This window comes from Nycticebus coucang, chromosome 2 (assembly GCF_027406575.1).
Source record: "Nycticebus coucang isolate mNycCou1 chromosome 2, mNycCou1.pri, whole genome shotgun sequence".
In the NCBI taxonomy this organism is placed as follows: Eukaryota; Metazoa; Chordata; class Mammalia; order Primates; family Lorisidae; genus Nycticebus; species Nycticebus coucang.
The window spans coordinates 10,514,545-10,585,870 of record NC_069781.1 but is presented as its reverse complement, the minus strand read 5'-3'; the positions used below and the strand labels follow the sequence as shown (position 1 = coordinate 10,585,870).

Genomic DNA, 71,326 nt, shown 5'->3' with positions numbered 1-71,326 from the left:
GTGTGTGACCCAGACAGGTCCTAACAACTAGTTATGACTAGGGGACAAGGGAGCACAGAGACCATGAGAGAACAGAAAAGTAAGTGCTCCCAGCAAGGTTTCCCAGAGCACAGATATTTGAGTTGGACCTCAAAGGGTGACAAAACAGCTTGGCAGAGCAAGGAGGGTAAAGCTATTCAGGCAGAAGGAACCACAACACAGTCAGCTCAGTGGCATGAAAGAGCATAGTCACTGTATTAAAACAAGGCAAGAGGAACGGGAAAGATGGCCACGGAGGGGAGCCAGGCCAGAAATTGAAGGGCCTTTGACAAGATGCTATGAACTTGGCCTTTGTCCTAGAAGTAATGGGCAGCTACTAAATGGTTTTATGAGGGTGTGACACAGCCCTATTGACATCAGAGCATTGAGGACAGAGGGGAGCCCATTGCAATAATGCAGAGGAATGACCACAGTAACAAGGGTGATTGTGGGAGCAGGGATAAGAGAGAAGGGGACAGATTTGGGGACGTTTACATGGGCGGGTGGCAGTGGCTGGTGGGAGATGAGGGTCAAAAGGATGGGAACATCAACCTGACAAGCACAGTAGTAGAGTGGGGACCAGAAAGGAGCACCATAGCAGGCCACTCCTGGGTTACATGGCAACGACTAGTTTTCTCATTGGGGGAGAGAGCAGAAAGCCGGGGGTTGAGCTCTTTGGAGTGCAACTATCTAGGACATTTCTCTACAGATCAACAGAGAAATAAAAAGTTTCAGAGCCCCCACCACTACTCTGCACTGCACCAGCCCTGGTGTCCCACAGCCTCTGCAGGGAGCATCTTGGCAGCTGGTGACTCCCATTTCTGAGCCACCAGCCCCCTCATCTTCCAGGCCAGTGGAGCCAAATGTTTGTTCTGTATGTTACTTCCTTATTCTGGTTACAGTATGTCACAAAGTTATTTCAATGGCTGCTTGGCTGGGTCTCCTAGGGCTGAATTAGTAAGAAATTTTAGAGGAATCACGCTGTTGATTGCAAACCTAAGACAGGTGGCTCTGGAGTCAGAACTGTGCTCAAATTCCAACTCCATCCTGACTGCTGCTGTGCTTGGGCCATGGCCCCCCACCTGGGAGGCTCAACCCCACCTCCCACTGCTCACACATCCATTTCCTGTTCATGCCACCCTCCTCCTCTCCCTCACTGCCCCTCCAGGACACATTCCTCTCCCATGGGTCCCCCCCCACCCCCCCGTCTCCAGATTGAACTGGGCAGAGTCACCTCAGACTCCCCAAGGAACACTGCTGGGGCCAGAGTCCTCCCCCTCTCCTCCCTCTCCTCCAGCCCTCCCCTTGGAGGTGCCAAGCAGGTGCCTGCTTGGGCATCGGGGACCAGAGATGTTGCAGGCTGGCCTGGTACACTTGGTCCAGGGAAAGCTGCAGGGGAGGGGGCAACTGAGGCTTCAAGGCTGGCCTCCTTTTCTGCCTCTCTTACGCCCTCTTCCACCAGCACCCACACTGTCCAGCACGCTCCCTTCCAGCACTCCCCGGGAGCAAGCCGAGAGAGGTGTGGCCCGCGACCGAGCGGCAAGAGTGGGGCTGAGCCGGGGATGCTCCCAGCCACGCCCGGGCCCTCGGGCTGGGACAACTCAGACCCCACCAGAAGGCCTGGGGGAATCAGAGGGGATCGCGGGCGTCCCGGGCCTGACCCACTCTCGGTCTGGGGGGGCCACCCTGGTTCGCAAGAGGCTCCCAGACCCGGCACCCGCTTCCTCCCTGGGGCGGGGCCGGGCGGCCACGGGCCAAGCGCAGTAAAATTTAAAGAGGTGAGAGAGACACTGCGCAGAAACCTCAGCAGCGCGGGGAAATGAAATAAGGCTACCCCCCGCCCGCGCGGCCCGGCCCGGGTCAGCACGGAGGGTCCAGGTGCGGACCCCGAGCTCGCCCAGCCGCTCTCCAGGGCGGGGGACAGCGAGGAAGCCCCGAGGGATCTGAACCCCGCGAGCGGCCAGGGGTCCCAGGCTGGGCCTGAGGTGGTCCCAGGGCAGAGGACGTCCCCTCCCTCGTGTGAAAAAGCGGACCCAGAATTCCCCCACCACCACCTCCTTGTCGCGATGCCTTCCTCGGGTGTCCCGCCCTCCCTCCCCGCGCCCGCTGCAGCCCCCGTCTCTCCCGGTGATGGATGGAGCCTTCAGGGAGCCGGCGCGGGCGGGCTCGGCTCGGGCGGAAATGAAGAGGATAAGATCTGCGAGCCGAGCCGCCGGGACACGGTGATATCAGCCCGGCTCGCCGCGCTCCGGGTGATGGATGGGGCGGAGCGCTCCGCCCCCACCTCGCAGCCCGGCGCCCCGCCCCACCCGAGGCACAGCCCTGCGGCCACCTGACGTCCCTCGCCCCACCTGCGCGCATACTGTGTCCCCAGACATTTGGCGGTGCCCGCGCATGTAGGGACTGTCTCTCGGCATTCCCCCGAAGGACATTCCTATCCTGGGCGTAAACCACACCTGACCCATTGCCCATCACGCTGCCTCTTCCCTGCGCACTTATACACCCATCCAGGAGGGCTGCACCTCCCCCCAACACGTACTTCTTCCCAGGCCTCAGGGGCCGCCCAGGAAGAGGGTGTACCCCCCTGTGAAGCCCTGAGCTGGACTGGGGCGGCCCCGGAACCGGGAGCAGGACGGAGGCTGCTCCTTGAGCTCATAAACTGGTCTGGCCGCTGAGCAGGTCGAGCCCGGCGCGGACAGGGACGGCTGCAGCGCCAGTGAGGTCCCAGCAAGCCTCGCATCAGTGTTGCCGTGGTTACCATCTCCTAGCACTGTCGCTTGGCGACTTCATCGTTACTATGGTTACAGGCACCGCATCCTCAACTCGAGCCTTGCCACCATTTGAGTCCCATCGCCATTTCCATTCATTCATTCACTCATCCCCTAATTTATTCATCAGCTGGTTTCCCCAGCTGGGGACACAGAGATGAGTGAGTCGGTCCCCACCTTTGGTGGCACACAGCTGAATGGGGACAGTCAAGTGAGCAATCCACGCGGAGGAACAAGCAGGTCTCACTATGTAGATGGTTTGGTAGAAAGAACATTCAGGGCATGGTGGGGAGGGAGGACCACAGTCAGGGGAAAGGCAGGAAGACATACACAGCATTGTCACCACCACACAGTGCTCCCCACGCTCAAAAAAGAGCACAGTCTTTGCAATATCATAGGCAGTGAGAAGGGGAGCAGGCTGGTTTGGGCCACACTATGCAGTGTGTTTACTGACCCAAGGTTCCCCATGGCACAGAGCCAGAGTCTGAGAGACCTGGGTTTGAATCCTGACTTTGCCACCGCCCCCTGACTCCGCTTAGGGACTTTTGGACACAGGATTTCTGCACAGACTCTGGCATTTAGGAAGTGTGCTGGAAGTTACTATTTTTATTATTATTTTTCACCAGGCAAAGTAGCCTTGGACAGTCACCAACATTAAAACTTTTGGCCTCTAAGGAAGCTCACCATTCTCTCTTCCCTAACCTATCCCCTAAGGCCACACCAGAGGGGAGCCAATATGCCTGATCAAGCCCAGGGGTATTACTGGGAGGATGAAGTCTGGAAGGGGAGCTTTTCTACAACCAGTCCACCAGTGTGCATCCTCTTTTGTCTCTGTGTGGCTGGAAGCTGGAGAACCACAGGTTATCTCTCATGGGGAAGGAATTCCTACTCCTGCACATGCTAGTTGAGGAAAGGCTTGGTTCCATTTCCTTGGGCTAAGGATTCAACACAGTGATTTGAGCCCAAGGCTTCAGATGACTGTTCTTTAACCAAGGTTTCCCCCAGCAGAACCTTTAAGGGGCTTTTTTGAAATATGGGTGCCTGGGAAATTATGACTTAGCTAAGTGGATTCTGGTGTGCCTCCTGGTTAATTTCCCAGATATCATGGCTGCTTGTACCCCTGGAGCCGGCATGCAGTGGGCATCTTTAGAACTGTCTGGAAAGCCCTCTTCCCTTCTCACGGCCTGGCCCCAGCCCACTGCATATATGTAGCTATCACAAGAGCTGCCATGTTCCTACATGATTCAATTGATTGGTCCAAAAATGGTCATCCAACCAGAATCCTTCCCTGGGATTTTTAAACATTGTTTCAGTAAAGTTTTAGATTAAAAAATATTCTATGCACATGGAAGAATATGAAGTAATATAATAAATCCCTCTGCTCACCACCCATACCTGGGAGACATTAACATTTTGCCTCTAGTTTTATCCTCCTCATCATTATCTCCTTTTATTATTTTCTTCACTGCTCTTTACCCGCAGTAACTACTAATCCTAACTAGTGCTGTATATCCTGTCTATTAGCTTTCTCATACTTTTATTATGCAGATATCTGTAAAAATATCATATTATTTTGCATATTTTTAGTATTTACCTGAGTTGTCGTGAACTATTATGTACATGTTTACATGAATGGGATCGTTCTCAGCTTGTGTTCTGAGATTTCTCCATATTGATACATGTAGCCCCGGTTCATTCATTTTATTTGACAATGTGTAACCCAGTCTTTGAAAACATCATCATGTCTTTGCTCCCCTATTGGTGGACATACAGACTGTTTCTGATTTTGTTGTAATTGCAAAGGGTGCTACAATGATCATCTTGGTGCATGTCTCTGTAGATAATAACAAAAGGTAACTTTGATAATTTTTTATTTAGGATATCTTTCTTACACGTAGCACTTGTGGCACAGGGTGGGGCTGAAGGAACAGTCAAATTTATCATTTTTTTTTTCCCTTCAGCGTTGGTGCTTTCCTTCTGCCCTCCCCTTTTTCTTCCTTTTTTCATTCTTTCTTTCCTATGCTTAAAAAATCTTTCCTGGCTGGGTGTGGTGTCTCACTTGAGCCTAGGAGTTTGAAACCAGCATGTACAAGAGTGAGACTCCATCTGTACTAAAAGTAGAAAAAAAAAATTAGGCGAGTGGCAGGCATCTATAGTCCCACCTACTCAGGAGGCTGAGACAAGAGGATCATTTGAGCCCAGGAGTTTGAGGTTTCTATGATGCAATGAGCTATGATAATAGCTATACTCACCCTAAGTGACAAAGCAAGACTCTGTTGCAAAAAAAAAGAAGAGAGAAAGAGGGAGAGGAAGAAGGGGAAGAGGGAGAAGGAGGAGAGAGAAAGAGAAAGAGAGAGGAGAGGAGAGGAGAGGAGAGGATTCCCCAATGATTACTGAAGCTATTGGAGTCATATAGATACTTTCCATAACATGTGTAAGTCAGTTTCTGGGCTCTGCTTATTGTGGGGGAAAGGAAGAGCAGAGAGAGAGAAGGAGGGAGTGGGGTGGGGTCTCAGTGTGTGACACGTCTTGTACCCTGAATGAATCCCCAACAATAAAAAAAAAAAGTAAGTGACATTGTCTTGTCATTTTTCTGTCTCATACTGTTTCTTCCAATTTTGGCATCCAGGTTACCTTGCCAGAGAAGAATAGACAGATGGCGTATTTATCCTCTTTCTATTTATGAGTCAGTTTATTTATTTTTTATTTTTTTATATGTCAGTTTATGTCAATTTTTTTATATGTCAGTTTTTTATATGTCAGTTTAAATGAAACAGGAATTACCTCTTTCTTGAAATTTGAGTAAAGCTCACCTAGAGAAAAATCCAAATTCCGAGGTTTAATTTTACCTCCAATGGTTATAGTCTACTTGAATTTTCTATTTTTTTTAAAGCTAATTAATAATGATCATTTTTTTAAAAAGATATCTATTTCACACATGTCTCAATATCGAGTCATTCAAAGTATTTCCTTGTAATCCTTCCTGTCTCCACTATGTCTATATATATATATATCCCTTTTAAAATTAACCATGTTTTTTCCTTCATTAACCATGCTACAGGTTATTTATTTTACTTTCCAAAGAACCAGCTTTTGACTTTGTTGAACATTTCTGTTGTTTGTTTCTTAGTTCATTTTTCTGTCTTCTTGAGTTGAAAATTTCATTCAATTGTTTGTAGTCACTTTGGTTTTTCTAATAAAGGCATTGAAAACTATAATGTCCTAAGTTCCACCTGGGAACTTACCCACAAGTTTTGGTATGTACAGCTTTAATTGTTCTTCAGTAGTAAATATTTATAATTGATGTCATAGTCCCTTCTTTAGCTAATTAGTTATTTATAATTATTTCCCAACTCTAATTAACCTTTTATTATTAAATACTAATTTTGACTGGGCCAAGGCTCATGCCTGTAATCTCAGCACTTTGGTAGGCCAAGTTGGAGACCAGCCTGGACAACACAGTGAAATGACTGTAGGGTGAAAAAAAAGATTCAAGTTTCATGAGGTCTGCTTGATAGTGCTTCATGATTTCTTTCTTTCTTTCTCTCTTTTTTTTTTTTTTAGACAAAGTCTCATTCTGTCACACTGGTAAGAGTACAGCGGCATCATGATAGCTCACTGCAACCTCAAATTCCTGGGCTCATTTACATACATTTACTATGATCCTCCTGCCTCAGCCTCCTAAGTAGCTGGGACTACAGATGCATACTATCACACCCAGATAACTTTTTCTATTTTTGGTAGAGACAGGGTCTCACACTTTCTCAGGCTGGTCTTGAACTCCTAACCTCTAATGGTCCTCCACCTTTGCCTACAAGAGTGTTAGAATTACAAGCATGATTTTTTTTGCCTACAAATCACACCTGGCCAGGTTTTGTTTTTTTTTTTTAGTCTATCTGCTTCTATTATATGTTAAAATCTCTCAGTATAATTGGAAATTTGTCATTTTTTGTTTAATGCATTCTAACTACATTAAGTTTAGTATTATATGTTCCCAGGAAGTTCTTCTCATAATTAGTTATTGTTCTTCTCCCTAAAGTTTTTTTTTTTTTTTTTTTAAGAATTAACATTGCTAAACCAGGCTCGGCATTCATAGCACAGTGGTTACGGTGCCAGTCACATACACCGAGGTTAGCGGGTTCGAACCTGGCCCTGGCCAGCTAAACAACAATAATGCCAACCTCAACAAAAAATAGCCAGGCATTGTGCTGGGCGCCTGTAGTCCCAGCTACTTGGGAGGCTGAGGCAAGAGAATGGCTTAAGCTCAAGAGTTTGAGGTTGCTGTGAGCTGTGATGCCATAGCACTCTGCTGAGGGTGACATAGTGAGACTCTGTCCAAAAAAAAAAAAAAAAAAATTGCTAAACCAGCTTTCTTTTGGTTAGTATCCATTTACTGTTTTTATCTTTACATACATTTACTATAACCTATGTCAATCTTTTAGATGTATCTCCTGTAATGAACATTTGTACGTAGCTGAATTTTTTAACCAGTCTGAAAATCTCTACCTTTTAAAGAGTAGGTTTAATTTGTTCAGACTTATTGTGATTATTATTTTATTTGAAATTAATTATAACATTGTGTTTTGTGTTTGTATCGGTCGCTTTGCTGTGCCTTTCTTTGCTCCTTATTTTCTTCATTCCTACCTTTCATTGAATTAATAATTTTCCATTTCCTCACTATTGGTTGATAAGTTATATATTCTATTTACATTATTTGAGTAGTTATCTTAAATTTTATCATAAATAATTAACACAACAAAGTCAAGAGTTAAAAATCAGCATCTCTTCTCATCAGTATCATTCTCCATAACAATATAAGCACTAAGGTATTTAATCCATTTATCAGTCCCATTATCTATATTTTTATTGCCTAGCATTTAGTGTCACCTTATTTTTAACTCTCCCATTAGTAAATTATGTTTTATAGCTAAGGTTTACCATATTTTACCAACTCTAAGATGTCAACAATTGTAAGAAACATTATTATTTTAAGTACCTCTAAGAAAAAAAGGGGTGACATCAGCAAAAATGGCAAAGTAAGTTCCTCTGAAAATTCCTTTCTTCATAAAAACATTGAAAACAGTGTGTCAAAATTTGTCAGAAATAACCTTTTTCAGAACTCTGGAGATTAAACTCAAAAGCTTGTAGCAATCTGGGTAGTATTTATTTTAAGCAAATTTGCTAAATCTCAGTAAGAAAAGTGATATTTGTGGCATTTCAACTTTCCCTATTCCCATATCTATCTCCTCGGGACTGCAGTAGCCTTTTCACAGCAATTATAGTGAAAACAAAGAGCCTGGTATCCATTGGAAGGGGAGAATGCTCCATTCCCAGACAATTGTCATTATTTGACCTGTCCAGTGTTTTTACAGAAAGTCCTACTTACAAAGCTGTCTTGATTTGACCTGACTCAGAGTAACCCAGTCCAAACAACCTATCTCCAGGGGCATAGATCAAAGAAATTGGAGGCAATTGTTGAACCATTGGGTGCCTGAGGCTGCAATAACAGTTGAGGTAAGCAAGAGGCTGACCAAAAAACTTAAAAGTAAAAAAATAGGGAATGAGATAACTATATGAGGGACTTTAAAAAGCTCTGACATATTCCAGGAAATAAAGAAAGGCACAGATGTGTAGGGCTGTACACATGTTCAGGTAAGATGTGAGAAGGCTCCATGCAAGCAGGAAGTGAAGGTTAAGGTGGTGTTGTACACCGCCTATCTGAGTGTTAAAGGCATGCACCAAAACACACACATACACAAACGTGGGCCTCTCAAACAGTCTTGTAGACTTATTGGTTCCAGGCATTTATGAAAATTTCTGTTCAGCTATTAGCTGGCCACTAAGCTAAACAAGAAACGATTTCAGTAGCCACACATGACAAAGAATATAGACTTATGGAAGTAACTCATAAAAGTCACTAAAGAAATAACAAAAAGGTAACATAACAGCAAACCCTGAAGAGAATAGATTGTATTTCCAGAGTTGCCACATTAAATTATTTGAAATGCCTAATTTTCAACACAAAACTAAAACATGAAAAGAAACAAGAAAATAAGGGCTCACAAACAAACAACAAATCCAGCCAATTAACTGTCCCTGTGGAAACTCAGGCACTGAACTTATGAGACAAAAATTTTTAGTTCAGCTATTTTATATGCATTCAAAGAACTGAAAGAAACCATGTCTAAAAAACTAAAAAGAAGAATGTAAAATAACTGAAGTAAAAATATTGGAAAGGCTCAATAGCATTTTTGAATAAGTGGAAGAAAGAATCAACCAATTTGAATAGAGGTCAAGTGAGATTCTCCAGTATGAAAAACAGAATGAGAAAAAAATGAAGAAAAATGAATAAAACCTCAGAGACCTCTGGAACATCATCAAGTATGCCACCATTTGTAAAAGGGGAGTTTCAGGAGAGGAGAGAGAGGCAGAAAAAATATTTGAAGAAATAATGGTCTGAAACTTTCCAAGTTTGATGAAAAGCAGAAACTCAATGAACTCCAAGACAAACAAAATCAAAGAGATCCACGTCTAGGCACATCATAAACTGCAAAACTGTATAAACTGTTGAAAAAGTTATGACAAAGAATCTTGAAAATATCAGAAGTGGCTCTTTACACACAAAGGAATCTCAAAAAATTAACAGCTGCTTTCTCATCAGAAACCATGGACACCAGAAGGCAGTAGAATGACATATCAAATTACAGAAAGAACAAAACCAAAATTTGTTTTGTTTGTGCAGTTAGTGCTTTATTCAGTTGTCTTTTAAAGCATATACAAGAAAAAGTTATAAAATCAAATAAGTGATTTATTTTATAAATAAAATCACTGGTAAATGCAACAATGAGGTAAATATAAAAAATAAATTTTCATAAATGCCTGGAACCAATAAGTCTACAAGACTTCTTGAGGGGCCCATGTTTGTGTATGTGTGTGTTTTGGTGCATGCCTTCAAAAACAAAAACCAATCAAGAATTTCATATCTAGCAAAACTATCTTTCAAGTGTAAAGGAAAAAGTAAAACATTCCCACCTAAAGATAAAAAGATCACTAGCCCTAGCTCAATAAGAAAGAAATAAAGTAAGTTCTTCCAATGAAAGGACTGAAATGAAAAAACAATGAATAGTTATTTCAATTCACATGAAGAAACAAAATCACTGGTAAAGGTAACAACGAGGTAAATATAAAAAAAGAACATAAATGTATTTTTGTTTGTAACTTTTTTCTCCTATATGATTTCAAAGACAACTGAATAAAGCACTAATTTTAAATCTATGCTGATGACATTCAGTGTATAAGGATATAATATGTATGAAAATAACTGCACAAAAAGGAGGAGATGGAGTTATAGAGAAGTAATGTTTTCATATACTATTATAATTAAATTGATATTAATATGAATAGATTGTTATAAGATGTTAATTATAATCCCTAGGACAGCTACTAAGTACATTTTTTAAGAAGAAGGGAATGAAAATGATACCCTAGGAAAAATATATTTAACATAAAAGAAGGCAGTAGTAGAGGAACAGACCAACAAAAAACATTATAGGCCATATAGACAACAAATAGCAAAATTGTAGACATGCATACTACCTTATTAGTAATTACATTAAATATAATGGGTTGAACACTTTGATTAAGAGGAGATTAGTACAATATATTTAAAAAAAACATGATCCAACTATATACTTTCTATACATATATATATATATATATTTAAATGCTGTCTATAAGAAACAAACTTCAGATTTACAAATAGGTTGACAGTAAAAGGATGAAACAAGATACAAACAGTAACCAAAAGGGTACTGCTTTGGCTATCCTAATCTTAGACAAAATAGATTTTAAGACAAAAATTTTTACTAGAGTCATAGAAGGACATCTTATAATAATGAAAGGGCATTCCTTCGAGGAGATGTACCAATTATAAATGCATACGAACCCAATAATAGTTCCAAAATACATGTTGGAAAATACAAGAACCAAATGTTGACAGAATTGAAAGGAGAAATAGACAATCCAACAATCATATTGGAGACTTTAGTATACCCCTTTCAATAATGGTTAGAATATCTACACAGAAGAGCAACTGGAAAAAAAAAAAGAGACTAATTAAGACACTATACATATAAGTTTTAGACCTAACAGACATCAAAAGAACACTTCACCTAACAATAGCACAATATAAACTTTCTCAAGTGTACATTTCTAGGGTAAAACTTATGTTAGGCCACCAGACAAGTTTCAACATATTAAAAATATTGGAATTGTACAAAGTACCACCACCATGGAACATGGTTGTACTTCTGCAACCACAATGGAATGAAATTAGGGATGACTAACAGAAGGAAATTTGGGAAATTTACAAATATGTGAAAATTCACCTACATGGACCTCAGTAAACAATGGGCCTAAGAAGAAATCAAAAGGAAAATTAGAAAATACTTTGATATGAATTAAAATAAAAATACAATGTACAAAACTTATCAAAACAATGCTCAGAGGAAAATTTATAGCTGTCAATGCCAATATTAAAAAAGAAAATCTCAAATCAATAACCTAAACTTCCACCTCAAGAAACTAGAAAAGAAGATAAACTAAACCTAAAGGAAAAGGAAATAAATAATAAAAATTGAGATGGAGGAGGAAGGGCAAGATGGCCAACTGGAGCCAGCTTTCAACAGAAACTCCCATCCAGAGGGAAGTATAATGACCAGAAAGTACCCAATAAAGCTGAAGACTGGGAGCGAATCTGAGAGAAAAGAGTGATAACTGCATGTCACCTCTGGTGAGGCAAGCTGCGACTCCAAGAAAGCAAATTTCAACTGAGACTTCAACCCAGAGTCACTGATCCACTAGGCTCAGACAAAGACCAGCTGAATATAAGACAGAGCCACCTAACCCTACCACACCAAGCAGGTCCCTAAAGCCCCAGACTGTAATCCTGTACGGGTCCTTTGCAAAGCTGTAGGGGGAAAAGCTACAGTCACCAGTCCCAGATCCTTGGCAAAGGGCTGGTTAATCACAACTCCAGCTGGTTAATCACAACTCCAGCAGCCCCCAATTTCACCTTACCTGCCCATCTAGCCAAACAGTGAAAAATAATCATGGGGTGGAATCAGCAGAAAAACTCTGGCAACATGAATAATCAGAGTAGATTAACTCCCCCAAGAAATGACAAAACAGACACACCAGATGATCTCATTCATAAACAAATGGCTGAGATGTCAGAAATTGAGTTCAGAATTTGGATGGCAAGTAAAATCAACGGAATGAAAGTAAAGATGGAATTAGAATTTCAAGGAGTAATTCAAAAGTTGTCTCAATAATTCAATGAATTCAAAAACAAGATCACCAAAGATTTTGACACATTGAGGCAAGAACTTGCAGCCCTCAAAGACCTGAGAAATACAGTAAAATCCCTCAGTGACAGAATGGAGCAGGCAGAAGTAAGGATCTTCTGACATTGAGGACAAAGCTTTTGAATGCTCCCCGATGCTCAAAAAGGAAGAGAAGTAGAGAGCAAAAATGGACCATTCCCTAAGAAAATTGTGGGACCATTTCAAAGAGGTGGCTTCAAAAGGCCCAGATGCTCTACTCCAAGAGATAATAGAGGAGAATTTCCCAAACAATGGAAAGAGATTCTGAAATCCAGATAGCAGACAGTTTCAGAACAACTCAATCCAAATGAAACATCTCCTAGACATATTATAATTAAAATCACCAAAGTTAATATGAAGGAGAAAATTCTGCAAGCAGCCAGATGTAAGAAAACCATAACCTACAAAGGAAAGAATATTCAGAAAGATTTCTCTGCTGAAACTTTTCAAGCTAGAAGACCTTTAACCTCCTAAAACAAAATAACTCAGGATCCTGTATCCATCTAAACTGAGTTTCATTTATGATGGAGAAATTAAATATTTTAATGACATTCACATGTTGAAGAAATTTGCCACAACTAAACCAGCTCTCCAGGATATTCTCAGACCCATCCTCCACAATGACAAGCACCATGCTCTACCACCAAAGTAAAATCACTCAGAAACTTTTGATCAAACTCCAACTTCCACAGTGGTGAAAGGATTAAAAATGTCCACTGGACTTTTGAAAAACTTGATACCCAAAGTATTACCAGGCTTATCCATACTCTCAACTAATGTGAATGGCTTAAATTGTCCTCTAAAGAGGCACAGGTTGGCTGACTGGATACAAAAACTCAGGCCAGATATCTGCTGCATACAAGAATCTCATCTTACCTTAAAAGATAAATATAGACTCAGGGTGAAGGGATGGTCGTCTGTAATTCAGGCAAATGGAAATAAGAAAAAAAGCAGGTGTTGCATTTTTATTTACAGATACTGTAGGCTTTAAACCAACAAAAGTAAGGAAAGATAAGGATGGTCACTTCATATTTGTTAAGGGCAAAACTCAACATGACAAGTTTTCAATTATTAACATTTATGCATCCAACCAGAATGCACCTCAATTTATAAGAGAGACTCTAACAGACATGAGCAACTTGATTTCCTCCAGCACCATAATAGAGGTTTTAACACCCCTTTGGCAGTTTTGGATAGGTCCTCCAATAAGAAACTAAGCAAATAAATTTTAGACTTAAACTTAAGCATTTAACAATTGGATTTAACAGACATCTACAGAACATTTCATCCTAACAAAACTGAATACACATTCTTCTCATCAGCTTATGGAACATCCTCCAAAATTGATCACATCTTAGGTCATAAGTATAACTTCAGCAAATTTAAAATAAAAATTATTCCTTGTATTTTCTCAGACCAACATGGAATAAAAGTTGAACTCAGTAACAACAGGAATCTGCATACTCATACAAAATCATGGCAACTAAGTAACCTCATGCTGAATGATAGCTGGGTCATAAATGAGATTAAGAAGGAAATTACCAAATTTTTGGAACAAAACAATGATGAAGACACGGATTACCGGATTTCACGGATTCTGGATTACCAGAACCTCTGGGATACTGCAAAGGCAGTCCTAAGAGGGAAATTTATAGTGTTGCAAGCCTTCCTCAGAAGAATGGAAAGAGAGGAAGTCAGCAACTTAATGGGACATCTCAAGCAACTAGAAAAGAAAGCACATTCCAACCCCAAACCCAGCAGAAGAAAAAAAATAACTAAAATTAGAGCAGAATTAAATGAAATTGAAAACGAAAAAATTGAACAACAGATCAATCAATCAAAAAGTTGGTTTTTTGAAAAGGTCAATAAAATAGATAAACCTTAGGCTACTCTAACCAGAAACAAAAGAGTAAAATCCCTAATTTCATCAATCAAAAATGATAAAGGCCAAATAACAACAGATACCTCAGAAATTCAAAAAATTGTTAATGAATACTACAAAATCTTTATTCTCAGAAATACGAACATCTGAAAGAAATTGATCAATACTTGGAAGCACACCACTTTCTTAGACTTAGCCAGAAAGAATTGGAAATGTTGAACAGACCTATATAAAGTACTGAAATAGCATCAACTATATGAAATATCCCAAAAAAGAAGAGTCTGAGACAAGATGGTTTCACATCAGAATTCTACCAAACCTTTAAAGAGGAACTAATACCTATATTCCTTAACCTTTTCCAAAACATAGAAAAAGAAGGAATATTTCCCAATACATTTTATGAAGCAAATATCACCCTGATCCCCAAACCAGGAAAAGACCCAACAAGAAAAGAAAATTATAGACCAATATCTTTAATGAATATAGATGCAAAAATATTCAATAATCCTAGCAAACAGAATCCAGCGACACATAAAACAAATTATACACCATGACCAAGTTGGTTTTATCCCAGGGTCTCAAAGATGGTTCAATATACATAAATCTATAAATATAATACATTGCATAAACAAAATAAAAAACAAAGACCATATGATTCTCTCAATTGATGTAGAAAAAGCTTTTGATAATATCCAGCATCCTTTCTTGATCAGAATGCTTAAGAAAATAGGTATAGAAGGAACATTTCTTAAACTGATAGAGGCCATCTACAGCAAATCCACAGCCAATATCGTATTGAAATCATTTCCACTCAGTTCAGGAACCAGGCAAGGTTGCCCATCGTCTCCACTGCTTTTTAACATTGTAATGGAAGATTTAGCCATCACAATCAGGCAAGAGAAGGCAATCAAGGGGATCTAAATAGGATCAGAGGAGATCAAACTGTCACTCTTCACAGATGATATGATTGTATATCTGGAAAACTCCAGGGACTCAACTACAAAACTCCTAGAAGTGAACAAGGAATACAGCAGCATCTCAGTATACAAAATCAATACTTACAAATCTGTAGCCTTTTTATATACCAACAATAGTCAAGGTGAAAAAACAATCAAGGACTCTATTCCCTTTACAATAGTGCCAAAGAAAATGAAATATCTGGGAATGTACCTAACAAAGGACATGAAAGATCTCTATAAAGAGTAAAGAGAACTATGAAACTCTGAGAAAAGAAATAGTTGAAGATGTTAACAAATGGAAAAATATACCATGCTCATGGCTAGGAAGAATCAACATTGTTAAAATGTCTATACTACCCAAAGCAATCTACAGATTTAATGCAATCCTTATTAAAGCACCTCTGTCATACTTTAAAGATCTGGAAAAATTAGTACTTCGTTTTATATGGAAACAGAAAAAACCTCGAATAGCCAAGACATTACTCAGAAATAAAAACAAATCAGGAGGAATCACACTACCAGACTTCAGACTATACTATAACTCTATAGCGATCAAAACAGCATGGTACTGGCACAAAAATAGAGAGGTAGATGTATGTAACAGAATTGAAAACCAATAGATGAACCTAGACACTTATCATCATTTGCTCTTTGATAAGCCTATCAAAAATATAAATTGGGGGAAAGATTCCCTATTTAACAAATGGTGCTGGAGACCACAGCTTTCTCTTTTAACAAAAATTGACTCTCACTGGTTAAAGGACTTAAACTTAAGACATGAAACTACAAAAATTCTTTGAGAAAGTGAAGGGGAAACACTTGAAAAAATTGTCCTGGGAGAATACTTTTTGAGTAGGAGCCCCCGGGCAATTGAAGCAACATCAAAAATACATTACTGAGATCTGATCAAACTAAAAAGCTTCTGCACTGCCAAGAATACAGTAAGTAAAGCAAATAGACAGCCCTCAGAATGGGAGAGGATTTTTTGCAGGTTATATTTCTGACAAAGGTCTAATAACCAGACTCCACAGAGAACTCAAACTTATTAATAAGAAAAGAACAAGTGATCCCATTTCATTGTGGGCAAGAGACATGAACAGAAGCTTCTCTGAAGAAGATAGGTGCATGGTCTAAAGACACATGAAATAATGCTCATCTTTAATCATCACAGAAATGCAAACCAAAACCACTTTGAGATATCATCTAACTCTAGTAAAAGTAGCCCGCATCACAAAATCTGAAAACTACAGATATTGGCGTGGATGTGGAGAATAGGGAACACTTCTGCACTGTTGGTGGGAAGCTAGTATGTTCCTTTTGGAAAGAAGTTTGGAGAACACTCAGGGATCTAAGTGTAGACCTGCCATTTGATCCTGGAATTCCTCTACTAGGTATATATCCAAAAGACCAAAAATCACTTGGCAACAAAGATATTTGCACCAGATTGTTCATTGCAGCTCAATTCATAATTGCCAAGTCATGGAAGAAGCCCATGTGCCCATCAACCCATGAATGGATTAATAAATTATAGCATATGTATACCATGGAATACTATGCAGCATTAAAAATGATGGAGACTTTACCTCTTTTATGTTTACATGGATGGAGCTGGAAAATATTCTTCTTAGTAAAGTATCTCAGAAATGGAAAAAAAAATATCCAATGTACTCAGTACTACTAAGAAACCAATTTATAATCATTCACACTAAAAGTAATCACAACTATAGCCCAGGATGAAGGAGGGAAGGGGAGGAGGATGGGAAGAGAAGAGGGTGGTTTGATAGAGGGAGGGTTAATGGTGGGACCACACCTATGGAGCATATTGCAAGGGTACAAGTCAAATCTGTCAAGTATTGAACACAAATGTCTTAACAATGTGATTAAGTAAATGAGGTGAAAGCTATGTTAATTAGTAGGATGTAAGCACTCCGATTTGTACAAATAATCAACACATTGAATCCCACAAAGGCATAAATGTATTCATGATCTATGTATCTATGACTTAATTCAAAAATAAAAATAAAATGAGATGGAAATAAATGCAATAGAGAACAGAAATACAGTAGAGAAAAAAATTTTTAAACAAAATAAGTTTTTTTAAAAGCGCAACAAAATCAGCAATCCTTTTGTAAGCCTGACCAGAGAGAGAGAGAGAATAGATTGATTAATGCCCTCCCTGGGTTTGGGGATGAGTGAGTTCTCACTTTATTAGCTCCTGTGAGAGATGGTTGTTAAAAAGAGCCTGGTACCGCCTCACTCCCTCTTGCTTCCTTTATCACCATCTGGTCTCTGTAAATGCTGGCTCTCCTTCATCTTCTGCCATGTGTAGAAGCAACCTGGTGAAGCACATGCTGGAGTCAAACTTCTTGGATAGGCCACAGAACCATAAGTCCGATAAACCAACCTCTCTCTCTCAATTGCCCAGTCTCAGGTACTCCTTTCTAGCAACACAAAAAGGACTAAGACATCTGTGGATGGTGATTTCGAAAGAAGCATTGTGAACAGGGAACACAAATGCACATCCACCTTACCTATTCCAGTGGGAACAAAGTGCTGCTCCTTCCTTGTTAGAGATAATCCATTCTAACCAACAGGCCACCACATGGCTGGATATTCCTTGAGGAGTGGTACCTGGTGTTGGTCTCTGCTGTTAGCAGTGGTGGCTTGTTGGTCTCTGCTTAGCAGGTTAGGCATTCATTGGTAACATGGAAAGATTGGCTTTGGTGACTGGAAGTCCATTTTGCCAAGCCCGTAGATCACCACCATCCCCACCTCCATGGCTACTTAGTTCATGATTCCATTAAGCAAGGACAGGAGTAATTGGGGAAAGAGGTCTCCTGGGATCCAGAGAAGGGGTCATCATGTCCACCTGAATACTGAGATCCTTTTCTGCTAGGTTTCTCTTTGCTGAGCATTTACATGGACACAAAAATATCTTCACACTCTATGGCCATCTGAAGAGGTTTATTCATAAATGTTTTCCCCAGATCCCTTTGTCACCAATTTCCCAATCTTATTCTTTCCAAGTCCCTGACCATCCAGCCAAACCATTAGCCACCTCTTGCAATTAACTTTTATTAACCACTACAGATCTATACCTCTTCCCATCCCTCTTTCCAGGAAAAATAAACAATAAGGTGCACCAATCAGCTGCCCATTGGGAGGGTTTCCCTTCCCCATTGCTCTTTAGAACCACCCCAAAGTGCAACAAAAGCACTAAAGTTCTACAGTGGTGTACCTAGAGCAAGTTCCAGCACGTCATGCAGAACCATTTATTTTCCAGTTCAGAAGATTTCTTCCTTGTGGGAAACTGCTCATAACTGCATAGGTGCACATTGAAAAGGAGGAGGCAAAGGAGCCGCAGTTGGAACCACTTGCTTACCCAACTTACTTGTGCCTTTCAGACCCATTCAAGCCCACCCTGGGATAAACCACTTCTGCTTGATGATGGAGAGATAGGATATATTGATGTGGACATCACAGAGTTGTTCCAAGCCCACTGGGACAAGAGTGAGACCGACACAAACCCAAACTCCATTAATCACAAGATTACCATAAAGCCCTTCTCTAATTAGTGGACCACAGTGTCATTTGGGGTCCCTAAGCATGCAGCAACCCACCCCCCCTCCAAAGTCTGGTTATTTCACCTTCCCCAAGGTCTAGCTCACAGACAAATGGCCTCAGGTCCCTTTAGCAAAGTCCCAGAGGAAGAGTACAGTACACTGATAAAAGTGACACACACACCTTTGGCAGTGTAGCAGTCCTTCCTCAAGAGCCTCCCATCATTCAAAAGGTTGTGGGTCTATGATGTGGCTCGAGCCTGGGAAGTGGATTGGAGAATGCACCTCTCCATTGCGTTGATTCAGATCAGATTCTGTTCATCAGACTTACAGGTTTTTTGCTTATATAAACCAAGTATGACTTCAGTAGGCTGCCTATCTGTTTCAATTCTGGGGACACCAAGTAGCCAATGCTAAAGCACTCTTTAGGTCAGACTGCTTTGAACATCACACAGCTTTACTCTCCACTACAGTAATCACGCCCACCTTGTCTCTACCAAGAAGTACCTCTTGGCCCCTGCCGCCCCAGGATCGCATCATCCCCACAGACTCCAGGGTGCTCAGTTTCATGGCACCATTTCCCACTACAATTCCTCTCTTACAAAGAATCAACACTGTGATGGTCTTCAGAGTTACCGGGACTCCTCTCGCAAATGTATTACTTGAAGTCCTGGTAAGCATGATCCAGGGGACGTAGAGAGATGGTGGATAAGCAGTTCCTAAATAGTAAATACATCCTAGCATTTTGATTATCCTAAGCTTTTGGATATCTCCCTTTATAGTATATCAGGGAAGTTTTGAGACCTCAGCCTTATTCCGCATCAGCCATATTTGGATCCAGGTTTCAATCAACCAACTGAGCAAACGGTTAGAGCCACTCCCAGCCTCTCGAAATACTACAATAAATCTAGAATCTTTACGTACACATTCATAGCAATAAATTCAGCCAAATACCATATTATATTCCTGCTATCCACAATCTGACATAGGCAGGTTCCATTCCCATGCTGAAGTAAATTGGAGACATCTTGCAATACATTTGGAATGCATAATACCTCCTCGTGAGTCACACTTTATGGCTGATCCCCGAGACTTGCTGGATCTCAAGTCAAGTTATAGATCTAGAACCAATGAGAGGGGGTGGGGCTATGTCTTGAAGAAGATCACCATTCCCCTGTAAGGGTATCACCTCAGGAGAGGCCATTATAGAGTCTCCAGACAAGGGGTGAGTAACCTTCTCAGACTGAGAAGAAGGAATGCTTCTACTGACAAAAAGGCTAGCAGGATTTCGAGTTCAAGGTTCTCATCTTTGGCTAGTCACAGTGGCTCATGCCCATAATCCTAGCACTCTGAGAGGCTGAGACTGGTGGATTGCTTGAGCTCAGGAGTTCAAGACCAACCTGAGCAACAGTGAGACCCTGTCTCTATTAAAAGTAGAAAAATTAGCGGGTCTGAGAGTCCAAGGTGGGTGGATTTCTTGAGCTCAGCAGTTTGAGATCAGTCTGAGCAAGAGCAAGACCCCATCTTTAAAACTAGTGGGGCATTGTAGCAAGTGCCTATAGTCCCAGCTACTAGAGAGGCTGAGGCAAGAGGATCGCTTGAGCACAAGAGTTCAAGTTTGCTGGGAGCTACGAGACAGGGCACTTTACCCAGGGCAACAGAGTGAGACTCTGTCTCCAAAAAAAAAAAAAGTAAAAGAAAAATTAGCTGGGCATTGTGGTGGGAACCAATAGTCCCAACTACTCAGGAAGCTGAGGCCTGAGGATTACTTGAGCTCAAAGAGTTTGAGTTTGCTGTGAGCTATGATGATGTCTTGGCACACTAATCAGGGCCATAGAGTGAGACCGTCTGGGGGGAAAAAAAGCTCTCATCTTCATTAGAATCTTCTCAAATGTCCCTGCTCCAATTTTTAGGGTTCCATTCCTTCTTAATCAATGCCTTCTAACTTTAACGTGAGACCCTCCAAAGTGGTGAATACTGTTGGCATCATAATTCAGCCACCCACAGGATTAGATTTTTTATAATCTGGGGTTTGGCTTTTAGAAATCTCAACCTGCAGCTCCAGAAGATGAGTTATTTTCAGGACAGTCATAAATGTTTCCTGGTTGTTTACCCTTTTCTTGACCTGAGGATTTAAAGCCCTGAACTCATCATCTTCTTCTAGACATTTTTCAGTGCACTGAGAAGCACTCAGCCCTTGTGCCTTTTATTTCCACTGAAACATTCTATGGCAGTAGCTACTTGGTGAACCAAAGCCTTGCCATCTCTAGGCCTTGGCTCCACGGGGCTAAAGGTGATAATTCAAGTATCTCTTTATCAGCACATGGCACGAACCATGAGCATTCCCTTTACTCCTGAAAATATCATCTTTAATGCCTCAAAATCTACTGAGATTTGAAAACCATTCCAGATTCTCACCCTTAAGATGTTCTTCCCTGAAAGCTTCACCAGTGCCAATAACCAAGGAAGCAGAGAATCTGATACCAATATCAGTCAAGGTTCAGAACACTGTAAGTGTGTTCTGCCTTTTGCCTCAACAGACCTAGTGATCGCTGTGGTGTGCCCATCCCTGAGACCACCTCGGCACCCTACACCATCACCTGAGAAGTTCACACGGTTATCCAGAAACAATTTATTACATGGATTAGACTTGACACAACTATGGGTAGACATAGAGAAAGGAAGGTCTAGATGGGGAATTGGAGGATCAGCAGCAAAGTCACTAAACAATCCTGATGAATTGGCTTGGGTAGAATCTAAGAAGCCAAACACGTCAAGCCACTGAAATGGGACTGCAAAGGGGGCCTTATACGGAGCTCCATGGGATGCTGTTGTCTCTTGGTAGCTACTTCCACTGGGAGTCTACTTCTAAGCATCTCATCGTGGGCATGGGGCTGCTCCTGGTTAGCAGGAAGAGCAAGTTGTAGTCCCAGCTACTCAGGAGGCTCAGGCAAGAGAATCGCTTAAGCCCAGGAATTGGAGGTTGCTGTGAGCTGTGTGAGGCCACGGCACTCTACCGAGGGCCATAAAGTGAGACTCTGTCTCTACAAAAAAACAAAAAAACAAAAACAAAAAAAACGGAAGAGCAAGTTGCTTAGCAGTAAAGAAGGAAGACAGGCTGCGACCCACCTGGCACCTCAGCATCTGTCCACACCACACTTGACCACAAAGACCATCACAGGATAATGGCAGCTCCCGCACTTCCACCTCTCACTTCCGGCACCCCAATTCATCTTTGGGTCAACCTTACACTGGAAGGAGATTCTGGGAAAGGTAGTTCATAGCTTGGACAACAAGTTGGACAACAAGTTGGACAATTGCAGCATAGGGAATATAATGGATCTAGAGCTTATAAACCCACAAGTTACTATATCAAACACTGTTTGAGACTTATTTGCTCTGTCAAAGAAATGAATGGCATGGAGAGAGAATCTGATTGGCTCAGCTTGGATCATGTGTCCACAGCTGGTCCAATCATCTGTGCTCAGGGCACAAGTCACATGGTTAAAGGCCTGAGCCCTCCCTGGGAACCAAGGGACGGTTCTCAGAGAAAGGAGTTGGTTCACAGCCCTCAACTTTGGAGAGCCACTTGTTGCTAAGGTGAGGTGCCCTGATCACGAGAGACAATAAAGACTGTGTCCATAGAAGGAACTCATACTCCATCTTTGGGTGCCTGGATGACAGGGACCACAGGGAAAATGAAAATCTTACTATCTACTCAACAGATTTTCCCATGTGCCAGGCACTATCGGATTTCAGGGCTAACACCATTCCCACTCTTGGGGAACTTAAAAATCAGAAGATTTTAAATAGTTGGGGCCTGATACACAAAGGAAGAAGGGATCAGAAAAGACATGGAGGCTGGTGGCACCAGAAGACAGCCAGCCTTTTGCCTCAACAGACCTAGCGATTGCTGTGGTGTGCCCATCTCTGAGACCACCTCGGCACCCTACACCATCGCCTGAGAAGTTCACACGGTTATCCAGAGACAATTTTCCAAACATCTGTTGTTACACCAAGAGATTATTCTTTGCTCTTTTATGTCATAGTCAGTTGTCCGTGAGGGGGCACAGGAGAGGTGAAGGAAAACAAAGTTTCCCATCCTCAGAGGTCTGGGGGAGATGCCCAAGGTCAGGGTGAAGTGCACAAGGACAGGTGCAGGGAAGGCTCAGGCCTCTAACCATGTGACTTGTGCCCTGGGCACAGATGATTGGACCAGCTGTGGACACATGATCCAAGCTAAGCCAATCAGATTCTCTCTCCATGCCATTCACTTCTTTGACAGAGCAAATAAGTCTCAAACAGTGTTTGATATAATAACTGGTGCGTTTGAGGTCACTGTCAGGGGCCCACCTTGCTACTCTGGGGCACCCGGTCAGGTGCTCACACCCTGTTTGTGGGGATGTTGAGGCAACAGGGAAAAAAGGAAAAAAATATACACATAAAGTTTAAAAAATACACTACAGAGATGGAGGAAGGGTTGTGGAGAACGTGTGAGGGGGAGGGCAGGAAAGAACCCAGGCAGCACAGTGCTTCGAGCTCAGTGAAACACATCCAGGGTCTTCTTTTCTTCTTCTCTCCCTCCCTTTCCTTCCATTTCTCTTTCTTCCTTCCTTCCTTTCTCCCTGCTCCCCTCTCCAGGAGAGATGAGGAAGCTGGGGCATTCTGTGGCTCAGTGGTTAGCCGTTATATATTACTGGTCACATATTTTACACTCAGCAGCATGAAAAAAGGGCATAAAACTGCAATTAAATGTCTGAACTGTTGCTATTTTGGAAATTAAAACAGCCTACATTATCCTCCGTGCAACTCTGATTACTGACTCAGGGCTGAGGAGCAGTTATTCCCACCACTTTAACCGACTTCTTTCCCATAAAAACCCATTGTTAACGGGTCCCTGGGGACCTCTGAAAATAACAAGATCTGTAACAAAGAAATTAATAACATGCAGAGCAGGCCACAGCTAAAAAGCTTTTTAGAATACATTAATGGTTCTGTTCTGAATGAGGAATATTGCACCCATATTCCTCCCTCCTGTGTTTGATTTCTGCTTGGTACTGGGGGTGCAGGGTGGGGGAGGTTCTCAGCTGCAGCAGGAAGGTCTTCCCCAATAGTGGAGGGAGTCGGCCACCCCAGGATGCCAGCCTCCCTGCAGATAAGCAAAGCTAGCTGGCTAAGCTGCACCCCACTTCTGCCCCTCTCCTATCATTTCCCTCTTCCTCTGTCTCTGCTGCCCCCTGCTCCACCTGTGTGCTCTTTCTCGTCATGACCTTCTCCCTCCTCCCCTTCTCCGTCCTCCCCGACCCCACACCCGCCAGCCTCTCAGGGCCTGTTGCTCTCCCTCACTCTCCCTGCTTTCTCTCTTCCCCTTTTCCCCTGTCCCAATCTGTCTCCCTCATCCCCTTCTGCACGGCTGCTTCTGTGTTTCTCTTTCTTTCTCATTATCTTTCTCTGTCACTCCATTTTTCTGTTTTCTCTCTTCATTTCACATTCTACTCCTTTTGCAGTTTCTCTGTCTCTACGTGAATGCTTCTCTTTCTACATCTCTGTCTATCTGCACACACACGCTGCTTATGTACCCGTGCGTACTAGTTGACATATGCACAGGGATCTCCTGTGTGCAGCTTAGGATCTGTCTTCTTCTCCCTCCTTCGCTTCTTGGTCTCCCTCTTCTCTGTCTGTCCTCACCTCCTCCTGGCTTTTCTGCCTCTCTCTCCTGTCTCGCCAGTCCTGACCCTGCTCAAAACACCATACATCCTCTGTATGAATCCGAGTATCTTTGGCCTTTAATTCATCTAAGGCAAAGTTGAGATTTTCCTAAAGACCTAATTTGGAAATGAAGTGGCCACTAAGAAAATGTAGGTGCCTACAAAGTTCACCCCAAATTTGAGTCCTCATTCCGTGCGTGGGCTGGAAGGTTTTCAGGGCATGTAACCAGCAGCAAGAGGGGAGGGGTTGTTTCTACATATTGCCCTCCACCAGCGGTAAGGACAAGAAATCAGGTCACGTCCCACCTCCCCATCCTTACTTACTCACTGGCTGTCAGACTTTGAGCAAATCACTGAAACTCTCTGAGCCTTTCTTCACCTGTAAAACAGGGATACAAAGAGGAAGGTAAATAATTTGTGAACATTTTTACAATCTAACATGACGTGGTGAATAGAAAACAGAAAATATTCCCAGCTACTCGGGAGGCTGAGGCAAGAGAATCGCTTAAGCCCAGGAGTTGGAGGTTGCTGTGAGCTGTGTGAGGCCACGGCACTCTACCGAGGGCCATAAAGTGAGACTCTGTCTCTACAAAAAAAAAAAAAAAGAAAGAAAATAAGACAGCAGAAATCTTTTCCAAGTGCTATGGCAGCTCCTCCCATTGAGAGGTGGGGTCCATTTCCACAAACCTCGAATCTGGGCTGGCCCTGTGACTTGTTGTGACAAGGACAGTGAAATGCCCAATTCTAAGCCTGGCCTTCTCTTCTGCGGCTCCTGCCATTGCCAGGAGAATAAGCTCAGGTGGCCTGCTGGGAGGTGCGAGGCTAGATGGGCAAAGACAAGCTGTCCCAGCTGAGCCATCTTAGGCCAGCCATACCCCAGCCAACAAGGCAACTGACTGTGGACATGTGAATGAGTCCAACCCATATCAGCAGAACCACCCTACTAAGCCCAGCCCAAACTGCTGACACATGGAATCATGAGCCAGATAAATTGATGTTTTTAATTTTTTTCATCATCTTAACACTTTTTTTTTTTTGACAAAGTCTCACTTTCTTGCCCCCAATAAAGTGCTATTGCGTCATAGCTCACAGCAACCTCAAACTCTTGGGCTCAAGCTATCCTCTTGCCTCGGCCTCCCAGAGTGCTGGTTTACAGGTGTGAGCCATTGCGCCCAGCCCTCATCTTAACACGTTTTAAGTGTAAAGTTCAATAATGCTAAATATATTCACACTGTTGAACAGATCTCCAGACCTCTCTTATCTCATAAAATAGTAAAATTGAAACTCTGTTCCTATTAAACAATTCCCATTTTCCCCTTCCTCCACCTGCTACAATCCCTATTCTACTTTCTCTGTCTATGAACTTGACTACTCTAGGTCCCTTATGTAAGTGGAATCATACCGTGTTCATCTTTTGTGACTGGCTTATTTCACTTAACAAGTATTCACAAGGTTCATCCATATTTTGATGCTATTTTTAAGTCACTAAATTTGGGAATAGTTTTTTACTCAACAAAAGATAAACATGCCTTCATCATCATTCCTTCTCAATATCTTTTTCTTCTATTGATTGATCAAAAAACAATTTTTTTTAAGATGTGGTCTAACTCTGTTGCCCAGACTGGAGTGAAGTGGTACAATCATACTTAATGTAACCTCCAACTCCTGGGTTTAAATGATCCCTCCACTTCAGCCCTCTGAGTAGGTAAGACTATAAAGTGCACACAACCAGACCAAGCTAATATTTTTTTTTAATTATTTTTCTTTTTTTGAGACAGAGTCTCACTCTTTTGCCCCAGGCTAGCGTGACTTGGTGTCATAGCTCACAGCAACCTCAAACTCCTGGGTTTAAGGGATCCTCTTGCCTCAGCCTCCGGAGTAGCTAGACTACAGGTGCCCACCACATCTGTCTAGTTTTTCTATTTTTAGTAGAGACAGGATCTCATTCTTGCTCACGCTGGTCTAGAACACCTGAGCTCAAGCAATCCACCCACTGCAGCCTCCCAGAGTGCTAGGATTACAGGAGTGAGCCACTCTGACCGGCCCTGCCCTTAGATTTTCAGTACCCATTATTAAACATATTTTTTCCATGCAATGTCCAAAGTCAATCAGATCTGCACAATTCACCTTTAAAAAAAAAAAAAGAAATTTGATATTTTTCTGATTCTTCTACATACACACACGCACTCTCATGCACTCACACACACACTTTTAGGTTTCAGTTGTGATTTCCGCTTGTTAAATGACCTTTTTTATTACCACTAGTTGTTAAAAATTATCAATGCTTAACAAATGTATTATCACATCGCTGCCTCGACATTATTTCAGGTAGCCCATTTCCTTGTGGCTTTTTCTTCTTTCTGGAATTCATTTTTTTTTTTTTTTGTAGAGACAGAGTTTCACTTTATGGCCCTCGGTAGAGTGCCGTGGCCTCACCCAGCTCACAGCAACCTCCAACTCCTGGGCTTAGGCGATTCTCTTGCCTCAGCCTCCCGAGTAGCTGGGACTACAGGCGCCCGCCACAACGCCCGGCTATTTTTGGCTGCAGTTTGGCCGGGGCCGGGTTTGAACCTGCCATCCTTGGAAATATGGGGCCGGCACCCTACTCACTGAGCCACAGGCGCCGCCCCAAACTTTTTAATATATTCAACAACTTCCTATTTCTTTTATTTACAAGCTCTAATTGATTCTTTTCCATAAATGTGATTTGTATTTTATAACTTCCTATTACTACTCCATAAAGGGGGGGGTTCCCTCCTTTACCTTCATAATCTTGAATATCCTTTATTAAAAGTCCTTTGATGACTGCTCACTCATCTGTTTCCCTGGGTGATGTTCCTCATCTGTTGAGCTCACTGTCACTCTTCTGCAGTGCTGGCATTGTGGGTGCTGAGTGACCCTTGTCACCTTGGAGGCGAGTCCCCAGCATACACTGTGGCAGCAAAGCCTCCTCCTTCTTGCTGTGGCTTTCATCTGCTTCCTTATTTTAGTGAAGGATTTCTCTTTATTTCCATTTCTTAGAGCGTTCTCTTCCTCGCTTTCAAGTAAACTTTTGTTTGCATTAATTTACTTTATAAATCTTTTTCTACCATTTCTAGGGCTTAATAAAAGATGGTAAGATTTTAGTGCTCACTTAGTCTCTGCCATTTCCTGGCCCACTGGGAACTGAGAAGTCAGCAAGGGGGAGGGGAGGTCATGAGGGAGTCTTTGGTGGGACCCCATCTTCACCTTCAGTAATCAGCACCAGCCGTCCAGGAACAACCAGCCACAGCGAGGGGACAGTCAACATGACCCCAAGGGACCCCAGCAGAAAGGCAGAGAGTCCTTGAGCAGTGTCTCTTCCTCCACCTCCCCCTGCTCTGATTCTTGTTTCTGTTGTTCTTTTTCCTTTCTCTTCCTTTTTTTCCTTTTCTCCCTGTGCCCCAGCACATCTGCCTTGTATCGGCTAAAACTCTTAGTTATAGTGACTTTAAAAAATAACTCCTAATTTAAGCAAAAGGAGGGATTTATTGAAAGAATTTTAGAAGAAAACGTGGTGAACCACTATGCCGAGGAAGGTCAGGGGTGCAGCTGAGCTCAACTGGAGTGAAGCTTCTCTCCCCATCATCTCGCTGCCCACCTGCTTCACCCTCATCGCCCAGGACAAACCAGCTTCTGCATCTCTCAGCCCACGTCTGTGCAAAAGAGCACTGGGCACTAAGGGCTCCAGAGTTGGCCGTGTTACAGCCCCAGCCATCCAGAGAGCCTGGCTTAACTCTCTCTAAATCCATGACCCTAAATCCAGGGCAAGGACTGGCAGTTCAGCCTGGGCCAACAGCCATGGCACACATGCAGATGCACCTGTCATATCCCACTGCAGGGGAGGGAGTTAGCTGCCAGGCTCCAGCTACTAATTCTTTCAGCTTCACAGTCAACGTCATGCTCTTCATGGGATGGTCCCAACCAGTGACTGTGCAAAGCTGTGGTGGAAGGGCCCAGCGTGGGACCCCAGGGCTCTCACAGCCTCCACCGGCTCCCACTTCCTCCTCCTTTATCCTTTCCCAGGCTTACTCCCCAACAAATCATTTGCATTCCTAACCCTCTCAGTTCCTGCTTCCCTGCCCAACAGGCACAATCTCCCCCATCCATCCTCTGAGCTTCAGGGGTCAGGCTGACACTGCACAGAACAGCTACTGTCACAAAGTCCCCACACTTGGAAAGGAGGGACTGCCCAGAAAAGGAAGCACCCAGTGCACACCTTCCCCTGCCCCTCCAGGCCTGGACTTCTTTCTAATTAATTCATTAATTGTAGTAAAATGTATGTAACATAAATTCTACCATCTTAGCCATTTTTAAGTGTAGCGTTCAGTGGATTTAAATACATTCACTTTGTTGTACAACCATCACCACCATCTGTGTACAGAACGCTCGCATCCTGTGAAACTGAAACAAACCCATGAAATACTAACTCCCTGTGTCCCCGTCCTTCCATCCCCTGGCGACCACCATTCTCCTTTCTCTACAGATGACTTCTCTAAGTACTTCATTTTAGAAGTGGAATCACACAGTATCTATCCATTTTGGACCCCAGACACCGGCCCCTCTTGAACGGACACTCCTCCCTATTTCACTTAACATAATGTCCTCAAGGTTCACCTATGTTGTGACATGTGTCACAACTGCCTTCCTTTTTAAGGCTGAATACTATTCCATGGCATGGGCATACCACATTTGGTTTAGCCACTCATTACTGATGGACATTTGGTTTATTTCCAACTTTTGGCTATTGTAAATAACACTGCTACAAAGATGGGTGTACAAAGATATCTTTGAGCCCCCATTCTCAGTTCATTTGGATATAAACCCAGAAGCAGAATTGCTCGATCACACGGCAATTCTAGTCTTCAGTTTTTGTGGAACCATGACACTGCTTTTCATAGTGGCTGTACCATTTTATATCCCATCTACTATAACCTGTGTGCTGAATGTACTTAATGCCTTGGAACCACAGGTCATGGAACCACAACATGGAAACTGAAACAGACCCTACTATAACCTGTGTGCTGAATGTACTTAATGCCTTGGAACCACAACATTTCTATTGTGTCTTACCCACAATTTCTGCGTGTACTCACCAACACTTGTTATTTTCTGGGTTTTTTGATAGTAGCCATCCTAATAGGGGTGAGATTGCAGGTCTGGATTTTTTGTAATACATAATCATTGCACATATTTGTGGGATGCATGTGATATTTCAACACAGGTATGCAATGTATGACCCTCAAGTCAGGATATGTAGGATATTCATCACCTCAAACGTTAGTCATTTCTTTATGTTGGGAATACAGAATCAACCTCAGTGTCCATCAATGGATACGTGGATTTTTACTGGGATGAGTAAAATTCTGACAGGGTGGGTCATGGAGGCTGTGATGAGCTGCCAAGGTCCTGCAGGACAAGGCACTCACTCAGCTCCCAGCAGTGTTACCTGACGCTCACTCACAGTTAAACTCCTCCCACCCTGGGCTGGAAGGTCCCCTAAGGTGACACTCCTTTCCCCAGGTGGCACACCTCCAATGACTGGTTAAGGGGTAAGAGGCCCTGCCTCCCTGCCTCAACTCAAAGCAGCTCTGAGCCAGCCCCTCTCCAAAGCTCTTGGTGCCATCGGCTGAGGTCTCTGCTGTAAGAGTCAGTTCACCTTCACCCTCTGCCCACTCCTGCTTCCCTAGCTCCAGTCCTTGGGGCAGGAAGGACCAGATAAAGGCATGTGTCAATCTCCCCAAGGGATTTTGACACAAATCTGAGAGCCACTGCGCTTAACACTAGAGCCCCCTGCCAAGGGTGACAGCAGCTGCAGCAGCATCTGAGGCAGCCCAGCCTCATACCTCCGGGATTTGGGCCCCAGACACAGGCCCCTCTTGAATGGACACTCCTCCCACTCCTTGGAAAGCACATGTGTGTCATACCCCTGGCAGTCAGATACTCCCAGTAGCAGAGCTGGGGTTTGATTCTCCTTTATGCTGTTAGCACCTGGCCAGTCCCTGGCCCAAAGCAGATGTCCATGATGGTCAACTGCACAAGATGGGCCAGACTTGGCCCTCAGAGCACCCAGGGGATTTGTCTGTACCTGTCCCAGTAGTGCCTAGGCATCCAGGGGCTGTTGGCTTTGTCAAAGGGGAAGTGGCTCCCCTACCCAAACCCGGGAGGCTGCTTCTGTGTGAGCACCTCTGCTCAGCAGAGACAGAAGAGCCACAGGTACCCGGCCAGGGCCAGGATGGTGTCCACGAGACCCACAAGACGCACGACATAAGGGGTTGCCAACTCCCAGGCACCCATCCCGCAGTTATACACCTCTGAAAGTGAGCACCTCCCTGTACAGTAGCACCCCAGTAAGTTGACCGCCCGAGGGACCATTACAAACTGGTCAACATACAGAGATGGTCAACACACTGATATGTACATGTGGTGTATGTCCAGTCTCTGAAAATTAGGTCAACTTGAGGCAGGAGGTGGTCAGTAGAGGGAGGTGGTCAGCTACAGAGCTTCTGCTGTATTTCACTCCCTGGGCATCTCACTTGTAACAACGGCAGCCAACCTGGAGTCAGGAAGCAGGTTCTCCAAGCAGGGCTCTGAGCCACTTGCTTTGCATGAATCATGGGAACCTTGACGTCTTCATTTTATAAATGGGGCACCAAGACACAGAGAGGTGAATGACTGCCAGGCTGGCACAGAGGTCTGCTCTCAAGCCAGCCTGGCACACTGTCCTCCTGAACCTGGAGAGGAAGCCACTTCCCCTCCCCGCCGACTGAACCCCAGCATATGCCCCCCAGCACTCTAGACTGTTCCTACCTCTGGGCCTTTGCACGTGCTGTGCCAGGCACCAAAAAAACTCATCTGGTGCCACATTTTCTTGAATCCTCACAGCAGAACCAAGCAGGTTCTCCCTGCTTTACAGGTGAAGAAACTGAGGCAAGGTGGCTCTCCCATGGCCACCCAGGGCACTGGCAACAGAGCTGGAAAGTCCTCTCTTCTCCTGCTCCCACCCCAAACTCCTCTGTGAGACCCTCCACCACCCATCATCTCACTGGGAATTTATGGGTTTGCCCATAAAAGGACAAGTCATCCCGATAAGATAGAAACATTTTATGGGGCAACAAAAATATAGATAAAATTTTATAGTGCAAATCAGGAGGAGGAAAGTATTAAGTTCCACAAACACCTTTAAATTTTAAACAGCCCCCATTGCAGGGTCCCTGGAGCCAAACTTAAGTAATGGATCAGAAAAGGGATAAATCTCCCCAGTCCCCTGTGTGATGGGGGAGAGACCTGATCGACAAGCAGACAGGAAGGGGGAGGTGCAGGCGGCGGCCAGTGCAGTGCCGGGCCCTGGCGGGCCACAGTGCGGGCACGGAGCCTCGTCTTTATTGTACTTATAAAATATACATGGCCCTTTATTGAATTGCCTGCTGTCGAAATCTGCAAGAACGTTATTGCCTTTTACTGTCCTGGAGAGAAGCAGAGCAGCAACATCTGTGTAATTTCATAAGATGCAGGAGCCATAAATCTGATTGTGCCGGATATAAGATCGATCGTAAAAAATCACGCATTGAACAGAGATCAGGGATGCTGGGAAGCAGAGGGGCAGGAGCAGTCTGGGGGGCCCGCTCTGCACCCCGCACGTGCGGTTCCAGCAGGGCTCTGGCCAGCAGGTGCTTTGGAGGAGCAGGCCCCTCCTTAGGGCCTAGGTGGAGTCACGCCCTCTCCAGGCCTGGGGGACACTGGCCCACAGAAAGAAGGAAGGAATGGAGGGCAGCCCAGGAGTCCCAGTCCTTGGTGCAAAAGAAGCACGGAAGGATGGACACACACAGACACACACCCACACTCGCTCACTCGTTCAGGTCCCCCTGCATCAGAGACACGCCAGGGACACAGACACACACCCACACTCGCTCACTCGTTCAGGTCCCCCTGCATCAGAGACACGCCAGGGACACAGACACACACCCACACTCGCTCACTCGTTCAGGTCCCCCTGCATCAGAGACACGCCAGGGACACAGACACACACCCACACTCGCTCACTCGTTCAGGTCCCCCTGCATCAGAGACACGCCAGGGACACAGACACACACCCACACTCGCTCACTCGTTCAGGTCCCCCTGCATCAGAGACACGCCAGGGACACAGACACACACCCACACTCGCTCACTCGTTCAGGTCCCCCTGCATCAGAGACACGCCAGGGACACAGACACACACCCACACTCGCTCACTCGTTCAGGTCCCCCTGCATCAGAGACACGCCAGGGACACAGACACACACCCACACTCGCTCACTCGTTCAGGTCCCCCTGCATCAGAGACACGCCAGGGACACAGACACACACCCACACTCGCTCACTCGTTCAGGTCTCTCAGCATCAGAGACACGCCAGGGACACAGACGCACACCCACACTCGCTCACTCGTTCAGGTCCCCCAGCATCAGAGACACGCCAGGGACACAGACGCACACCCACACTCGCTCACTCGTTCAGGTCCCCCAGCATCAGAGACACGCCAGGGACACAGACGCACACCCACGCTCGCTCACTCGTTCAGGTCCCCCAGCATCAGAGACACGCCAGGGACACAGACGCACACCCACGCTCGCTCACTCGTTCAGGTCTCCCAGCATCAGAGACACGCCAGGGACACAGAGGTACCAAAGAGACACACAGGATCCTGCCCAGCCCAGCCCCTCGCACCTCCTCCCACAGTGGCCCAGTGGCCTCAGTCTTCCTTTCTTATTTATTTATTCATTTATTTGTTATTAAATCATACCTATGTACGTTAATGCAATCATGGGGTAAAATGTACTGGTTTTATATACAATTTGAAATATTTTCATCAAACTGGTTAACATAGCCTTTACGGCATTTTCTTAATTAATGTGTTCAGACATTTATATTCTATACTTAGTAAACTTCACATGTACCCTTGTAAGATGCACAAAAGTCCACTTTTAAAGGACCAAAAATCACCATGATTTACGTATCTATAAATGTTTTCCCTCGCTGAGTCTTCCTTTCTATCAAAACTTGCTTTGTATCTTCATTAAAAGTTCAATTATTGTGAATATATATGAATATAGAGTAGAACTTCTATAAATTGACCACCCAGGGACTGCACAAACTGGTCAACATACGGAAGTGGTCAACGTCAGGAACTAGGCCTGCTGTACTGATGTGTACACATGTAGTACATGTCATGTCTATGAAAATTAGGTCATCTTAAGGAGGTGGTCAGTGGAGGGATGTGTTCGACTATGGAGGTTCTGCTGTATGATATTTGGGGTGGTTACAACGAATAAAACCCCTCTCTTTCCCTCCAAGTGTGGAACCAATGGGAAATAAGTTACAGAGACAGATAAATCAAAATATCGGCAGAATTACTCATCCAGCTGGACTAGGGGGCCTGGCTCGGATGAGCAACCGGAGGGGGAGGGCTTTCTCATGTTCCTGCTGAACTGAATTTGCCCCTTCTGGGGACACCTACACAACCCCAGCCCTGAGCAGGCCAGCTAGCACTGTCCCTGCCATCCAGAGAGGTCCATGGGGGCTGGGAGGGGCGCACTCAGTTCCCACCCCCCAAATTCATCTATCAAGTCTCACCTCCCTTGGGGCAGAATCAGTGGGGGCTGCAGAGAGAGGTGAGGAGCACTCCTCATGGAAACATGAGCCCTCACGGCAACAGAGTATCTCCATCCCGGCCACTCTCAAAATGAAGTCCCAAGAAACTCATTAGAAAGTAGGAAAAGATGGAGAAAGTTTGCACAAGCCTCCTCTGTTCTCTGAGTGCCTGTAAATTACTTTTCCTCTTAATCACAACTGCCCTTGCACTATGATTGTGTGACAAGAGGTGAATTTTTAAAGGGTAGGAAAATGACACAGAGATAGCCCTGGCTGGTTGCTCCCAAGGACATGGCATTCCAACAGCTCTAGACTAGCCATCTGCTGCTGTGGACAAATCACCCTCAGGGGCTTGAAACAAGGGCATCTGCATCTTGCAGTTTCTCTCAGATCTGGACTCCTACGAGGGGGGAGCTTAGCTGGGTCCTCTGCTCCAGAGTCCCTCAGAGGCTGTGACCAATGTGATGTCTTGGACTGCAGTAATCTCAAGGCTGAGAGGAGAAGGCTCGTGTGGCTGCTGTTTAGTTCCTCATGGGTGTTGGCTGAAGACGCCACCATCCTGCCTCGTGACAGGCTCTTCAGCATGGTGACTGGCATCATTAAAGTGTACAAGCTGAGACGGTCACAGACAGCAAACAGCAGCAATCGAAACACAGAAGTCTTTGGTAACCAAATCCCTGGAGTGACACCTCTGTTCTGCCGTATTCTAGTCGTTAGAAGCAGGTCACACTCAAAAGGAGGCAAACGCACAGCAACAGCAGAAAGCTGGGTCGTTGGGGGCCATGTCACAAGCACTCTTTCTAGAAGCTCCTCTTCTTCACCCACAACCAAGACCCAGAAGGATCCTGAGGTTTGTGGCTGACAAAGCAGACAACAGTAAGAAGACAGGCATGGTGAGGCCAGCCGGCTGAGAGCAGCAAGGGGCGACCAGGACCAGGGCCAGGACCAGGACTCCGGCTGCAGACTCAAGAGTGGGATTCTTTACATTAAAACCTTAGACCTGCCTGGCAGCAGGGGGAGGGGACTGTTCTTGGCCAACCAGTCAACCACTGCCAATCTCATTTTCCCTTGCCACTGTCCACTATAGGCCTGAAAGCTCTCACTCTTTTCCCAGCCTCCCTTGCACTGGGCAGAGTCACGTGATCCAGTTCCAACAGGGAAATGACAGTATTCCAGGTGGCTTCCCAGCAAGAAGTAACTAGTGCTATCTACCTCTTCCTGCTTCCTGCCTGGGACACAGACATGCTGTCCAGAGGCATGGCAGCCACCTTGTGACCATAAGTTAACAGCTAGAAGGAGAAAAGGCCCACCTAAGAACACTGAATTAGAAAGAGAGAAAGAACTTTGAAGGTATCACAGACTGGGTCAGTCACCATAAGCAGCCACCTATCCCTAGACTTTTTACACAAGAAAACCATGCACATTTTCCATGGCTGATAGTGATAACCAATAGGAAAAAATGCAGTTTTGAAAATCAGTCTTCCCCTCTGAGATACAAAGCACAGATGCAAAAGGGCAGGGGTGATGAAAAAATGTTTAAAAGGAGCGTCGGAGAATGATCATTCCCATGTACTGCTGGTGGAGGTATAAATGGGTTTAGCCTGATTAGAGAGTAATTTAACTGCATCTATTTTACTGTAAAATGCATAAAGTCTCTGAAAGAAATAATCCCATGCACGTGTAACATGATGAGCATAAGAATGTTGTTCACTGTAGCATTGCTCATAATAGCAAAAATAGGGAGCTGTTTATATTCCCATTGGCAGGGCCCCAGATAAATAGGTTACAGCTGAAGCCTACACCACCCAGTATGGTGGCCACTGGTCACATGTGGCTACTTTAGCATTTGAACTGTAACTAGTCTGAATTGAGATGTGCTGCAAGTGTAACCTACTTGCTGGATTTCAAAGATTTAATATTTTTAAAAGACTGTAAGATATCTCATTAATAATTTCATATTGTTTACAATATAATGTTGAAATGGTAATATATTGGACATACTGGGTTAAGTAAAATGTATTATTAAAATTAATTCCCACTGGTTTTATTATATTTTTTCAACCTAGTTACTAGAAAATTAAAATTAATTTTAATTAAATTTCTATTGGACAGTGCTGTTTTAAACATAAATGGAATACTACACAGCCTTTAAAAGAGTGATATAGATATGACTGTGCATTTGGATAAATTCCCACAATATACAATTAGGTTAACAATCAATTTGTAGAACTAGAAAATTAATATGATCCCAATTTTGGAAAAGAAAAAAAGGCAGCATTGTGTGTGTAGACAAAATTTTTAAAGGACATGCTCATCTGCTAATAGTGGTCACCCTGGGGTGAACTTGGGGAATCATTTTTCATTTATTTTATTTCATTTTATTTTATTTTTTTGCAGTTTTTAGCCGGCTGGGTTTGAACCAGCCACCTCTAGCATATGGGGCCGGCGCCCTACTCCTTTGAGCCACAGGTACCGCCCTGTTTTTCATTTTTTGCACCTCCATTACATGTTTCTTCTACAATGGAAATGAGTTTTGATGAGAAAGAGGGAGGAGGAACAGCAGCAGGACAGTAGCTGCTACATTCTAGATGCAGGACCCTGCACATCAGAAACCAGAGCGGCACTGCTCAGGGAACTACAGAGAAGGCCAGCCAAACAGGGGACAGCATCAGGGGATAACGGCTCAAACCAGACTGCCAGCCAGGGCTGATATGCCACCGCAGAGCCTCCTGCCTCACTGCCCCACTGTTCAGAGCTCCAGCCCAGCTGCACGTCAAATACTTTGAATCTCCTTCCTACCCTCTGGGAACCTGAGGCAGACACTGCCACCAAGCCCCTTCTCCCGAGGGGCATGAGATGCTGCTTGGTAAGGCTGCACGTAGCCTTCGGTGGTGTCAGTGAAGACTCATTTGTAAGTACCAGAAGGCCACGTCCACGCAGTTTAGGAGAAAAAGCGGCTGTCAGTGTCCTGAGGTCTTTACTCTCTGCCAGTCTCTAGTGCTTCATGGTTAAGCAAGAGGCCTACCAGGAGCTAGAAAGTGGAGTTTTACCTGCTTATACCGCTTCCAGAGGCCCTTGATGGAATTTCTCAACATCCACGTGCCTCAGTTTGATCACCTACAGCAGTGATTTTCAGCTGGGGTGTCACTCATGTGACAGGATCTTAGGTATTCCATAAAAATTTTTAAAAACCATGAATTATTTTTGAAAGACATTCAAAGAACAGTAAGTATATTTTTTTAAACTTTTTTTGATCAACATAATTTAAGTGTGCCACAGAAGTTTAATATAGGTTCAAGTGTGCTGTGAGATAAAAAAAAGATTGAAAAACACTGATCTATAGTATGGGGATAATAATAGCTTCTCATAAATTTTCTGTGAAGAATAAATGAATTAAAGCATTTAAGATGCTTGTAATAGTGCCTGGGCACCAAATCAGCACCTCATAAATGCACTTTGGCTCTTTAAGTGTTTAACGATCAACATATTAAACTTATCAATTTAAGAACTAAAAGTTCCCCAAACATTTGAACATCCTAATACAACTATTCAACCAAAACTTGTAGATGTAATCAAATTCTTTTAAAGGTTGATTATATTCATTCATTTTATATGATCACTGATTATATTCACTTAAACATTGATTATAAATTTTCTCAAATCCCTCTAAACATCCAGATTAAATCATAGATATATCATTTTCTTTTATTTATTTATTTTTCTATTTTTTTGTAGAGACGGTCTCACTTTATTGCCCTCAGTAGAGTGCCGTGCCGTCACAGCTCACGGCAACCTCCAACTCCTGGGCTTAGGCGATTCTCTTGCCTCAGCTTCCTGAGGAGCTGGGACTACAGGTGCCCACCCCAACACCCGGCTATTTTTTGTTGCAGTTTGGCTGGGGCCTGGCTCGAACATGCCACTCTTGGTATATGGGGCCAGCGCCCTACTCACTGAGCCACAGGCGCCGCCCTATCATCTTCTTTCAAATGCTTCAAACATCCTCAAAACAGAAGAATCTGATCATAATGATCACCAATCTCCCTGCTGCCTTTGCACATAGGTCCCAACAGAAGTTTCTAGAAAACTGATACTTTCCATACTTATGTTATATGTTCCTGGGATTACAGTAATCTTGCCAGTTCTAAAAGAGAAAGAACACCATGTCAAGCTGAGCTCAGTCTGCAGAGTCAAAGTGTCAATAGGACCCTGTCATAATCACCAAAGCAACAGCTAACCCAGCCAGCGGTGACAGGTAAGGCCCCTTCTTACGGGGTATCATTCACTTGCTACACCACTGAGACTTCCCAATCTCGTCTTGCCACCTAGCACCTCCACACCCTTCCCACTTCCATTGAGTTTTTCACCAGGCTTGGCCCAGGTAACCAGTGCCAGAGTTCCTTAGTAAGCATGGCGTCTGGGGGCCTCCCTTGTTAGGGAGAGGGAGGGAAGGTCCCAGATAGAGGGGGATCACCATAGGCAGATACTACAAAATGTTGAAGGCTTAGTGTTCTTTTTGTTGTTGTTCCCCTCAGTTCATCCTTTAATTTTCCAAGTGCCAAGTTCAAGAACCCCACTCCTGAGTTAAGGTGGAATCACTGGAGCAGAGCAAAACCTTCTGGACCACACGCCCAACATCTTGTCAGGGTGTCTCTGTGAGGCATCTGCCATGTTCTTAGTCTTGGAGGGAAGACCGGTCTGTAACTCCACCAGACAAAAGCAGGAAGACGTCAACTAGATGTCCCCTAGATGTCTTCCCCAGTCTTCCTGTTCACTGCGTCCAAAAGCCCCCTTGCACCCCACCCCCCACCTTCCCATCCCTTAATCAGTCCTACTCTTGCACTCTGGACCAGGGTGGAGGTGAGGAAAGAGAGGTGAGAGGCCAAGGAAGTTGCTACTTGACTGCACTGCCATGAGCTGACGTCAGGCTCTCCAGGCCTGGTGGGAGTTCCAGGGCAGGCTCTTTCTCAGGTCTTTACAGGAGTTCTTTGAAGAGCTTAGACCACGGGCTTCTCTCCCAGGCAAATGCCCCTCTCTTCCAGATGCTTGCTGGTTCCCTCCTCAGCTCTAAGGAGCTGGGCAATCCCTTTGGCTTTGTTCAGCCACGGTGGGTCCAGCCCTCCATGCAGCCCTCTTGGTGAGAGCTCAAGACAACCCCTGTGAACATCTGTCAGCATCTGTGAACCCTCAGCCGTGACAAACCATGCAGAGGGCTGCCCCTCGTCTGTTGCCAGCAGCCGGTCAGTCCATCTCGTGCCCGTTAAGATTCCTCAGGTGGGATTCAGACGAGTCCCCTGTGAGCCTTAACTTCAGGGGCCACATCATGCTAAGCTCCCCAGATGGTTCTATTGAAGCCTCTGCCACTGGGCTTAAGCTGACAGACATCCCTGGTCTCTTCCCTGCTGTGGCTCACATCACACCAACAGTTTTTCCAATAGTCATGCCCTGAATCCCCTCTCAGCCACCATCCTATCCCTTTCATATATTCAGTGTAGTGAGGGGTGGGGAATTGTCTAAGCAGTTTCTCAGCCACCTCCTCTCTGCAGGTTCCACAGGGTAGTTGGTCTCCTAATTCCTAGTGCTTGCTTAGGGCTTGGCCAAAACTTCCATTTCAACATCCTGTACCACTGCTGTTGGAATAGTAATCCAAGTATCAGAACTAAAGGAACAATAGCTACGAATTTCCAGATAGATAAAACAGGTTACTGACAAAGGAAAGAAAAACAAATTATCTGTGGACATCTAATTTACCCACATCAAGTGTGAGAGAGAAAACATTATTTACAGAGTTCTGGAGGGGAAAAGGATTGGGATGCTAGAATTCTATATGCCCAGTCAGAATAATGTTCATGTATGACAAAGGAATTTAGTCTTAACCAATATATCCTTTCTAAAAAAGTTATTTAAAGAAATTTCTAGTTAAGATTTTTAAAAAAATACAAGAAACACAGGTAAAGATGCTCAGACTTCAGTAGTAAACATGGAACATGAAATCAAATCAACTAGATGTTTTTATAAGAAACAGGTAAAAAAAAGTCAAACCTATTAAGCTTGTTTATTGGTTTATGGCTTATTTTAACTAATGGTTGACAATATGGTTGTGAAATTTTATGCAATCTTTCAAAAGGGAGTCTTGAAATTTGAGGCATACAGTAAAAAATTAATAATGATTCATCATTTACCTTAATTCAATAATGCTTTTGAAGTGCAGATGATAAGTGCAGATAAGAAAAGGGGTACTGGGCGGTGTCTGTGGGTCAAAGGAGTACGGCGCCAGCCCCATATCCTGCAGGTGGCAGGTTAAAACCCAGCCCTGGCCAAAAACTGAAAGAAAAAAAAAAAAAAACAGAAAAGGGGTACTAAAACAATGTAAAGGACAAATCTCATTTGGGGAGCAGGATGGAGATTATAGATTCCATTTAACTTTTGACACTGATGGAAATATAATTTTAAATATGTCAATTTTTGTATTAAAACAAAAACTAAGAAAAAAACAACAAAAAACTAGTACAAGAGCATATATAGATCAAGATAGGTCAAGCCAATATGGCACAAATTGGTAAGGGAAAAAAAAAATACAACAATGAAAAAAACAAAAGACTTGGCTGGAGTCTTGGGCTGAGGTCACTCACCCAGCTGAATGCTGCAGGCGGTTGGGCTGGGCAGGCCAAGAAGATTGCACTCACGTGCTGTGCCTCAGCGCTCCTCCACCACAGCTTCTGTCTCCAAGTGCCTCGGAACTTAGTAGCCTGCACTCCTAAAGCATGGAGGCCAGCTTCCCCAATCACAACCAGAAGTTACCCGGGCTCTTTGAGGCTAGGTCTGAAAGTAACACGGCCTCACTTCCTCTGCTTGCTTATTGGTCAAGGCAAAAACACGGGCCATCCCTATTGGAGGAGAGAGAAAATAGACCCCACCTGCGGGTGGTGGAGCCAGGTGCTTACAGACAAAGAGTGGATGTCAACCCTCTTTGACCATCTTTATGAAGACTGTCTTTATGTTTTACAGTTATGCTTTATAAGAGATCTATCTAAAGTTAAATGGTTATGGAAGATCCAAAATAGATAAATATATTGCAGAAAATGCATATAGGAGAAAGAGTGTAGCAATGTTCATATTTTTAAAAGTATAATTCAAGGGAAAAGGAACTGAGGAATATTTTTGATAAGTACACTGACGAATGTACAACCATCAAGAAAATGTTGTAATAGCCATTTGTCGAGCACTTACATGGATGATTTTACTTAATCTCATAACAATTCTGTGAGGTTTTTGCCCCATTTCACAAATAAGGAAACTGAGGCTTAGAAAAATAATTTGACTATGTGGTAGGCCCGGGCCCCAGCCCGCGGGCTGCCGTCCGCCGGCTCCGGGAGGCTGCGGGCGCCCGGCCGCGCGGCACCGACGCGGGGAGCGCGCCTCGCGCTGACTCAGCGGCGGCCCTGGCGCTCTTTCCCTTCCTGGGGCGCTGACTCCGCCCGCCTGCTCGGTAGCCTACCCGCCCGGCGCCACGCAGGAGAAGGTGCCAGGGGACGCAGAGCAGCAGGAGGCGCGCGGCCCCCGCCCCTCCATCTCCTGCGTGGGCGCTGCGGCCGCCGCAGAGGACTACAGCGACGAGGACCCTCCGGAGTGCAGGCGGGCAGGCAGCATGGAGCGATAGGAAGATGTTTGTGGATTCTTCTGTGGGATCAGAGGGCACGCCTATTATAACCGGGAAACTCCAAGTATAGCAGTGAGGATGGATGAACAGGCTCTTTTAGGGCTAAATCCAAACGCTGATTCAGATTTTAGACAAAGGGCCCTGGCCTATTTTGAACAGTTGAAGATTTCCCCAGATGCTTGGCAGGTGTGTGCAGAAGCTCTAGCCCAGAGGACATACAGTGATGATCACATAAAATTTTTCTGCTTTCAAGTACTAGAACATCAAGTTAAATACAAATACTCAGAACTAACCACTGTTCACCAACAGCTAATTAGGGGGACGCTCATATCTTGGCTTCAAGCGCAGATGCTGAATCCCCAACCAGAGAAGACCTTTATACGAAATAAAGCAGCCCAAGTCTTCGCCTTGCTTTTTGTTACAGAATATCTCACAAAATGGCCCAAGTTTTTTTTTGACGTTCTCTCAGTAGTGGACCTAAATCCGAGAGGAGTAGATCTGTACCTCCGAGTCCTCATGGCCATCGACTCAGAGCTCGTGGACCGTGACGTCGTGCACACGTCAGAGGAGGCTCGTAGGAATACTCTCATAAAAGATACCATGAAAGAACAATGCATTCCAAATCTAGTGGAATCATGGTACCAAATACTACAAAATTATCAGTATACTAATTCAGAAGTGACATGTCAGTGTCTTGAAGTAGTTGGGGCTTATGTCTCATGGATAGACTTGTCTCTGATAGCCAATGATAGGTTTATAAATATGCTGCTAGGTCATATGTCAATAGAAGTTCTCCAGGAAGAAGCATGAGACTGTTTATTTGAAATTGTAAATAAAGGAATGGACCCTGTTGATAAAATGAAACTAGTAGAATCTTTGTGTCAAGTATTACAGTCTGCTGGATTTTTCAGCATTGACCAGGAAGAAGATGTCGACTTCCTGGCCAGATTTTCTAAGCTGGTAAATGGCATGGGACAGTCGCTGATAGTTAGCTGGACTAAATTAATTAAGAATGGGGATATCAAGAATGCTCAAGAGGCACTGCAAGCGATTGAAACAAAAGTGGCGCTGATGCTGCAGCTCCTGATCCATGAGGATGACGACATCTCTTCCAACATTATTGGGTTTTGTTACGATTATCTTCATATTTTGAAACAGCTTACAGTGCTCTCGGATCAGCAGAAAGCTAATGTAGAGGCAATCATGTTGGCCGTTATGAAAAAATTGACTTATGATGAAGAATATAACTTTGAAAATGAGGGTGAAGATGAAGCCATGTTTGTAGAATACAGAAAACAACTGAAGCTGTTGCTGGACAGGCTGGCTCAGGTCTCCCTGGAGCTGCTGTTGGCGTCTGTTGGCAGAGTGTTTAGCTCTACAGTGCAGAACTGGCAGACCACGCGGTTCATGGACGTGGAAGTGGCGATAAGGTTGCTGTATATGTTGGCTGAAGCTCTTCCCGTGTCTCACAGTGCTCATTTCTCAGGGGACATTTCCAAAGCTAGTGCTTTGCAGGATATGATGCGAACTTTGGTAACATCAGGAGTCAGTTCCTATCAGCATACGTCTGTGACATTAGAGTTCTTTGAAACGGTTGTTAGATACGAGAAGTTTTTCACAGTCGAACCTCAACACATTCCATGTGTACTAATGGCTTTCTTAGATCACAGAGGTCTGCGGCACTCCAGTGCAAAAGTCCGGAGCAGGACTGCATACCTGTTTTCTAGATTTGTCAAATCTTTCAATAAACAAATGAATCCTTTCATTGAAGATATTTTGAATAGAATACAAGATTTATTAGAGCTTTCTCCACCTGAGAACGGTTACCAGTCCTTGCTGAGCAGTGATGACCAGCTGTTTGTCTATGAGACGGCTGGAGTACTGATTGTCAGCAGTGAGTACCCAGCTGAGAGGAAGCAGGCCCTAATGAGGAATCTGTTGGCCCCACTGATGGAGAAGTTTAAAGTTCTGTTAGAGAAGTTGATGCTGGCACGAGATGAAGAAAGGCAGGCCTCTCTAGCAGACGGTCTCAACCATGCAGTGGGGTTTGCCAGTCGAACCAGCAAAGCTTTCAGCAACAAGCAGACCGTGAAACAATGTGGCTGTTCAGAAGTTTATCTGGACTGCTTACAGACATTCTTGCCAGCCCTCAGTTGTCCCTTACAAAAGGACATTCTCAGAAGTGGAGTTCGCACTTCCCTTCATCGAATGATTATTTGCCTAGAGGAAGAAGTTCTTCCATTCATCCTATCTGCCTCAGAACACATGCTCAAAGATTGTGAAGCGAAAGACCTCCAGGAGTTCATTCCTCTTATCAACCAGATTACAGCCAAATTTAAGGTGCAGGTGTCCCCGTTCCTGCAGCAGATGTTCATGCCCCTGCTGCACGCCATCTTCGAGGTGCTGCTGCGGCAGGCAGAGGAGAACGACCAGTGTGCGGCGCTGGAGAAGCAGATGCTGCGCCGCAGCTACTTTGCGTTCCTGCAGACAGTCACGGGCAGCGGGATGAGCGCTGTCATCGCCAACCAGGGTGCAGAGAATGTGGAAAGAGTGCTGGTCACTGTTATCCAAGGAGCAGTTGAATATCCAGATCCAATTGCACAGAAAACGTGTTTTATCATCCTCTCAAAGTTGGTAGAACTCTGGGGAGGTAAAGAAGGACCAGTGGGATTTGCTGATTTTGTTTATAAGCACATCGTGCCTGCGTGTTTCCTGGCACCTTTGAAGCAGACCTTTGACCTGGCGGATGCGCAGACAGTGCTGGCTTTATCTGAGTGTGCAGTGACGCTGAAAACCATTCATCTCAGACGGGGCCCAGAGTGTGTTCAGTATCTTCAACAAGAATACCTGCCTTCCTTGCAAGTAGCTCCAGAAATAATTCAGGAGTTTTGTCAAGCGCTTCAGCAACCTGATGCGAAAGTTTTTAAAAATTACTTAAAGGTGTTCTTCCAGAGAGCAAAGCCCTGAGGACCGGACCACCCTGTGTGCACTACCTGATCAAGAATTCCAGTTAATTATTTATAAAGAAGTGACTTTTGTGTGCCATTCTCACTGGTCTTTTTAACATTGTTTTGAGCTTCTTACAGTATGTGTATTGGGATTTTTCTGTAAAATGGGTATAATTTTCCCTGAACACAGGTATGTGACAACAAGAGAAGTTGTGTGCTTGCCAACTCAGATTCTTCTATATGAAAATGCTGTTGAAAGACACAGCAGTTATCTTAGTACCTTAATTTTTTTATTTGAAACTTTAAGTCAAGTCCTTTTTAAGACTATAGCCGTGGAAAACAGTGTACTTTGTAAAAAATTGCTGAATATAAAATGTTTGAAAAATATAATTTTCTTTTATGTGTGCAAACACATAAAGTATGGGGGGTATAACAATCAAAACTAATTTTTGTAGATAGCCATTACATTTCTTTAAACTGTCTCAATGCCAATGTGTATTCTACAAAAGAAAATGGTTTCATAAATTAATTGATTTAAAAGTAGGTGCCGGTGTTATACATTTTTTTATAAAAAATAAAATAAATTTTATGTAGCGAAAAAAATAATAATAATTTGACTGGGTGTGTGGGCTCATGCCTATAATCCTAGCATTTTGGGAGACCAAGGTGGGGACATTACTTCATTTTAGAAACAAAAGAAAGTGAGACCATTTCTTAAAAAAAAAAAAAAATAGAAAAATTAGCCAGGTATAGTGGTGTGATCCTGTAGTCCCAGCTACTCAGGAGGCCGCAGCAGGCGTCTCTCTTGAGCCTAGGAATTTGAGGACGCAATGAGCTATGATGACACCGCTGCACTCTAGCTCAGGCAACAGAGTGAGACCCTGTCTCAAAATAAAATAAAATAAAATAATTCATCTATATGTACATATTTTGTATGGGGAGGAACCAAACTTTGAACCCAGGAGGTCTAAAACTAGAGTTTAAGCTCTGAATCACTGAATGGTTGATTAATCATGAATCTGAATCAGATCCATGAGCAAATACACAGAAAAGAATATATAAAGCATAAATTGAAATACAAAGAGAATTTCATACAGCCACAACCACAGTGGGAGATTTTAAAACACCTGTCTCAAAATTTAACAGATAAAATATTTTAAAAATCATATAGACAATCTAAATAACAAAATCAACAAGATTGTTTTAATATATCTAGGTAGAATTTGAACTGGGAATTCCTTTCTTTCCCCAAGTGCTCACAGAACATATAAACACATTGATTAAGTAATGAGTCTCAAAGTAAACCTCAATAAATTTCAAACAGTACACAGGCAATTTCAACAAATCAATAATAAAAAGACAAGTGGCCAAATAGAAAAATGTGCAAAGGATAGAACAGGACTATTTACAAATGAGGCTATATTAATGGGCAAAAATATATAAAAAGATGCTCAGACTTCACTAGCAAACATAGAACATGAAATCAAATCAACTAGGTACTATTTTTTCCACCTAAGAGATTTGGAAAAATAGAAAGTTGGATAGGATTTTTTTTTTTTTTTGCAATGCTAGTGTAATATAAATGAGCATGCCATTTTTTAAAAACAATTTGAAAGTACTAATTAATAGCTTAAATATATGTGACTACGTTACACGCTAATTCAATTTGCAAATTCCACACTAGACTTCACCATTTCTTCTGGCCAAGACAGAGTGGGCCACTAGAGTTTATCTCTCTCGCTGACTACAACTAAAAGCTCGGAACAAAATTCAAAAAGCAACAGCCTGAGGATTCAGGAAATAGTAAGTGGATTGGCAAGGGGGGTACAAAACTTACAGAAAGACCTTTATGGAGTCAATTTCCAAGATTTTTGCTCCTTTTTCTTATTAGCCATTTCTGACCTAAGGGTGGTCCAAATATGGAAACATGTAGCAGGTGCAGTTAAAAAAAATCCTCCAACAAAAACCCCTCTTCCCGAACAAAGAATTAGCAAAAGATGCCTCTGAGAGAAGGTAGAGTATCTTTGTTTCTTTTTTCCCTCTTTGGATCCATCTTGAGGATGAATCAGTCACAAATGTGGTGCAGAATGATCATACAGACACTTAAAACCCCAAGGGAAAATTTATCTTTCTTGCCAGATTAACCAGAAAAGGGGATGGGGGGGATTCTCCTTGAGTTTTTGCTTCTTTTCTCTCTTTGCATTGCCATGAGGGTGGCCCAAGTCATGTGCAGCTGTGCATGTGACTTTAGTCACCAGAAGATTGGTCTAAACACAGCAATGAATGGATGACATCATCAGAGTGGATTGAAAGCAAACACACACATGACCCAGCTACATGCTGTCTACATAAAACCCACTTTAATGTAATTACAGAGCTATATTAAAAGTAAAATGATAGAAAGCTGTATCATATAAGTACTAATCAAAAGAAAGCTGGAGTGACAATATTAATATCAGAAAAAGTAGACTTCAGAAGGAGGAATATTAACCAGAGACAAAGAGCAATATTGCATAGAAATAAAAAAGTTAATTCACCAAGAAGATATAAAAATCCTAATCATGTGTGCATGTAACAACAGAGTTTCAAGATGCATGAAGCAAAAACTGATAGGACGAGAAATAAAGAAATCCAGTAATATAATTGGTGAATTAAACACTCCTTTTTCAGTGAGCAATAAAAAAAATAAACAAAAATTAACATGATATAGAAGATCTGAACATAACTATTAGTCAGTGTGGCCTGATTGATGCTTATAGAATGTTCACGCCATGCAACAAAGAAAAACTACATGAAATACACATTAAAATAAACATACGCAAATTCCACACTGGGCTTCACATAAAACCCACTTTAATATAATTAAATAGCTATATTAAAGTAAAATGATAAAAAAGTTTATACCATATAAATACTGATCAAAAGATAGCCAGAGTGCCTATATTAATATTAGAAAAGGTAGACTTCAGAACAAGGAATATTACCATAGACAGAGATTAATGAAATATTCACCAGAATAAACCATATTCTGGGTCATAAACCTTAAGAATTTTAAAATAATAGCAATTATATAATGTTCTCTCACTATAACATAATTAAACCAAAAACCAATAACAAGAAGATACATTTTTAAACCTTCAAATATTTTGAAGTTAAATAACATACTTCTAAGTAGCCTGTGGCTCAAAAGGGAGTCACAAGAGAAATTTAGAAAATATTTTGAACTTAAGGAAAATAAAAATACAACATGTAAAATTTTGAGGAAAAATCACAGTTTCCAGGTGCTGGGAGAAAAGGGACAGGGCAGGGGTTGCTGTGAAATGAGTATAGACTTTCAGTCACACAACATGAAAAAGTTCTGGAGATAAATTGTACAATAATTAACAACACTGTACTGTTTAAAATTTGTTAGTAGGGTATATTTTATATCATATGTGTTTTATTCCAAGAAAAAAAATGTGAGATGCAACTTAAACATTGCCTAGAGGTAAATTCATAGCATTGCTTATGTTAGAAAACTAAAGCAAAGCATCAAATTAAATGTGTAAGTTTCCATCTTGAGAAATTAGGCAAAGACAAAATTGAACACAACACAAGTGGAAGGAAAAATATAATAAATATAAGAACATAAATCAATGAAATCAAGAATTGAAAAGCAATAGAAATAAATAAATCAAAAGCTGGTTCTTTCAAAAGATCAGTAATATCAGAGCCCATGGGTTAATATCACTCAGTATACTCACTCTATGACCTTAAAAGTTTTTATTAGCAAAATAAAGACTACAAATAAATGAACCAAGTGGCCAGCCATGGTGGCTCACACCTATAATCCTAGCACTGTGGGAGATCAAGGCTGGTAGATCTCCACAGTTCAAGACCAGCCCGAGCAAAGCAAGACCCTGTCTCAACTAAAAATAGAAAAACTAGCCGAGCATGGTGGCAGATACCTATAGTCCCAGCTACTCAGGAGGCTGAGGCAAGAGGATTTCTTGAGCCCACGAGTCTGTGTGTTCTTAGACAAGTCTTTATTAATTTTGTGGTCCAGTTTCTTAATCTGTAAAACGAGATGATAGTCACTAACTCTTAAAGTTGTTGTGAAGATTAAGTGAGTTAATATAGCTTAGAACAGTGCTTGACACAGAGGAAACAGTTTATGAATGTTTGCTATTATATTCCTCTACCACTAGTGCTATTACATTTTTGGCAATTCTGATGAAGAAAACAAAGGAAATAAAACATAGAAATACATTATAACTAAGACAGGATCTTTGAAAGAAAAATACAGAGAAGAATTTTAAACTAATACTATGCGTCATTTTATGCAAATATTGATAAATCTGAGCTTTACTAGTTAAACAAGATGATGACTTCAGGAAAATATAAATGACTCAAATTGATTCACTAGTGAGAAACCAGAAATGACTAATGACATAACAAATAAGTTTCAAGTAATTGTCAAAGGCCCCAGCACCAGATGACTTTACCAATGAAGTAGCAAACATTTTAGGAACAGATATTGCCTAAATTCTTTTAACATTTTTTTAAAGTACTAAAAAGCACTGAAATATGTGGACATTTTTCATTTTATTTCAAGGATCTTGTGTAATTCTGATACCAAAAGCAAATAAAGCACAAAAAAGGAAAAACTTTGTTGGAAAAAAATCTCATCTACATGCAAAAATTCTAGAAGAAAACTATGAGCAGATAGAATTGAGTAATGTTATTGCCAGATTTACTTTTGAAAGCAAAGAGTAAGGTTGGTTTAATTCAAGAGTGTGGATTTCAGAGGCAAACTGCCAGGTTTTGAATCTGGTTTCACTACTTACTAGGAACCGGCTGGGTGACCTGGATGAGTAATGTAACTTCTCGATGGTTGTTTTATAGTTTTTAAAATGAAAATAATTTCTAATTCAGAGGGATAGGAGGATTAAATTAAAATAATTCTTCTGAAGAACTTAGCCAAGTATTTGGTTAGTACACAGTAAGCACTCAACAATTGATATATATGTGAGTATTCCCTTTTAAAATCCCTTGACGATGTAATTGGCTGAGTTCTTCACCCAGCCTAAGCTCCTGAACAGGAGTTGATGAAATGTCTTTGCTTCTGAGTGGAAGAGTGGAGAGAAATGTGGAGAGGAGAGCAAGGCAGGGCAGGAAGCTCAGGCACAGGAAGGCAATAAGTGAGTCTCTGTGTTCCCAGGATTCTTTCAGTCTAATCTCCTGAGATTGGTACCAAATAACCTAGGAGATTCCTGGAATTGGTGCTCCTATTCTAGGAATCTTAGCCAACTGGAGTCAGAACTGTCCCCACCGGGCGGCGCCTGTGGCTCAGTGAGCAGGGGCCGGTCCCATATACCGAGGGTAGCGGGTTCAAACCCAGCCCCGGCCAAACTGCAACAAAAAAATAGCTGGGCTTTGTGGCAGGCGCCTGTAGTCCCAGCTACTCGGGAGGCTGAGGCAAGAGAATAGCCTAAGCCCAGGAGTTGGAGGTTGCTGTGAGCTGTGTGACGCCATGGCACTCTACCCGAGGGCGGTACAGCGAGACTCTGTCTCTACAAAAAAAAAAAAAAGAAAGAAAGAAAGAAAAAAAAAAAAGAACTGTCCCCACTGATATTTAATTCATAGCAGCAAACAACCACCAGGAGGCAGCAACCTGCAGCAGAAGCCAGATCATACTGGCTGCCACAGCGACCCCCGGGAGCACCTGGCCCGCGTGCGGCAGCTTACCCAGTTTATTCCATTAACATCACAGTCTTGCAATTCTGTGATCCCAACCCAATACGTATATAATGCATTGAGGTGGAGTTACACTGTTAATACTATCAAACTACTTTTTTTTTTTTAAGAGAAAAGTTCTTGCCCTGTCACCCAAGCTGGAGTGCAGTGGTGGGATCACAGCTTACTGTAACCTTGAACTTCTAGCCTCAAGCTATCGTCCCCCTCTCAGCCTTCCAAAATGCAGAATTGACCCACTTCGCCTGGCCCACCATTCTAATTTTAAAAAGGAAAATTATCTGACCATCTCCATAGACATCTAAACGACCATTTAAACAGGTTGACGTCTAGTTTTTTTTTTTACTCTCACTAAACCACTAAAGAAAATAGTGTTACCATGATAAAAGGAACTTTTATTCATCCCCAAACTTTTTCCAGCAATCACAAAGACCATCATAGAGCAACAGTTCCAAGACTACCCTGTAGTATGCTGTTTCTCCTGTTAAACAGGCACAGAAAGCTTAGCGTTCAAACTAGTTTAAGACATGTTACTTAGTACATGGGTCATTACAAAAGTTTTGAGATACACAAAAAATTGAGAATGTAAAATCTACTTGGATGGAAACAAATGAAGCCCTCCCAGCAACACTGGTAAGTTGTGCAAGTTGAAATTTGCACGAGTGAATCAGAAAGGACGCTGTTGACTTTGTTTCCTGGCCGTGAATAATAGACCTCAACACAGTCTATCTCGACACATTCATAGTGACCCAAGCATATCACCCTCTTGGACACTCACAAGGCAAATTAACTTCAAATGTCCCCATTACTGCTCAAGTAAAGAAACAAATTTGTCTTTGTTTAACTCTGCATAATCTAAAGTTATTTGGTCCCAGGAAACATTTTTCTTGTTAAAACTATTAGCATCCTGTGGACCAGTGTTCTCCAGATGCCAGGTTTGGAAATATCACATTAGAGTCTTTCTATTCAAGACAGTTGTCCCAACTGCCACTTGCCTTCATTCTAACGGTGTCACCCAAGCAAGTAAGAAAGGATGTGTACACATATTGGCAAGGCAGAGACAAAATTCTCATTATTTGAGATAAGGTCTTTGTTCATCCTGAGATGTCAAGAGAACTAACTGAAAAACTATGAGAACTAATCAGAGCATTGAATAAAGAGGCTGACGCAAGATGATAAATACACCAAGATCAATGGCTGTCCTCTAAACCAGCAATAATAAGTTAGAAAGCATCAGGGGAGCAGAAAAGAGTTTGCTTAGCAAAATACGTGCAGAGATACAGGCCAAAGGTGGATGGAGTACGCTTTAAAAATGCTCGAATCAAGGTAAAAACAGATCTTGTTCTTGAACTGTATTGTAAAAGCGTCAATCCTCCCTCAAGTAATCCATAAATTTGATGTGATTTCAATGAAAATCTCTACAGTAATTTTTTTATCTTGAGACATTGATTCTGTAATTCATCTGGAAGAGTAATTGCACAGAATGGTCCAGAAATTAGGGAAGTGAATGGGGGACTTGCCTCACAAGGTTAGTTCAAATACTATAAAACTAAAAGAACCAAAATATTGATACATGATTTGGCAAATAGACCGAAAAGCTTTCCAAAACAGGCACAGAAATAAAATGGCCATGTGTCTGTGGTGTCTTTGTTGAGGCCATAACTCACTATAACCTCAATTCCTGAACTCAAAGAGCAGAACCCATACAAGTTGGTTTATTTGGAGACAGGCGAATGTTAGATTAATTCACAGAATCCAAGTAAAAGTTGCACAATCAGACTGCAGGTGGGCAGGAACCCAGGTGGTGCCTGGGTGTCCGCAGCAAGCACGGAGTCCTTCTAGTGGTGCTGCTCTGCCAGTGCAGTCCCCGCCTCTGTCTCCACTTGTGTCTGTCTTTCCTTTCAAACCTCGAGCCGCTGACTTGGCTCTCCCTAGCCCAGGTGGATCGTTTCTAATCCTATTAGATAGGATTTGGGGTTCAGGAATATTCTTTCGGATGGAGAGGAGAACAGTTTTCAGAGAAGCGTGAAGGTGGCCCCTTGGCTCACTGTGGGCTCTCCCTAGACACCTGTGACTACATGTGAGAAAACCAAGCCCGGGGTGTTCCCCCACCAACTTAAGCCAAAAGATACCACCGTATACCCAGTCACTCAAGCTAGAAGCTGGTACCCACCCCAGTCCCATCGTTCTCCCGTATCCCACCTATCCAATTGGCCACAAAGTCTGGTTGATTTTTACCCCATGAAGATTTCTAGATTCTGTCCAGTTTTGTCTGTCTCTACTGCTATCACATCACCCTAGTTTAAGGACTTGTCCTGTATTACCTGGACCACGTCAGTAGCCTCTTGGTAGGCACATTTGCCCTTTGCTGATATCTGCCACATGACCCCTGCTTACCTCTCAGTACTCACCCACCGGCAGGTTGCACCAGGTCAGCTGCCTGCCACTCACTTTCCTTGTTGCCAATTCTGGGCAGCACTTATCAGGCCAAAAATATTACTAACTGAATAATTATTTTAAGGAGAACCGACTGAGGTATAATTTGTGTACAGTAGAATTCACCCATCTTCAGCATACCTATCTCCCAATTCCCCTCTCATGCCCAAACCCCTGGAACCACTGTTCTGATTTTTATAATTATAGTTTTGCCTTTTACAAGATGTCATATAAGTGGAAACTATATTATGCCAGGCTTTTTTTTTTTTTTTTCTGAGACAGAGTCTCAATATGTTGCCCAGGCTGGAGTGCAGTGGCGTCACCATAACTCACTATAACCTCAATTCCTGGGCTCAAGTTGATCCTCCTTCCTCAACCTCCTGAGTAGCTGGGACTACAGGCACCTACCACTACACCTTATAGTTACTGGTGGGGTTGTCGGGGAAGGGGATGTCTCCACATCTGAGTGACAGTCACTCCCAGCCCTGTTTGAAAGCCAGCAAGTGCCTTCCAACGAAGTGAGCTGGCTCTCTCAGGCATCATAGCTCACAGCAACCTAAAATTCTTGGGCTTGAGCAATCCTCTTGCGTCAGCTTCCCAAATAGCTGAGACTATGGGTGCCCATCACAACGCCCAGGTAGTTTTTCTATTTTTTAGTAGAGACAGGGTCTTGCTCTTGCTGACTGGTCTTGAATTCCTGAGCTCAGGCAACCCACCTGCGTTGGCCTCCCAGAGGGCTAGGATTACAGGCTTGAGCCATCCAGCCTGGCCTCCTCCCATTTTAACAGGCCCTACCCTCATATCCTAATCTAATCCTAATTACCTCCCCAAAGACCCACCCCATCACACTGGGAGTTAGGATTTCAACATTCAGTGCGTAACAGAAGGCCACAGATATCGTCCCCATTGATGTGCAAGCCCCAGTGAGCTTGCATAACCTAGCACAGAGGAGGTGCTCAACAAATGTTTGTGAATTAATGAAGAACGCTTACAGACACTGCCACACAGTGGCGCCTCCTGAGAGAGCCAGCTCACCTCCTTGGAAGGCACTGCTGGTTTCACACAGGGCTGGGAGTGACTGCACCCAGATGTGGAGACATCCCCTTCCCTGCCGACCCCAGCAGTAACTATAAGATGCCATGTTAGTGGCTTTGAAAGTGAAGCTTCACAGCTGCAAACTCAGGCATAATAAACATAATCAAATTGGGGTTTTTTTTGTTTGTTTTTTTGCAGTTTCTGGCCGGGACTGGGTTTGAACACGATAAAATTGTGTTTTTAAAAGTAACATTCTGGCCCCAGGGAAGCAGATGGATTGAAAGGAACAAGATGGAAGAGGGGAGAACCAATGAGATGCTGTTGTCATTGTCATTGTCATGGATAGAAATGATAGTGGTTTGCAACTAGTGGCAATGAGGCTGAAGACAGATATTCTTGAGAACTCTTTCAAAAATAGAAACAGCACTGGGTGGTGAGTTAGTTGCAAAAAAGCAGGGAGAAAGGTAAACATTCATATTTCTAGCCTGGACACCCAGGGTAAGGGGGGTGCCATCCACTAAGTTAGGCTACCTGGTTGGCCAGAGGCTGGGGTCATATGAAGTTCAGGTATGGACCCCTGTGGTTGAAATAGTTTTGGGTTATTCAAGTGCAGTGACCAGAATACACAGCTGAGATGTTCAAGAGAGCTGTCGGAGCCTGAATTTGGGAACATTCCATTTAGGTGGTACCCTAGACCAGAAGAAAGCAAGTGGAGTAAGAAGAAAGGTTGTCACAGGACGGACGCTTGGACAGAGCAACCCTTCATGCCCAGCCAACAGATGACACACCAGGGCAAAGTTAACCATTACAGAAACATTGACTTTGTAGCCAGTTTTTTGCTGTTGATTTGTTTACTTTGTTTCTGCTGGCATAAACAATGCTGTCACCAATATCGCAGTGCAGAAAGCCATTTCTGTGTATAGAATTATTTTCTTGGGAATTGGTGGATTGGATATAGAGTGTGCCAGAGACAGAGAAGTCAAGGCTAAGTCCCAGATCGTCCACCTGGGCCTCTGGGTGGATGCTGGGATGGACAATTAGAAGGAAAAATGGGTTTGGCGTAAAGGTGCTGAGTGTAGTTTTGGTCTCTTGAGTTTGAGGCATCAGAGCATCAGATGTCAATGGGTCTGCTGTGTTTGCAGATCTGAGCCCCAGGAGGGAGGCCTAGGTTCCCAAAGAGAAGGGCTGCAGTAGCAGTTCCTGACCTTGAAGTGGCGGGAGCACTGCAGCCCAGAGGCAGAGGCATGTTTCTGGGACCCCAAGGAGCCTGCATCCCACCCTCTCCACTCACTTGGGATTGTCGCTGTAGCTGTAGCTGTAGCAGTTTCCCAGGAACACAGATGACCCCACACATACACTGGCAGTGTCACCACATGTGTTTCCCCTTCTCCAATGCCATGTGTGTTCAGCCTGGATTCAAGGGCCACCTAGAAATGCAGGGAGCTGGTGCTCCTGGGACATCCTTCACCCCCTGGTGGCAGGAGCCAATGGATCAGTGCTCTGTCCCCATCCTCTGCACAGATATTCAGGAGGTGTGCCCAGCACCCTGCACAGGGGCCCTGGAGGAGTGGAGCCCCTGCTGCAGTCAGCTGCAACCTCAGCCTCCCACCTTTCTTCCTTCCTTCCCTCATTCTCCCTGTCCCCTGACTCTGGGACTGCATCCCAAGTAAACTGCCTGCACCCAAACCCTTGTCGCAGGACTGGCTCCATGGGCCTTCCCCATGTCCCATCGCAGGAGGAATGAGTACAGATTACTCCCCTCCCCCCATCTTTCACTTCCTTTTGGTACCAGTATAGGGCAGATGTGCCCCTAGGCAGGGAGGCTGTTCCTTCCTGGGAGGTGGAAGGCAGCTCTTTTTTGGAGAGGTGAACAACTGGAAAGACACTCAGTCTGTTAGTGAGAGGAACTTGTCAGGGTACATTTGCAACCTGATATAATTGAGATTGACTAGTTGGACCATGTTGGATGCAGGGTATCAGAAAGTTTAGTGGACTGGTAGGCGCCCCGTGCTGGAGTCTAGGGGGTGTATCTATCCAGCCATTCGTTTGCTCAACAGCTAGTTAGCAAGCACCCACTGTGTGCCAGGCCACATTCCCAGTGAGTAGCACTGGGCTCCCTCCAGGTAACCAGCACAGGTGTTACCCGGGCTCTCAGCAACTTTGGACCCCAAACTCATGACCTCATGGAGCCCTCCAGCACTCACCCACCTCCTGCCCTTGGGTTCCATCGCTCACTTTGGACTTCCATGGTGCCATAGACATATATTGGGGTGTCTTCCCCCAAAGTGTAGTAATTCTTCTCTCAGCCACCCATGGGGTGGGCCATGTTTGTGTCACCCAGGCCTCCCCCCTGGCCAGAGGGGAACTCTGATCAAGCTGGGCCAATAAAATTCTGGGAATATGGAGCATGGGACCCCAGAACATGTTCCAGGTGGTGCTGGAACAGCAGGAAGCATCACTCCAGATGGGGGCAGCCATTCCCCAACACAGGGCAAAGAAAGTCGTTCTGCAGAAGGAGAAGAAGAGAGAAGCCCCAGTTCTGAACCTTTCCATGTCCCCAGCCCCAGCTGCATGTCTCACCCTCTGATTCCTTCTAACAATGCTCCCACCTTCCCCTAATCGAGTTTGTGTCCATTTCTGTGACTTACAAGCAGGAAGGCCCTGACACGTCTACTCTCCCCTCCCTGGCCTCTATCTGCCCCATCGTGGTTCACTCAACACTTGCGCCTCACTGATCAGAGAGCATCTGAGGACAGGGGGCAGAGGACCAAAGCCCAAGGGCCCTGGTGCTGGGAATAGCTTCTGGTCTGCCCTTACAATGCCCTCAAAGATAATTAGAAAGCAAAAAGCAGTGTGTGTGTGTGTGTGTGTGTGTGTGTGTGTGTGTGTGTGTGTGTGTGTGTGTGTGTGTGTGTGTGTGTGTGTGTGTGTGTGTGTGTGTGTGTGTGTGTGTGTGTGTGTGTGTGTGTGTGTGTGTGTGTGTGTGTGTGTGTGTGTGTGTGTGTGTGTGTGTGTGTGTGTGTGTGTGTGTGTGTGTGGAGGGGTCTTAACAGGTTGTCTGAGGTTTATCTGCAAACCGTCCTGCAATTCCTACGCTGAACCAGAGCCTGGGCCTTTGCAAAAAGGTCTCCTGGAGGCTGCCAGGTAGGGAGGAGAATACAAAGCAGCTTCCAGGCTCCAGAGGAAGTTCTCCCCGCAGGTGGTCCATGCCCTGGGCCTTCTCCGCAGCTCTCTACTGCCCTTAGAGCTGGTAAGCAGGGCCCCACCCGGTCATCTCCCGAACGTCGTCCTCCACCCCGACCTCGCAGGCTCGGGCCGCTGACCTGTCCTGGACCAACTGCAACAGCGCCACCTCCAGCCTACCCTGGAGAAATGCATTTCCCGCACCAGGAGGGGGCCCGGATTACCGTGCCAGGCGGCAAGGCAGTGGGCAGGGGTGGGCTGATGGCCGTGGGGATGGTAATACCTCAAGGGGAAGCTGTGAGGGCATCGTGAGACAACCACACAACACACCTGCAACGTGCCAGGTGCCCAGAAAGAGCTCATGAACCAATTCGGTTATAGTTTGGATGACATACTTGTTTGAAAAATTCCCAAACATCCATCAATTTCTGAGCCTTCACTAAAACCTCATACAAGTCCCGGGTCCCCTTTCTTTCCTCTGTTGCCTTGGACCTTGGATGCCCGTAATTAGATCCATTGCAATTGTCAGTCAGCTCACAGTCACTGGAGGCCACACTGGGGTCCTCTAACTGCTTCTCCTTCCCCAACCCACCCCTTTCCTCTCCCCTCTGCCACAGGCAAATATTCTTCTCCTGTCTGTGTGTGTACATCCATGGAAACATGTATTGCAGCATTTATGAGTAGTATTTGCCAGGCGTTGTCTTTGGCATCACATTTTGCTGACCCTCCAGTGTTCATACTGCATCATTCCAAGTCAGCCCACTGAACTGCGGCACGGTGCCCCATCATTTGCACTTGCTACCTGTGCCTTGCCCATTCCTTTATAGGCTCTTAGGTTGTTTCCATCCAAGGAATATCCTTGGGCAAGTGTCTTTGCCTGCTATGTGCAAGTCGCTGTGGGGTGCGCACCCAGAGGTGACACTGGTGTGGGGTATGCTCAACAATGGTGACAGTTTACCTTCCTCTAGGCACAGGGTTCCTGCATCCCCGTGCCAGGCTAGCATGTCTGATGATTATAAAAGGGAGCTCACGGTCACTTTCCTCTCCTTTTCTACCCGAGTTGTCCCTCCTGGATGTGCTGCAAAGGGGATTAATGAGGTCTCCTATATACCTTAAGACAAGTGTGTCCAACCGTCCATGTACCTCCCCACACCCCATCGCTTGCCTACATCCATGCACTGTGCTCTGTTAGGGAAGTGACACAGGCACTAATTTGGCCACAGCTGGCTGGACAAGGGATGGTGGATGAGCCTAGAAACAAAGCAAGGTGCATTGGCAGCCCCAAGATGACCCTGAGAACTCCACTCACACTGAGGGTGCCAATCAGCCAATCAATGAAGCTCAGGTGTCTACCACTTCTCTGTAGGAAGTAGGAATGTGCAGTGATTTAGTTTGTGCTGCTGTCCTGAGCCCTTATTAGCAATCTTCTTGGTTGCATGGGCTGCTGGAGTACATGACAAACCAGAGCCTGGGCCTGGGTAGCAGTGTCCCCTTCAGAGCTAGTGTCCCCACCAGCTCTGAATCTCTGGTGCTTTTACATTTAGGCTTTCAGAGTCATAGGCCCTGGAGTCAAAATGACCTGGGTTCAAGTCTCAGCTTAGCCACCTAGCAGGCTGTCGTAAATGTTAAAGACACAGTACATGGTGATTTATTAACAGCCTGAACATAGGGAACACCTTCTCCACCCTATGAATAATAAAATGATACCCCAAAGAGGCTGAGTAACTTGCAGGAAAGCAGAATCCAAATGCAAGCTGGTCATTCTGGTCTTTTCCATCCGTTTTCACCTTCTCAGGCTGCCTGGCTTCATTGACGCCTACATTCTGCCAGGACCCTGGGCGAGCCCAGTGCTACATGCCTTCATGGGGGCTTCAAGGTCCCAGAGTAGAGCCCAGGCCCCCTTGGCAGGTGTCCCTCAGGGAGTAGGAGGCCCAGGCCAGGCTAAGGAGGCTCCCAGGTGCTGGGGGAGGCGGCTGCCTGGCCTTTCTCCAAGCACATTTAGAGCCAACCCAAGGGAAACCCCGATTCTGTCAGTGGCGGCATGCCTGGGGCACAAGCATCAGAGATATTAAATATTAAACACGTCGGCTGTCTTCCAAGCTTAGTAATTAAAACTCTTATTTCATATTTTACACAGGATGGACCAGGAGGTCACAGGCTGCTCTGAGAGGTTTCATACGTAGTTCCTTGTTCACAGATGACGTGGTTCTTCTGAAGAAAAGTCCCCTCTCACTTGGGACCCTCTTGCCCTATTCATAAAGTGATTTCCCAGGAGTGAGGCCAGAGACTGGAGGCCTGGAGGTCTTCAGGGTGGGAGGTCCCATTCAGGGCTCCCAGCAGGGTCTCCAGCTTTCTTTCTGCTTCTTCAAAATGGGTCTGTGTTCCCAGGGAGCTGCAGAAAGTTCAACCTCAGTCTCTGACCCCGGCTGCGAGGGCAGCCTGGGAGGGAAGGGTGACAGAGGCTGGACAGAGGAGGGCTAGAAGGGGCATGCAGTGGCTCTTCCCTTAGCTTCTGGCGCCATCTGCCGCCCTTGCCTTGAACTGCAGCTCCCCCGCTGAAGATCCATGCTGAGTTCTGGGGCAAGGGGCCAGAGGAGGGGATCAAGGAAAACCAGGCTTGGTGCTTCCAGAAACATTTTAAAAACACAATTTAGGCTTTTAAATTGCTTTTTCTATTATTCCCTAGGTTGAGGGAGAAATCAGACTCAGATTCAGATCTTCCAGGATGCACCCCAGTGTGATAACTGAGACATGCACAGTAATCCTGGTGGTCTGTGGCTGCGTGTTCACTGTGGCCTGTCTACCAGCACTCATCTCTGTGCTGGTGCTGTCGTGACCATTTTGCAGATGAAAACACTCATAGCCAGGGAATGTCCTTAAACTTCCTTCCTTCACCCCATAGTCAGTCCTGTAAAAATTATCCTTCCTACTTCCAAAACAGACCACGGACCCTCATCCTTGTCCTGTCATTGTTACCCCCACCTTCCAAGCCATGGTCATTTCTCCATGGACTTCTGCAAAAGCTTACCAGGTCCTCTACAATCCATTCTTCACACAATAACCTGTCTGAGCTTAAGACGTGAATCAGGTGAGATGCAGTGGCTCACACATGTAATCCTAGCACATCGACAGGCCCCAGCGGGAGTTCCCTTGAGCTCGGAAGTTCAAGAACAGCCTGAACAAAAGCAATAACACGTCTCTACAAAAAATAGAAAAATTAGCTGGGCATCATGGTGGCTGCCTGTAGTCCCAGCTACTCAGGAGGCTGAGGCAGGAGTATCACTTGAGCCCAGGAGTTTGAGGTGCTGTGAGCTATAATGACACTTCTGCACTCTAGCCCAGGTGACAGAGTGATATCCTATCTCCAAAAAAAAAGTGCATGAATGAGATTACATTCATCCCTTCCTGGGAATCTTGATGGCCCCCATTATTTTGAAAATAAATTCTAAGCTCTTTGCCATATTTGAAAAGACCTGTACACTCTAGATGAGGCTGGGATCCTCTCATACCCCTCTTTTCCTCTCCTCATGCCCCATACCCCAGTCACGTGGGCCTCTCAATTTCTCAGGTTCTCGGTACACCAAGTTCTTTCTGACCTCAGCACCTTTGCAGAGGCTGTTCCCTTGTCTGAAGTGCTGTTCCCTTTACTTCTCCTCTAATTAAAAATTCTGGCTGGGCAAGGTGGCACACATCTGAAATCCTAGTACTTTGTGAAGCCAAGGCAGGTAGATTGCTTGAGCTCATGAGTTCAAGACCAGCCTGAGCAAGAGCAAGACCTGGTTGCTAAAAACAATAGCCAGGTATTTTTGTTTGTTTTTTTGAGACAGAGTTTCACTATGTCACCCTCGGTAGAGTGCCGTGGCATCATAGCTCACACGATTCTCTTGCCTCAGCCTCCTTGGTAGCTGGGACTACAGGCACCCCCCACAACGTCTGGCTAATATAGCCAGGTGTTGTGGTAAGCACCTGTAGTCCTAGCTACTTGGGAGGCTGAGGCAAGAGGATTGCTTAAGCCCAGGAGTTTGAGGTTGCTGTGAGCTATGACACCATAGCACTCTACAAGGGCAACAAAGTGAGACTCTGTCTCAAAAATAAATAAAATAAAATATTATCCATGCCATGGGAACGCCTCATGGAGGCCTTTCCTGACTACCCTGTCTAAAATACACCTGCTCTACCATTTTTTAAATCCCAGTCCTGTGTTTTATTTTCATAGAATATATCGCTACTGGCAACAACTGTTTTTATTTGCCCCCTTTTGTTAAATCGTCTTCATAACTAGAATGTAAATTTCGAGTAGGTAGGGAACATGTCTGTTTTGCTGACCATTGCACAGGGCCTGGCTCACAGAAGGTACAACATAAATATTTGTGGGATGAATGAAAAAGCACCATGCTAGGGCAAGGGCAGGGTGCCCTGGGGGCAAAGAGCGGGGGCACCAAACCCACATATAGGGGCCAGGAGAGATTTCCAGAAGAAATGCCATCTGCAGCAGAACTAAGAGAGGACGAGGAAATCAGGGGAAAGAAAGCAACTGGGAGGAGCGCTGGGCAAAGGGGTGAAAGCTAACAAGGTGAGAGGATGCTCAGCACCTTCCAGAAAGTAAACTCAGGAAGAAAGCCCAAGGGGGGAGGGGGGTGAGAATGGCAAGGGCCCAAGACAAGGAGGGAAGGATGACAGAGGCTAGACAGAGGAGGGCTAGAAGGGGCCACAGCAGAGGGCCCAGGACCATTGACTTGGACTTCGGCCTCAGTGCCAGGGGCTCCAGGAGAGTTGAGAGGTGGGAGGGGTGTGAACATGTCCCTTGCTGCACAGTGACACAGGCACAGGAGGCTGGAGGCAGAGAGACCTGTTAGGAAGCCATGCTGCAGTCAGGTGACAGATGGGGGTGGGGGTATCCTGAATTAGAGCAGAGGACACAGGAATGGAGATAAGTGGGTGGTTTGGGAAACAGAAGCTGGAAGTAGAGTCCAAAGGCCTTGGAAACAGATCAGATGGGAGTTGTGAAGGAAAGAGAAGGTATTCAGGGACTTGTGTGTTTGCAGAAATGGACATGCAGAGGTGGCGCTCACGGAGATGAGGGCCTGGGCCTCACCCACCCACTTCCAGCCAACAGCAGTCAAGGGTGGGAAGGGCCACAAGTCACGTGGCAAAGGATGCAGCTAGTAGGGTGTGCATGAAGAACTGGGGCCAGCGAAGCCCAGTTTTATCCATTCTCTTCAGCGTGCAGAGATCCAACGACTGATGCCTGAGCAGCCACCACCCCTTCCCACATATGTCCCATCTTGCTCACTAGGTCCTCTCCTGGCCCCCCATTTCTTGTGTGGATTCTGAGTAAATAGGGAATCTCACACAAAGAGCCAGAGAGGCTCCTTCAATCTATAAAAGAAAGACATGAGGGTAAGGGGAGGCTGGTAGCAGAAAGCTGCTGGGGCCAGGAGAATTACTGCCTGGCCTCGGCAGTTCCTTGGGCCCTGCCCCAGCCCCTCCTGAGGCCTTTCTGGCCTTAGTTCCTTCTAACAAGCCACTGGAGGTGCCTAGGCTGGGAGTGATGAGATTTGACATCCATTTTTCTGGCCAAGAATAACTGAGTCACTCTCAACAATAGGCAGCAGGTGTCGGGACTTGCTCATCACAAAGCTCTAGCAATGAAGACAGTTTGGCATCAGGTCAGCACAAGTACAGACACAGAGACCAGAGGGAGAAGGGAAGCCCAGAAACAGGCCCTCATACACAGACATATGATATGTGACAGAGGTGGCCCGCAGAGCAGTGGGGAAAGAGAATTTTCTATAAGTACATTTGGGACAACTGGGTATCCATAAGGGAAAAATGAAATGGACCTCTACCTCCACCATATGCAACAATACAGTGATGACTAGAACTTAGGGGAGATCTAGAACCAGGAACTGGAGAACTATAGGGAACCATGGTGACTCCTCTGTCCCTGGTCCCCTTCTCCTCCTCCCTGTCTGTGTTTACGCAGCAAATTTTAATTGCTGGGCACCACACTAAAGGCTTTTTGTGCATTCCCATTGAGTCCCTACACCATTCCCCCGAGACTGGTAGTATTATCCCATCTTACAGCTGAGGAAACTGAGGCTCAGAGATTAAGTCATTTGCCCAAGGGTATATAAATCACAGTTTGTGGGGCTCAGATTTGAACCCAAATAGGGCAGTTCCAGAGCCCACTGTGTTACAGCCTCTTCCAGAAGCAAGAAGTTGTGTGACTGGGGCCTGGTGTGGGAGGTAGGATTTGGGGTCTGAGGGCTAGCAGGTGACGGGAGGGTACAGGAGATACACCTGGAGAGGAGGGTAAAACCAGACTGCAGAACCAGGGCCTGGAATGCCAGCCAGGGAGCTGGTCCCTATTTTCCGGGAGACAGAGTGGGGATGGCCAGGAAGCCATAGTCTCACCCTCTTCTTGCTGCAAGTCCCTTCTCAGGCTGGCCCTGGGGACAGCTCTGTGAGAGGACTGTCCAGACGCAGGCACTCCCCACCAGCCATTTCCCTTGTGCTGTAGACCTTACGAGTGGCCCAGTCACGTCTTCCCTGCCTGGGTCATGTCAGAATCTGACTTTACTGATTCTACACCATGGTCAAGTGGAGAACCAGGAAGTAGGGGAGCCAGATCCAGTAGAATATTCTGGTTGCAAAAAAGCAGAAACCCATTTGAATCGTCTAAGGTCTTAAAGTAGGGATTGAGCATTTTAAAACTGAAAATCAGAAATGCCATCAGGGCCTGGTAGGACCTGGGATCAGGAATTTGCGATCCAATGGGAAATGAGCAACTCCCATTCTTCTTCCTGAGCTCCCTTCTTTCTTTCTTAATCAGGGGCCATGTGGCCATGTGGCCACTCTTCTATACTGTCCCTGAAGTCCTTTGCCTCTCCAGTCACCTGTGTGCAGAGAGTCCCACATCTCTGCCTTCAGATCAGACTGCTCTCAGAACCCAGAATCTTATACCTGGCCACTTCCTGGACATGCCCCAACTAAACTTGTGCCCTGCCCTGACCTTCCCTTACCCCTACGTCCCCTGCAGTGAGTGACATCACCCTCCACCCAACTGACCCAGTCACCAATGCCAAAAATCAGGAAGCCATCCCATGCTCCTGCTCCCTCACTCCCACGATAAAGAGTTAATAAGTCCTGCTAATTCTCTTATATAGCCCTCAAATCTGCCCCTTCCTCTAAATCCCCACTGCCACCCTCTTAAACACCTCTCAGTCAGACAACTGCCATAGCAGTTTTTTATAGGTCTCTCCCCTTCAGTCTTAAAACACAAAGTAGGCGTGACACTGCTCTGTTTAAAACCCTTCAGTTACTGGCATAGGAGTAGATGATGGTTCTGTGGGATAGAATTGAGAGTCCAGATAAAAACTCATACATGTTTGGTCATATGATTTTCAACAAGGGTACCAAAATGATTCAATGGAAGGAAGGAGGGACTTTTCAACAAATGGTTCTGGGACAACTGGATATCAAGTGCAAAAGGATGAAGTTGGACCCTATCTCACACCACAAACAAAAATTAACTCAAAATTGATCAAAGATCTAAATGTAAGAACTAAAATTATAACACTTTTAGAAGAAAACATAGGTATAAGTCTTTGTGAGCTTGGATTAGGCCATAGTTTCTTATCTACAACATCAAAGGATAAGACACTCAGGGCAAAATAGATGAATAGGACTTCGTTAAAATTTTTCTAAAACTTTGCGCTTCAAAGGACACTATTAAGAAAGTGAAAATATTTGCAAATCATATATAAGGGTTTAGTATCCAGAATACTTGAAGAACAATTATAATACAAGAATAAAAATGCAAATAGATGAATTTTAAAATGGCCAAAGAATCTGAACAAGATATTTCTCCAAAGATATGATCGTGTATTATACAAATGGCCCATAAGCACAGAAAGATTTTCAACATCACCGGTCAGTAGGGAAATACAAATCAAAACCACAATGAGAGACTTTACACCCACTGGGGTGGCTATAATAAAAAGGGGGGAATAACAAGTGTTGGAGAGGATGTGGAGAAATCTGAACCCTTACGTGTTGCTGAGGGGAAAGGGAAGTAGAGCAGCTGCTGGGGAAAGCAGCTTGGCAGTTCCTCAAAAGTCAAACATGTGAGCTAACAACTTCTCAACTAGGTCTATATCCAGGAGATTTGAAAACACATGATGTCCACACAAAAAACGTGTACATGAATATTTATAGCAGCATTATTACCAACAGTCAGGAAATGACCCAAATGTCTGAAATATTACCCAGCTATAAGAAGAAAGTACTGACACGTGTAATAGAGATAAACTCTAGAAACATTATGCTAAGTGAAAGAAACCAGACACAAAAGGCCACGTAGTGCATGATTTCATTTATAAGCAATGTTCAGGGCAGGCAAATCCACAGAGACAGGAAGGGGCTGGAGGGAGGAAGGATTCGGGAGTGACTACTAATGGGCACAGGAGTTCTTTCCGGATGATGAACACATTCTGGAATTTGATAGTGGTGATCATTGTACAATGTTATGAATATGCTAAAACCCACTGAATTGGGTACTTTAAAAGGGTAATGCTTATGTGGGATTATATCTCGATTATTTTATTTTATTTTATTTTTTTAGAGATAGAGTCTTGCTCTGTCACTCACTCTGTCATCCTGGGTAGAGTGCCATGGTGTCACAGCTCACAGCAACCTCAAACTCTTGATCTCAAGTGATCCTCTTGCCTCAGCCTCCCAAGTAGCTAGGACTACAGGTGCTTACCACAATACCTGGCTATTCTCTGTAGAGACCAGATCTCGCTCTTGCTCAGTCTGGTCTCAAACTCCTTAGCTCAAGCAATGCACCTGCCTTGGCCTCCCAGAGTGCTAAGATTACAGGCATGAACCACCATGCCTGGCCTATATCTCTATCTTTAAAAAATAAAAATAACCACCATGGCTCCCTGGGTCCATAGGACCCTTTATGGTCTAGCCCCTGCCTACCCTTCTAGCTCAGTCCCTTGTCAGTCCTTCCTTTGATTACTTGGCTCAAACAACCAGAACCCCTAGGGATGGGGTCTTTTTTTGACATGGGATCTGACTTTGGATCCTGGAAGGTGTGTAGATGGTTTTTCTAAGCTGGTTGCCCTATGTCTCAATGTGTGAGTCGTAACAGCATCTGACTAAGCATAACCAAGGCTGCTGCCTTGTCTCCGCCTTCCTAATCTGACACAAATTTCTCATGAAGCCAACCCAGTCCCAGAACCACCTGGGGCAGGACACACTGGGAAACAGTTCCAGGGTAGCCAAGCTAATGCCGTACAAAAGCTCCAGAGCTCTTCTTTGGGAATATCCCGTTCCCCTGCCTGGAACACGCTCTCCACTCCTCTTTTCACTCGCGCATTGCTACTCCTTGGAATCTCAGCTACCACAGGAAACCTCTCTGGACCTTCCTCCAGACTTGGACTGACCCCTCCTCCAACCTGAGGATGAGGTTGCTTGATGAGACCCACCACATATAGTTGTGGAAGTTGTACATGACTCTGGGGCACAGTTCACACTCATAGTTACCATGGACACACAACTTTATATGACTCTTCTTATGAATGCATTAAGGTGACTGGAGCAAGGGGCATCTTGTTCATTCTAACACAGGCTATACAGGCCTCCATGGGGCTTCCTTTATTTCAGGGGACAGTCTTATCTGGCTATTAGATTGTTTCCCTTCCTAGACTGTGAACCCCACCCTGCAGAGACCACATGGGAACAGCTCAGTGAGGGGTCCCCACTATTCAGCACAGGGCCTGGAACACAATAGACACACTCAGTGATCGTAAAACAGATGAATGACTGTCTAGGGGAAGAGAGAGGAGTGGCAGGAGAGAGCGTAGAAAGATGGATGAGCTGGGGCTTCAGGAGCTAGGCTGGAGGCAGAAAGAAGAGGCAACAAAACCAAGCTCCCAACTCCATCACTTACCAGCTGTGTGACCTTCAATAAGTTACTTCACCTCTCTGTGCCTCAATTTGTCCATCTGTAAAAACAGAGATAAGAATAAGAGTAGAAGAATTCATAAGGCTAATGTTTGTGAAATGCATACATAGAAATATATAAGTGTTAAATAAATAAACACATGCATGCATGCATACATACACAAATACACAAAACGCAGGAAGGAGGAATCGTTTTGTTTCTCTCTCAAAGCCAGGGCAAAAGGCAACCCCTCTGCAGACACTAGCCCTGGGGTTCCTCATCTGCATGTCAGGGAGGCAGCATTGTGCTTCCGCTCTGAAAGTACACAGGTCTAAGAGCATCAAGACAAATGCCCCAGCTGGTGAGAACATTCAGAGGGTGTTGCATTAGCATACTGTTAGTTAAGGAATTATAGCTCTTAGGATACCAGCTTCTGCACAATAAAATGATTTTTAAAACATTCTAAAAACCCGATTAAAACATAATGCTCTGTTTAGTTACTGCCACAGAATGTTTTGTTTGCAAATTGCAGCCTTGCGGATTTAATTCACTTTCTGCTGACACCCGTATTAGACATGATGGACCAGGCAGGCACAGCAAGGCTGTAGGCTCCAGAGCAGCATCGTGGGGATGTGAGCTTGTGGGCTCCACCACCAAGCCGTGTGGAGGAGGTGGCATGGCCAGGCTTCCCCACTGTCCCTGCAGGACTCTACCCATCAGCAATCCTGCTCATAGGCTCTTCTTATCACATAGGGTTCGGGGCTTGTCAGGAGATGGCAAACTGGTGATCTAAGGACCAAGTTCGGCCAACTGATTGTTTGCCTGGCTCACACCATGATTTCCAAAACTGTGAGCCACATTTGAAAATAAGAGATCTTATTTAAAAATCTGCATGTTTTGCTGCTCTTAAAAAATGAGAAGAACTGACAACACAGGACTGTTGTCATAGCAACAAAAGGCAGCATGTGAGAGGTTGATTGAGTGCTTTCCGTTCGTCACAATTCCTACCATTCCCCACTGTCTCCCTCACATTAAAGTCTTGTTTGTTGGCTGGGTACTGTGACTCACGCCTGTAATCCTAGCACTTTGGGAGGCCTAAGTGGAAGGATCATTTGAGGCCAGAAGTTCAGACCAGCCCAGGCAGTAGTGAGACCCCATCTCTAAAAAATAAAAAATTAGTCAGGAGCTGGGGGTAGCAGATCCCCATAGGCCAGCCTACTCAGGAGACTGAGATAGGAGGATCGCTTGAGCCCAGGGGTTTGAGGTTGCAGTGAACTTTGATCAGACCACTGTACTCAAGCCTGGGTAAGAGTGAGGTCAAGTTAAAAAAAAAAAAAAAATCAAACAAAACAAAAATAACCCTGTTTGTTGGTGCTTGTGAGCTATTACTTTTTCTTTGAGTAGAAAAACATCTCCTGACTCTTGGCATGTGCAAGCTGGGTAATTGAGGAAAGTTTTGCAATGAGATTATTTATAAAGGTATGACCAGAGTTTAGGAAAGGCAACAGGGGATGAATGATTCAGTACCGTGGGGCTGCTGACACTGGGGAGCTATTAGCACTCTAAGTCAGAAAGGATACAGGGAGGGAGTCTGTTGAGAGAGGGCCACTGATGGAGCTGAGGCTGGGTCCAGGCTTACAGCCAGCCCACGGTGACTCCCTAGGAAGGAAGCCTCCTCCTCTGGGGATCCTAGGGGCCACACAAGCTGAAAGCCAGGAGGCAAAGGAATCCACATAAGTTAGCCTCCCAGCCTCCCAGGACATACGGATGATGGACCAGGCAGGCACAGCAAGAATATAGACTCCAGAGGGTTGGGGCGGGGAAGCAGAAAGGATCTGGCGGAAGGACCATATGGAAGAGAGCCAGCACATTCTTCAAAAGTGGCAAGACAAAAAAATACACAGAAAGGGATAAATGTTTAAGGAAAATAAAAGAGTGCATAGCTTTGTGTAGGAGTTAAAACTATTACCCTTATACATTGATTGATTGATTGATTGACAGGGTCTCACTCTGTCACACAGACTGGAGGGCAGTGGCATGATCATGCTATTGCAGCCTCAAACTCCTGGGTTCAAGTGATCCTCCCACCTCAGCCTCCCAAGCAACTGGGCCTACAGCAATGCACCAGCTACTTTTTTCTTAATTTTTATGTAGATGGGGTCTCACTATGTTGCCCAGACTGGTTCGAACTCCTGACCTCAAATGATCCTCCCACTTCAGCCTCCCAAAGTTCTGGGATTATAGGCATGAGCTACTGGTCTGGACCTCTTTTCTTTTCTTTTTCTTTTTCTTTTTTTTTTTTTTGAGACAGAGTCTCAAGCTGTCATGCTGGGTAGAGTACCATGGCGTCACAGCTCACAGCAACCTCAGACTCCTGGGCTTAAGCAATTCTCTTGCCTCAGCCTCTCAAGTAACTGGGACTAAAGGTGCCCTCCACAACACCCAGCTACTTCTTGTTGTTGTTGTTGCTGCTGTTGTCATTTTTTTTTTTTTTTAAATCATAGCTGTGGGCTCGGTGCCTGTGGCTCAAGCAGCTAAGGCACCAGCCACATACACCTGAGCTGGCAGGTTCAAATCCAGCCTGGGCCTGCCAAACAATAATGATGGCTGCAACCAAAAAACAGCCGGGCATTGTGGCGGGTGCCTATTGTCCCAGCTACTTGGGAAGCGGAGGCAGGAGAATCACTTGAGCCCAGGAGCTGGAGGTTGCTGTGAGCTGTGATGCCATAGCACTCTACCTAGGGCAACAGCTTGAGGCTCTGTCTAAAAACAAAAAAGTTAAATCATAGCTGTGTATATTAATGCAATCATGGGGCACCACACACTGGTTTTATAGACCATTTGACATATTTTTATCACACTGGTTAACATAGCCTTCCTGGCATTTTCTTAGTTATTGTGTTAAGACATTTATATTCTACATTTACTAAGTTTCACATGTACCCTTGTAAGATGCACCGTAGGTGTAATCCCACCAATCACCCTCCATCCACCCATCTTCCCCCACTCCCGTCATTGTTGTTTTTAACTCGCCCAGCCTTGATGGTGGCTGGTGTCCTACCCACTGAGCTACGGGCACTGCTCTGGGCCTATATTCTTATACATTTAATGTGCAAATGTCCACTTCTCTCACTCGCATCACCTTCCCAGCCCCTGCAGGTGTCTGACTTTGCCTCCTAGGAAAGCCATCCCCTCACCACGCCACACTCTGGGTTTTTATCCATCTAGGAGAGGAGATTCCCATCCTTCTCCCTAAGAGGAAATAGCCCTAGAGACCCTTCCCATCCTTGTCTTGACTTCCCTCATCTGTATGGTGAGGCAGGGACAGGTCACAACTCAGACACTAGCCCCCCGACCTGCCCTCAGGAAAAGTTTGCCCCTTGTTTCTGCTCATGCTGCCAAGGCAGAGCATCCTGCTTTGGGGGTAGGGCACTTTTTGTTTGGGAAGGGAGGAGTTGGAAGCCCCACCTTGGCCGCAGATTCAGACCATGTTCTCTCATTTACATTTACCACGAATAAAGCTGAAGCTACAGTTCCTGCTTGATGCTCATTCCCTATATGCTCTATATTGAATGTTTGGTTTGTTTTCTGACTGCCCCACATGGAACTCCATGCTATGTTTAAGGAATTCTGTGTTTACGAGACTTGGTGTGTGTGGGGGGGGTGTTTCCCAGCCTCCCTTGCAGCTAGAAAGCAGGCACCAACCACCTCAGCCAACTTTGACTTGGCAACTAGTAGCACAGAGAGGCAGTGGTGGTAGCTGCAGCAAGGTCTGCTTCCACAGCAGGAAGAGCAGCGACAGAGCAGACTGTCCAAGTGTAAGGGTGTCAGGTCAGCAGCAACAACGGTGGCAATGGTGGTGGGTGTGGGGTGTCAGGTCAGCAGCAGCAACAGTGGCAATGGCGGTGGGTGTGAGGTGTCAGGTGAGCAGCAGCGACAGTGGCAATGGCGGTGGGTGTGGGGGTGGCAGTAGCGTCCTGATCACTCTAGTTCTGTGGCCTGATTTTGGCTGTGGATTCCTCCACCCTGTGTCCATGCCTGTGGTCAGAGGACTTTGTAGTTTCTCCCTCTATAGGCAGAGTGCAGTTCTCTGTGCCTTGACTTTGGGCTTCTTAGATAATTTGAATTGCATAATAGAATATTAGCAAATAAGGTACAAGTGAAGGCTGAAAATATGTTTGTGGTAGGGTTTTCTCTCTAGCCCCTCTGACATCATGAGCTGAACTTCTCCTGGGTAGCTGCTGTCCCTTCAGCCTGCACCTGACCTGACCCTCTGTGAAGAGAAGCCATGCTCAGCTAGAAAGATGCAGCTGAAAGAGAAAAAAGACTCTGTACCCCCTAATTTCAAACAGCTGGAAGACTGACCCTTGTATTTCAAAAGCACATTGAGGGCTGGGTGGCTCACTCCTGTAAACTCAGCACTCTGCGAGGCGGAGGAGGTGGGTGAATT

General features: G+C 44.6%; 1 protein-coding gene across 1 annotated transcript; it reads left to right on the top strand.

Annotated features, from left to right (window-relative positions):
* Positions 1–41,316: 41,316 nt before the first annotated feature.
* LOC128572991 (exportin-T-like) lies at positions 41,317–45,120 on the top strand. The gene is given in 1 exon segment (XM_053573183.1): positions 41,317–45,120. A coding segment is annotated over 1 exon segment (2,889 nt). The 5' UTR covers positions 41,317–41,664; the 3' UTR covers positions 44,554–45,120.
* The last annotated feature ends 26,206 nt before the right edge of the window (positions 45,121–71,326 follow it).